This window comes from Drosophila novamexicana, unplaced genomic scaffold, assembly GCF_003285875.2.
Source record: "Drosophila novamexicana strain 15010-1031.04,08,12 unplaced genomic scaffold, DnovRS2.1 tig00000485-arrow-pilon, whole genome shotgun sequence".
Classification (NCBI taxonomy): domain Eukaryota; kingdom Metazoa; phylum Arthropoda; class Insecta; order Diptera; family Drosophilidae; genus Drosophila; species Drosophila novamexicana.
In genome coordinates, this window is record NW_020824808.1 from 5011796 (window position 1) to 5069693 (window position 57898).

General features: G+C 38.4%; 10 protein-coding genes across 14 annotated transcripts; 4 read left to right on the forward strand and 6 right to left on the reverse strand.

Annotated features, from left to right (window-relative positions):
• Positions 1 to 294: 294 nt before the first annotated feature.
• On the reverse strand, positions 295 to 3642 carry LOC115761427 (arrestin domain-containing protein 2-like). Of its 2 annotated transcripts, none has more exons than XM_030703187.1 (5): positions 3346 to 3642; positions 1605 to 1748; positions 1333 to 1538; positions 690 to 1272; positions 295 to 631 (listed from the first exon to the last, which is right to left on the reverse strand). In XM_030703187.1, the coding sequence occupies exons 1-5, from the start codon at positions 3458 to 3460 to the stop codon at positions 405 to 407; spliced, it is 1275 nt and encodes a 424-aa protein (XP_030559047.1). In that variant the 5' UTR covers positions 3461 to 3642; the 3' UTR covers positions 295 to 404. The 2 variants fall into 2 exon arrangements, with proteins under 2 accessions (XP_030559047.1, XP_030559046.1); XM_030703186.1 differs by having other exon boundaries at positions 1333 to 1544; positions 3346 to 3640.
• A 960-nt stretch (positions 3643 to 4602) lies between these two features.
• On the reverse strand, positions 4603 to 6571 carry LOC115761512 (arrestin domain-containing protein 3-like). Its single transcript, XM_030703281.1, has 5 exons — positions 6457 to 6571; positions 5841 to 5987; positions 5574 to 5782; positions 4920 to 5517; positions 4603 to 4856 (listed from the first exon to the last, which is right to left on the reverse strand). The coding sequence occupies exons 1-5, from the start codon at positions 6569 to 6571 to the stop codon at positions 4630 to 4632; spliced, it is 1296 nt and encodes a 431-aa protein (XP_030559141.1). The 3' UTR covers positions 4603 to 4629.
• A 568-nt stretch (positions 6572 to 7139) lies between these two features.
• LOC115761415 (arrestin domain-containing protein 17) lies at positions 7140 to 9565 on the forward strand. The gene is made up of 3 exons (XM_030703172.1): positions 7140 to 7326; positions 7952 to 8965; positions 9035 to 9565. Exons 1-3 carry the CDS (start codon positions 7212 to 7214, stop codon positions 9298 to 9300), a joined length of 1395 nt encoding a protein of 464 aa, XP_030559032.1. The 5' UTR covers positions 7140 to 7211; the 3' UTR covers positions 9301 to 9565.
• A 505-nt stretch (positions 9566 to 10070) lies between these two features.
• Positions 10071 to 12723, forward strand: LOC115761325 (arrestin domain-containing protein 3). Its single transcript, XM_030703058.1, has 4 exons — positions 10071 to 10337; positions 11239 to 11588; positions 11649 to 12204; positions 12275 to 12723. Exons 1-4 carry the CDS (start codon positions 10226 to 10228, stop codon positions 12475 to 12477), a joined length of 1221 nt encoding a protein of 406 aa, XP_030558918.1. The 5' UTR covers positions 10071 to 10225; the 3' UTR covers positions 12478 to 12723.
• An 898-nt stretch (positions 12724 to 13621) lies between these two features.
• On the reverse strand, positions 13622 to 15168 carry LOC115761447 (arrestin domain-containing protein 17). The gene is made up of 3 exons (XM_030703214.1): positions 14992 to 15168; positions 13858 to 14871; positions 13622 to 13799 (listed from the first exon to the last, which is right to left on the reverse strand). Exons 1-3 carry the CDS (start codon positions 15101 to 15103, stop codon positions 13657 to 13659), a joined length of 1269 nt encoding a protein of 422 aa, XP_030559074.1. The 5' UTR covers positions 15104 to 15168; the 3' UTR covers positions 13622 to 13656.
• Positions 15169 to 17117: 1949 nt separating this feature from the next.
• Positions 17118 to 19426, reverse strand: LOC115761513 (arrestin domain-containing protein 3). The gene is made up of 4 exons (XM_030703282.1): positions 19315 to 19426; positions 18919 to 19244; positions 17526 to 18174; positions 17118 to 17464 (listed from the first exon to the last, which is right to left on the reverse strand). Exons 1-4 carry the CDS (start codon positions 19424 to 19426, stop codon positions 17118 to 17120), a joined length of 1434 nt encoding a protein of 477 aa, XP_030559142.1.
• A 2253-nt stretch (positions 19427 to 21679) lies between these two features.
• On the reverse strand, positions 21680 to 23468 carry LOC115761475. The gene is made up of 3 exons (XM_030703242.1): positions 23285 to 23468; positions 22413 to 23180; positions 21680 to 22090 (listed from the first exon to the last, which is right to left on the reverse strand). Exons 1-3 carry the CDS (start codon positions 23397 to 23399, stop codon positions 21870 to 21872), a joined length of 1104 nt encoding a protein of 367 aa, XP_030559102.1. The 5' UTR covers positions 23400 to 23468; the 3' UTR covers positions 21680 to 21869.
• Positions 23469 to 26308: 2840 nt separating this feature from the next.
• On the reverse strand, positions 26309 to 31568 carry LOC115761377 (arrestin domain-containing protein 17). Of its 4 annotated transcripts, XR_004017736.1 has the most exons (6): positions 30684 to 31568; positions 29167 to 29519; positions 28325 to 29111; positions 27508 to 27923; positions 27002 to 27137; positions 26600 to 26657 (listed from the first exon to the last, which is right to left on the reverse strand). XR_004017736.1 is itself a non-coding variant. In XM_030703129.1 (5 exons), the coding sequence occupies exons 1-5, from the start codon at positions 30796 to 30798 to the stop codon at positions 26527 to 26529; spliced, it is 1500 nt and encodes a 499-aa protein (XP_030558989.1). In that variant the 5' UTR covers positions 30799 to 31568; the 3' UTR covers positions 26309 to 26526. The 4 variants fall into 4 exon arrangements, 2 of the variants coding, with proteins under 2 accessions (XP_030558989.1, XP_030558988.1); XM_030703129.1 differs by lacking the exon at positions 27002 to 27137 and having other exon boundaries at positions 26309 to 26657; positions 27810 to 27923; XM_030703128.1 differs by lacking the exon at positions 27002 to 27137 and having other exon boundaries at positions 26309 to 26657; positions 27741 to 27923.
• Positions 31569 to 31655: 87 nt separating this feature from the next.
• LOC115761379 (pyridoxine/pyridoxamine 5'-phosphate oxidase) lies at positions 31656 to 33020 on the forward strand. The gene is made up of 3 exons (XM_030703130.1): positions 31656 to 31906; positions 31969 to 32028; positions 32088 to 33020. Coding segments are annotated over exons 1-3 (741 nt in total). The 5' UTR covers positions 31656 to 31905; the 3' UTR covers positions 32768 to 33020.
• A 171-nt stretch (positions 33021 to 33191) lies between these two features.
• LOC115761735 (pyridoxine/pyridoxamine 5'-phosphate oxidase) lies at positions 33192 to 34556 on the forward strand. The gene is made up of 2 exons (XM_030703620.1): positions 33192 to 33963; positions 34022 to 34556. Exons 1-2 carry the CDS (start codon positions 33244 to 33246, stop codon positions 34103 to 34105), a joined length of 804 nt encoding a protein of 267 aa, XP_030559480.1. The 5' UTR covers positions 33192 to 33243; the 3' UTR covers positions 34106 to 34556.
• The last annotated feature ends 23342 nt before the right edge of the window (positions 34557 to 57898 follow it).

Genomic DNA, 57898 nt, shown 5'->3' on the forward strand with positions numbered 1-57898 from the left:
AGTATCATATTTACTATTGTGAAATGCTTTAAACAACAATAACTTTTCTTTAGCTATATAAAACTTATTCGCTTTGGATTCTTTTTAAACTTCAAATATATTTTTCTCTTTGCTTTCCCTTTTCCATACCAAATATTAATTTTCCATCCTTTCCGAATTATATTTCAGATGCTCTCATATGTGCATTCCTTTTAAAGTTCATTTTTTTCTCTTCCGAAACAATTGAGAGATTTTCCAGTTTTAATTTACTTGAACTTTCAGTAAACAAATTATGTTTCTTGCAAATGTCAATTTCTGTATATTTTCTTTTTATTTTATGCACATTTTATTCCTGACTAAAGACTAGATTGTGCTTAGATTATAGATAATAGCCTGTATATGGTGTATATCCTTTGTGTATCTATTCACAGCCATGTGCCGCCCTTGTTAGCGTTCATATCAGCATTGGGAAATCCATTTTGATCCGTACTAGCCATGGGCGCTGTGGGACTTGGTATATTAAATATGGGGTAAAGTGGTGCGAAGCCATGCTCATCCAGACTTAATGTATTCGGTGGTGCAGTGGGCTCCATATTATTAATTTTGTCGAACTCTGCGCGCATATGAAGAGCCTCCTCGTAATTGGGCGGTGCTAAAGATTGGCAAATGATCATATCAGAGAATATGGTTAAAATCAATCAAAGACTTACGAATGCTGCCATCCACGGACCAAGGCGCAATGGCATCAGCAGGTGGTGCACTGGCTGGCGCCAAAGCCTTAGCATCCAGGGCTTGTGGTGGTTGGCTCTCAAGGCCACGTGGTTGCATGTGGGCGTGCTCCGAGAGGGGCACGCTGCCTAGGGTGATGGGTATAGTGATTACCTCGTTGCGATGGCAGCCCTTGAACCTGGCCTCCACCTCCACCTGGTAGGCAATCTGTATGATCTTGCACAGATTGAAGCAGGTGGGCGCCGTGGCTGGCACACGCAGCCAGTAGGTGAACTGTTTCTTGCAGTGATGCGGCACGGGATCACCCATCATCTTGGTCACGAGTATACGCTCGTTTCGCGAATGCGTGGTGCTCAATTGCTGGGCGTAGTAGGTAACCATCATGGCCAGGTTCACCTGCAGCAGCTCCACGGGTATATGGCTCTCGTTGGTGACCAGCATGCCCACCTGTATGGTCTGGCCGCACACGAAACCCGTTTGCAGCAGCGACAGTTGCAGCTGCAGGGGCGCCGATTTGCACGGCCAGCAGCAATAGGTCTTCTGGGTTTCCACTTGTGCGGGCATCTATAATATAAAATTTAAATTATATAGACCCTGTTGCGACACCTGTAACTCCACACTCACCCTTAGGAGCGGACTGTCATAGTTCAGGTCCATAATTTTGAGCACCGTAAAGCAGCGCGTGTAGAAATTATCAAATTTCCAGGGTCTGACCAGTGCCACCTTCGTCATATAGCGCACTCGGCCGTAGTGGCCCTCGATGGAGGAGGGGCAGGTCGCGGGTATTTGACAGGCAAAGTTATAGGTATGTACGCCAGGCTCAAGAGAAACTTGTGCTGCAAGAGTTATTTTTCATATTGGAATGAATAATTTTGGGCATAATCTAAATTACTTACTGCTTTGGCTCGAGCCTGCCAGATAGGTTTGGGAGGCTATATAGTCTTCGCGGGCGCTATATGTATCCGAGGACTTATTCTTGCCAGTGCCACGCGATTCCGTCCAATGGGTTTCGGCAAATCCACTTATGTTAAATGTTACAGCTATATTGGAACAGTATAAAAATGAATTTAGTGTATAGATAAAAAATATACATGCATAAGTCGATGTACAAAAAATTAATATAAAATATATAAAATGTATAAAAATAACATGATAGATGCTTGTTAAATTTACGTTTAAGGAATCAAACTCTATTATTTTTACATTTTTCAACACTTCCTCCTTTTACAATACAGTTTCTAATAAAATGCACAAAACTATGCAACACACTGTGCAAAAGGAATGTGTGAGAAGGAAGTAGTTCTTAATGCAAGCTTTCGCCTAGGCGAATACATAATATAGCACAACTTTCATTTTATATGAACTGCCTTAATTAATGCACGATAAATAAGAGTAAAAGACACAGAAGATATACACAACACGACAGCTAATAATGCTGCGGGAAAGAGAAGCCGCATTTGAAGAAGAAATTAGCGAAAAACTTCCTGTTGATCGCATAAACAAAGCTTTTTAGCTAAATGTAAACGCTGCAAAGCGCAAACGAGACAAAACGTCGCCCTCTCCTTTTCACCGCAGCAGCCCGGCAAACATGATGAATCTGCGCGTGCTGAAATTCGTCTGGCACCTTTCTGTGGCCAGTTCAGTTAATTGCACCTGCGCTACATGGATACAAATATTATAAACTCAGAAGCAACCGAATTCTGTTCAAAAAAAAGCTGTCCATATTGTTCTTCCTTTGTGTTTTCGCAAAATCTTATATGTTTTACTTGCAATCTGTTGGTTGTGACGTCAGAGCGCCACACACATGAAATTGTGGGCATCACCTAGTTGAATATAAACACGCTGAACAATAAGTTCAGTATATGAATTCTGTAGGTACATATTGAATATAATAAACATCAACAAAATACATACATTTTTAAAGATAAACAAATCATGCAAAATATTCAGTTTACAAAAGTTCTTCTCTTACTCAGCTGTAAAGCTTTAATAGTTTTTTCTATGTTTTTCAATAAATTTTAATGAGCTGTCAGCAAAATTTAGACGGAACGTCCATTAAATCATCTCATATTTGGACTGCAAGCTTGTAAAAATTTATAATACAAATAGCAACAGCAACTATACCATTTTGTATATAAATATAGTTCTTTAAATTAAATTTAAATTGAAGAAAATATAATATAGGAACTGCATCTAAAGCGGAATAAAAATATATTTTTAAATTATTTAAATGACCTGAAAATGTGCTTTACAAAACGAAAGACTCGATTCCAGAATTCACATATTTAAAAAGCTTAAAATCTTAAGAACTATTTATGATTATACTGATAAGAATGATAATTTGTAAGCTCCCTATAATGAAAATGATAATAAATGGCTTGTCAACAAACTGTTTAATATCATCAGCTACCAAATTTAGCGCGTGCCTTGGAGAAAAAAGCGAATGAATCATTTTCTATTGCCTCAGGTCTATCCTACACATTTTACAATTCGCACATTAACTTTGCACAACTCTTCACCTGGCTGCCGATAAGATAAGAATGAGTCATGGGGAAGAACATTTGATGTTTAAAGAGTTTTATTTTAATTTTTAAATATTGCTCTAAACACTTAGTATATTTAACGCCGGGCTCTTACCTTTGACCAGTTTTGGCTTATCCAATTTTAAAGTCACTTTTCCCGTGACCACTTGACCCGCAAAGAAGGTGCCATGGGGATTGTTATCAAAATCAATTATGCAGGTAACACCCATTATATGTTATTACAGCACGCCAATATATATGCGTATATATGCACTTATCTGGCCAATAATTATTGGTGTAAGTATTTATTGTTGCGCGCAGCCGATTCGCCGCGATTCGCACTTGTCGCTATCGGAATCCAAAACACGACTGATTTGATTGTAATTAAAAACCAAGCGGTTCGCTATTTACTTCTCACATAACGACAACAAGTTTGGCTAGTACTGCGACAGTCCAAACATTCCCATTCGGTCGTTTGAAACGAACTGAGAGTGAAACAAACTTTTCTGTTTCCTTTCTGTTTTTTTTTGCTTTGGCTGTTTAGCGGGGCCAATGGGCCATTTTTATCTTATCGCCGTGTCAATTATGTCCAAGTGCAATGCACACATCACTAAATGGAGGGGGGGTTCATAATAAATTCGGGGTCTATGTAGATGCTTTGGCATTATGTTTGGGAATGCAAATATATACTTTCCGCTACAGGGGAATACCGGTTAATTTCAATTATATTTTTTATTTTAAAATTAAATTAATATTTTTTATATATTTACGTTTAAGATTTGTCTGAAGTGTTAAATTTGCGATTTTTCTGTTTGACCTACACTGAGTAAAAATGAAAGCAAATTAAAAAGATGAAAAAAAAAACTAATAAAAAAAGTATTTCAATCTTATTTTCAGATTCTATATGCATTTATTCAATTGTTCCGAAGGTAGGAATAAATGTAGAAAAATGTAGAAAATGTATATTTTGAAGATATGCTCATGTCTTTTTGATTGTTTCGATCGACTGATTGATTGATTTGAGTTTTGACATTTCTGCATTATTTTATCGAATTAAACTTAATACAAAAATTATTTGACCAAACTTTTGTTTTGTTTTCTAAGCCTGCTGCTGATATGCAGAAAATTTAAATCAATAAACATTGAAACTGGAAACTTGGAACTCGGCTAGAACATTTTTCGAGGTCATGCTTTTAGAAAGAATAAGCGATAAATAAATATAAATGACGTTTACTTAAAACTTATATAAAGAATAAGCCCAAACAAAATCATAAATATATAAAAATGACATTTTCTTAAAACTTAAATCTAAAACCGAGCTCACATTTTTGCCAAACATTTCGCTTAAGCAATTTTATTTACCATTCAGTAAGATTTCTTAAACAATTCTTTCGCATTCTCAGAACCAAGTGCTACGATCAATATCTTCGGCTCTATCGCCCTGCTTAGTCTCCGCCAGGTTGTTTATATGAAATACAGCATAGAGCGGGGTAAAGGCGCAATTTTCCTTGGTATGCGTGGTGGACGGGCTAAACTCTGTGTGCTTGGACTTTCGAGATGTGGCTGGCTTGGAGGATTTTATTGGACCCTCGCGTATGTGCAGGGCCTCTGCATAGCTGGGTGGAGCTGGTAAAAGAAAACAAGGGATTCAGAAAACTTTTAAGTATATCTACGATATGCCAGACTCACCTATCGTAGCGTCTGCAGCCCAAGGATTGACGGCAGCTGCAGGCGCCGCAGCTGACACATCATCCACCAGCACCAAAGCCTTCTCGTCCAGCTGCTGTGCCACAACCTCGACTTCAACAGGAATGGGGCGTGGCTGTTGTGTCAGCTGCCTAGTCAAGGGCACATTGCCTATCGTGACGGGCATGTGGACACGCTCGTTGATGTGCCAGCTCTTGACTTTGGTCTCCACCGCCACCTGGTAAGCGATCTGTATGATGCGGCATAAATCAAAGCAGGTGGGGGGCGTTGCCGGCACCAGCAGGTCAAAGGTGAACTGCTTCTTGCAATTTCTCGTGACGCCCTCGCCTTGCTGTTTGCTGACCACAAATCTCTCGCTGATCGTCTTTACACTGTGCTGACTGTAGTAAAGCACCATCATCACCAGGCTGGCCTCGATCTCCTCCACGCGTATGTGACTGTCATTGGTAACCAGCACGCCCACCGGTATCTTCTGGCCGGGCACGAATCCTCGCTGGGGCAGCGATAATTGCAGCCGAATCGGTTCGGAGCGGCAGGGCCAGCAGTTATAGGTCTTCTGATCCTCCGAAAGAGCGGGTGTCTAATAAAAAATATATTTGAATAAATTGTGTATAAAATAGACACTTTTCAACTCACGCTTAAGAAAAGGCCTTCCCTATTGAGATCCATTACTTTGAGCACGGTAAAGGATCGTGAGAAGGTCTGATCAAATTTCCAGGGTCTGATCAGTTTGACATTTACCATATAGCGCACACGTCCATGGGTGCCTTCAAAGGAGGAGGGGCACACAGTGGGTATTTGACAGGCAAATTTATAAACACGGCTGCCAGGTTCAAGAGCGACGTCTACGATACATAGAAAGTGAAGAGGAAATAGTAGAGATCTAGATATTTGAGCTCTTACTCTTTCCTTCAGCAGCTAGTAGTTCCACCTTGGATCGAATATAGTCCTCGTGTCCACTGTAAATCTCTTCTGTGGTCTTGTTATCCAAATCGGATTCATCTTCTGACCAACATGTGCTAGCAAAGCCTTTTATCTTTAATATTATAGCTGGCATGAACAGTAAATATTTTGTATAGATTATTATTATAATATATTATATATTTGCTGAAAGATTAAAGAACATAGGCACATGATTATGTTTGAAGAATATATATTGCTGGTTATCATAAGGAAGTAAAATTTCTTTTAAGTTATCATCATTATTTTTCAGGAACATGTGTCATCTTTACAATAAGAAAAGTCTTAAGATAATATATTATTGATCATCTATTGAGAAATATTCTCTGGCAGTTTTTTGTCTATCATTCTTGATGTAACAAAAAGCCTATGTATCTAAAATTTGAGTATTAAAATAGATAGGAAAACTATTAATAGATAAACAAAAATAAATATGAATCATATATAAGCTTACAAGTCCACTAAAAGCTGCTTAGAATATATTAAAAAATGTATATTAAAAATGAAATTTATAACAACATCAGCTCATGCAATAACTTATTAACATATTATGCCTTACCTTTAACTAGCTTTTCTTTGTCCGCATTTAGGACTACACTTCCAAAAATGACTTGACCCGCATAGAAAACGCCAAATGGATTATCCTTAAAGTCAATTTCGCAGCTTACCACCATTTTTTTATTTTTTAATATTTTAATAAACAGTATTATACGTGTTTCGTAGATTGGCCGCGTTTCACTTAGCTGGCAAAAATCATACTGAATTTAAAAGAAAATAATTTTTTTTCTGTCGCCCAACCGGAATTGACAAGTTTTATCTTATCAATACAAAAATATTCGAATTATCTATTTATTTATAAAAACATAATGCAACATTTTATGTTACATGTGACAGCTGTAAAAGAAGTTCAAGAATAAATGTAGTTATCATAACGAAATGATAAATAAATATTATTATGTAAGAGTATTTTATTTGAGAAAACTTCGGTATAAAAGAAGCACATCACTTTACACATTATCTTCAATAATATATAAATTTTCTGTTTTATACAAATCGGTAAAAAGCTTCAGAATTTTGAGTCATGCATAAACTCTTGCTGACTTTAACGCACCCACGTCTGGGATTACAGAGAGTTTGTTATATACTCCAGATAAGATATCGCAGGGCACTTGTTACGTGCTCCAAATATCATGTTAGTAGCCAAAAACTAGATCAGTTACCGTTTAGCAGCGAGCGGGTTCGGAGCGCTCCAGTAGTTGGTCGCGATAGAAAAGCACAAATCGGAAATTTTGGCCCCGGGTGGACGCCACAAGAATGTCTAATAACTGCCTGATAACATTCGATCAAAACGAGCATGGCACATATTTTACGGGCCAGGTCGTGACCGGCAAGGTGATAGTTAATTTCAATAAGACCAAAAAACTACGAGGTATGTCAACTATGTTGGGCTCGCCAATAAGTAGCTGGCTTTACATTTATTTTGATTTTGCCTGATATACTAACTATTTTATGCTAGTTATAGTTAGTGTGCGGTTATCTGGCTATTATCTTATCTGTGTTTTTTATTTACTTCCCTTTGCTGTGTTCTCTGCTATTCCCTTTGTCAAGCCCATTATATTCGTAATTTAGTGATAAACCGAAATTGCCGGAGACACACGCAAAATTCACGATAATTAATGCACAACAAAACGCACAAAAATTGTTGTATTATTAAACAACAGACTCGGGGGGATCTACCTGGTGATAAGTAGTCAATAGCTGAGGAAATGCCAACATTTATTAGTCATTTTTACAGGTGCTTAAGATTCTTTTGAGAAATATAGAATATAAAAAAAAAATAATATAATAAAATTTTTAAAAACTCATTAATTTGTAGCTTAAAATATATAGTTTTGTTTTATATCAACTGGTAATTTGATAGAAAATGGTTTTTTTTTATGGATTAATAATTAATAAAAAATACATTTTTTAAAATTTTGTAAAATTAAAATTTAGCCACCCTTTAACTTTATGTATGTTATATATACTAACAATATATTTTTAACTCCTGTCAGGTATAAAACTACAAATCAGCGGCTATGCCTGTGCTCAATGGCGTCGAAAACATGGCCGAGCTTTGCCCACAAATCAATTCCGTCCCGGCCGCAAGCGGTTCTTTATGGGCCGGGAGGATTACATAGCCTCGACGACATATCTGATGGGCTCGGAGCAGGGTCAGACGTTCAATATTGATGCGGGCAGCTATACATACACTTTCGCCTGTCCCATACCAAGTCATTGTCCATCCTCCTTTGAGGGCATCTATGGGCATATACGCTACCTGGCCAAGGTGACGTTCATTCGACCGGGTGCCTCGAATCGCACTACCAATGTGGGTTTCACAGTGCTTAAGCTGCTCGATCTGAATCAGGAGAACAAATTGTTACGTGAACCGGCCAGCAGCGAGGGCATGGAATACTTTTGCTTCATGCACACCAAACCGGTCCATATGAAGGTGACGCTGCAGCAGCAGGGCTATGTGCCCGGCCAGTTTATGCTGATCCATGCCGATGTGCGTAACAATTCCAGCAGCGATTGCAAGAAGCTGATGATTATGATATATCTGCGCGCCACCTACACAGCCGACACGCCTGCCCTGCGCACCGTCTCCGAGAAGATCCTGCTGGCCAAGCGCGAGGGCGGACCAGTGCTCCACAATTGCCAGAAATCCTACACGGAATCGCTGCGCATACCGGCCACGGCGCCGACATGCGAGCACCTCAGCAAGGTAGTGCGTGTGTCGTACGAGGTGCGCATTGTGGCTGTGATGAACTGGCTTATGGCCAATCCCAAAGTCGTCATACCCATTACCATTGGCAATGTGCCTCTGGCTACCGTTGGGCCAGCCGCACCGTTTGGTATCGCGGCCGTGCCCCGGGATTTGCCGTGTACCTCGGCTAGGGCCATGGAATTGGCCTCGGGCATAAACAATCCCAGTTACGAACTAACCGAAGAGCTGGAGGATTACGAGCTTCCCGAGGATGGTGACGACGAGTTCGAGGTCGAGGAGGACCTGGTCCCTGAGCTGCGTAAGTCACCTAAAAGCGTGCCTAACCACACTTTTTTTAATCGCCATCCTTCCTCCGAACTTTTCTCAGCTCCGCCCACCTATGAACAGGCGATGTTTATGACCGCCGACATTGCGGATACGGATGCCAACACGGTCAGTGAGGCGTCTCGCTTTACGCCACGCTATCCCGTCTTCGATGTGGACACATTCCAGAGTCCGCCGCCTAATCCGCCACAGAAGAAGCGTCGTCGTCGCCGTCGCCGGGACGAACAACGTCCAGAGAAGAAGCAGTCGGCGGAGGCGCGGAACACAGAAATGGAACGAGAACCCGTAGAGTCGCCAATCCAGATTTGATTGCATATCAAATGCAATATCTTATCTTAACAGTATTTATATTAATCAACGCAAAATTGTGTTATACCCAAGCGAGATTGTTTGCAAAGTGTCTTAGGCAAGATATTTCGTAGATAAACAAACAATATAAAACCGTCTTCCGGCAAAAGTTCAAGTCATGCAAAAAAATACCTGTTTACTCTAATAAAAAAAATACAGATTACAAGAGCTCTTAATTATATACATAGAGTTCATAAGGTTAACTGCTTAAATATTCTATTGTTAATATTTATTTGTTATAATATATAACAGCTGTGAGCCTTATAATATGTGAACATTTTTAAATTAATCTGATTTTCTTATACCCAGCAAATTATACCCAGTATAAAATTGGTGTTTGGACTTTTGTAGCACAATATTTATATATGAGAATCTTTTAGTTTGCCAAACAGCTGTTTCCCAAATATTACATCATCTGTTTTTGTTTACATCAGAGTGTTCTTGAAAGCTACGCATATAACAACAAAATGTATAAAAAGTTCTTCTAATAACACAAGCAGCACCAAAGCTTTAAAGTGCTTACTCAGCAGCTCTCGTGTTCTCTCTGTTACTCTCATGCTTGTATACTCTTTCGAGTGTATATTAATGAGCTTTCGGTTCCGTTTTTGTTTTGACTCTCTCAACTGATGATGTCACATTTTGGCTCTCTCGCGCTCTCAAACATTTTATTTTCAGCGCAATAGAAATCTTCGACTTTTCATTTGTGTTTGGATTGTTCGGCGTGGCGGGTTTAACGCGGGCTAAACTTGCGTGCTTTGTTCGATTAGTAGTTGAAATTTCAGTGAAACATGTTTAATATAATATAATATTAGCTTTAAGATTCGTGGTATTTTTGCGTTAGGGTGTGTTTGTGCTGTGCCATAAAATTAATATTCGTATCTTAACCATGCCATCGAGTTGTGTTTTCGAATTCGATCGGCCCTGTCCGGTTTACTACAGCGGCGAAACAATTAATGGCCGCATTGTTTTAAAAACAACAAGCAACAAGTCCGTCAATGGTAAATCACTGTTCTTTCAACCTATTACGCGATACAGGCATTTGAACTATTAAATATGAATTAAATTTTACTGCATTAAATATAATATTAATTTTATATATAAATGTATGTGTGCATACTTCTGTTATTATTATAAGAAGGTAATTTGTATAAACATTCATTTAAATTGTTGATAAAAACGCACACCCCCCCAAAAAAAAAAACAAAAAACAAGAGCAATAAAAAGGTTATTTGAGAATCGAATTTCAAATTGTGATATTTTAAACCGGCTTTCAACTACAGTGATTCTATTTAAATAGGAAACAAAATGAGTTCTAATAGCTGGAATGTAAAGCTCTGCCCGGCTATAATATCAAACCAAAGTAACTGTTATTTTAGGGGAAGTGCAGCTTCTATGGGGATTTCAAGATCTCCTGGACACTAATCTACAAAAGCGCCGTCCTATCAAAGCGCTTACAAGAAGAACATTTGTGCGAATGCTCTAAAAAAGCAAAAACCAACCAAGTCCCACCCCTCCCAGGTTCACCACCTGACAGAACTACACGTGTTAATAATATACGCAACAAAAAGAAAACTAAAACATTCAATACTAATTTACACAAATTCTTCGAAACCTAGCTCTAAAAAGCCTTTGCGAGCTGTTTGATAAATTAATATAATTAAAAAAAAGTAATTAATAAAAGCAATTTTTTTCTCATTAGCTGCAACGTTATCAAAGTTTTAAACAGCTCGTCACCACTGTGCGTCACGTATTTAATACAAAAAAAAAAAAAAAACAGTGCAGCCGGCAAAACGGCGACACAAAGCGCAACTGGCAAAAAAGCAAAGCTCAACAGTTTTACACGGAAAGCTCTCCCATGTTTTACGTTTGGCATTTGTTTTGTTTTCTTATCTCCAACAGCCGTCTTCATCTTGTTCGCGGGTGAGGCGAAGGTGCGTTGGGAGGAGCGGCGCACGCGCACCGTTAACGGTAAAACTGAAACGTATACGGAATATTATCGTGGCTCGGAAAAGTATTTGAATACACGCACAAATGTCTTTGGGGAGGGCGATTTGCCTGCAGGCACCCACACCTACACATTCTGCATACCCCTGCCGCTGGAATGCCCGACGTCATGTGTGGAGAAGTACGGCAAGATCGCGTATGAAGTGTCACTCGTATTGGATCGTTCCTGGCGCTTCAACAACGAGTTCAAACAGCCGCTGACCGTGCTGCAGACCTACAATCTGAACATGTATCCGGAGATGCTGGTGAGTGTCTTGGCTAATCCATACGAAATGCCTTTAACCTGGCCGTGCGATAATTCACAGATCCCCATTAAGAGCGAAGACATCAAGTACTTTTGCTGCTGGCCCTGTTCCTCGGGTCCCGTTATCTCGACTCTGACGATACCCTTTGGCGGCTATGCGCCGGGCCAGAGAATTAACTATACCCTGCAGATAGATAACCAGTCGCATGGCTACGATCTGCACGGCATTGAAATCTCCTTAATACAGATATACGAGTTCCGAGCTAGTGTACCCATGCATAAATCACGTACACACAAGAATACTCTCTGCCAGGAGTACCAGCCGGAGCATGTGCGGCGCTTATCCAAGCGCTTGATCAATGCCAGCCTGGTTATACCACCCGTGGCGCCCTCATCACGGATCAATCACATCATAAACGTATCCTACCAAATCAAGATGGCCATCAGGACTGGAGATTGCCATTCGAACTCGGAAATCGATACGCCCATCATAGTTGGCACCATACCACTGGCACAAAGTGCCCAGGATCCCAGCCACGTGGCCGAGTGGATACCCGAAACGCCGGATACGCCAGCGGGTGCATCAGCCGACATGCCACCGAGCTATGACACGTGCAGTGAGTGCCTCGATTATAATTCATCAAAGTCTTGGAACCTCAAAAAAACTGCTTCTCATCTCATTCGCAGAGCCGCCTTCGTTCGAGGAAGCTACGCATATTGGTGAAAGATTCGTGGATACGGACGTGAATGAGCACAATCGCACCGACGATTTCGTACCACGCTATCCCATGTACACAAACTTTGCCACGCCTACGGCGCCGCCTGTGGAAACCGCAAGTGTGCCGCTGATGTCACTGCCACATGATCCCAGTGCACCACCTCGAGATTAGACAACCTCAAAGATTATAATATTATGTTTCAATACCTTATAAGCCTTGTATCAAGTTTATACTTTTTTAAGAACAGCATTATTTTATACGTTCTTTAATTAAAAGTAAATGAATATGCTTATTGTAAATTCTTTTGAATATATACTGTATATATAGCTATTCATTTGGCCAAAAGCCTCACAATAAAGCCTACAAATCTGGCTAATCTAGCTGTCTTCCTAACATATACCACATTATGATATACCCTAGCATGGGCTTTGAACATGTATAGTTTTCATACATATATAGTTCCGTGATATACAAAGTTTAATCAAAATGTTTTGGTTCAAAGTATAAGAGATTTGAAGTAGACACAGCCCCACAATATAACAAGATTTGGCGCAGATCAAATTTATAAATTTATATTTTTGTATTTATATTAATTTATTTATATTTTTGTTATTTATATTCTTCAATAAATTAAAATAGGTAAGTTGCAATATTTTTAGTAGAACGAAAGATTGTTAATGTAAAATAGGTTTGTAGCATTTTAAATGTAGAAATTATGTGGCACAACAAAGATGTGAAGGATTTACAAAGGAGAATTCTCTAACTGAATCAAAGGACTGAAAGCTGGTGGACGAACTATCGAACTATTTTGATTTTGCCAAATAAATCTCGGGTTTTACTTAGAAGAAAGCAAGAATATAACATTATTTAAAATATTCAGTTTGCTGATTCGAGATCAAAGCTCTAATTTACTGAAATCTGAAACTAAGCAATCTTGTTTTAATATATTTAACGAACTATAGAACTCTTTTCCCAAATATATTTCGAGCTCTACTTAGAAGAAATAAGTTATTATTTAAATATATATAGCTTATACACAAAATATTTAGTGCGCTGACTCGAGGTGCGATCTTTAACTTATTAAAATAAAAAGTTAAACAATTTCGTTTTTATATGATTTCTGTACGATATATAATATATAATTTTATTGTGTTCTTTTAATATTTCTAATTTTATATTAAGAAACATTTCGAGAATCAAATCAGACGCACGGCGCCAAGCTACCCTCCAAAAGGCAAGAACTCTATTAAATTGAATAAAGTAAAATTACATGTATTGACAAAAAAAAAAAACAAAATACAGGTACGTTTATAAATAGAATAATATTACATAAATATATTTGCATGCTCTTTAGAGCACTTTTTCGGTTTCAGCATGATCCATTTCGTAGTACAGATACCGTGGTCTGAAATCAATCTGTTCCCCGGACATGGCGTGTTTATCCCTGTTCAGATTGGTGGCCACCATGAATTCGGCTTCACGGAACTTGGAAGCTACAAAAAAAATACAAATTAATACATTTTATTTAAGAACAACTGCTGCTCAGCTCACCCAGAGAGCTCATGGAGGCGCTTAAATTGGGCGCAGCTGTGGCAAAGTTGCCAGCTTCGGGCGTTCGAGTGGATGCGCCGGCTACGCCCACTGCCTGTAGCTCGCCCAGAGAACGAGACGTGCCCGGATCCTGCTTAAGGCCCGCCTGCATGGTCGGCGTCTGGTAAATAATAATCGGCAGTTGGGCCGCAATAAAACGATCTGGAAGATTGGTCTGCACGAGGACTTCCACCTCGTAGCTGAGCTGTAGGCAGGCGCAGGCGGCGGCGCTCAGTGAGGGCGGGGTCTGTGGCACTTGCAACGTGTGCAAATGCTGAAAATTGAGCAGCTCGTTGCGTGGACAAGTGTTCAGCTGATGGCTGCTGCTGACTAGATAGCGACGTTCCACCTGGCTGGCCACATGCTTCGGCTTGTCCTGCTGCCAGCCGACATGCGTACTGACCAGATTCAGCTTGTAGATGATGGCCTTTAGGGGCAGCTGCTGCGCATTGTGCAGCCGCACGTGCACCGAGATGCCCATGCCCGGCTCGTAGCCAGTACGGGGAATGTCCAGCTGCAGTTGCAGCGGTCGCTGCCAGAACTTGAGCGAGGGTGTCTGCTCCAAGGCGGTAACCTCGCAGGGTGTCAGCAGCTGGCCTGGCTGCTGATTCAACTCACAGCGCTGCAGCAGCTGCAATCGGAGTGTCAAAGCCGGCTCCGGTGGCAGCTCCGCACTGCGTTGCAAGCTTAGCTGGAGCGTGTAGCGTATGTGTCCATGTGCGCCTTCATAGCTGCTGGGGCAGCTCTGCGGCAGCTGCACACTGAAATCGTATCTATAGGCGCCCGCTGCCATCAGCTGCGGCAGCGCTGCCTCCGAGCCAACAAAGTAATCCACCTTGGCAAAGTAATCCACACGCTGGCCAAAAGCAATGGGCGGCTTGAGCACCTGTGGCTTGCCCCTGGACTTTTGTTTTTTTTGCTTTTGCGGCTTCAGCCAGGAGCTGCACGCATAGCCATTCGATTCCAGGGCGATAGCTGTAAATTATATATACACATAAAAAATGCATTTGCTTATCTTTCAGATGGCTTTCGTTCAAATTGGTTTGATCAACGCATGATTCATGCCTTATCGCCTGGGCGCACGGCATGACTCACCTTTGATTAGTGCCCGCTCCGGCAGGGTTAAATAGATTTGACCGTTGACCGTCTCGCCGGCATAATAGACCCCACTGGGCCGCTCCAAGTGCAGGTCACAGATTTGGCTCATTGTGAAACAATTCTTTACCGGTTGACTGGCGCGCGCTGTCTGCCAAACTCTGGACAAATGTTTGGCCTATTAAGCGGGCCAGCGTTGCGGATCTTATCGGCATTCAACATGTTGGCCAAGTGTTATTTGTATGTTTATCTAATCGCCCATACGGGGTCTGTGGCCCTGCTGCGATTGCAAACGCAGAGCACTTACTTGTCATAAACAATTAGCAAATTTAATTAAATACGCGACCCGCCTGACGCGCGATAGTTGCCAGGCGTTGCATACATTCAGGCTAAGCTAAACAGACTAATAAATATAAATACATATTCAAACACACTGTACACACTATATATATTTGTAGCTATGGATGAAACAAATATATTTCCAAAAAATTATGTCTAACATTTTTGAAAAAATATTCCTAGAAATAACTGAAAAACTTGTTATTTCAACAGGTGCTTAGCTCGTAGAGTGCAAACCCTAACTTAAATGTGATTCCGTGTGAAATTCGTTTTTATACCCTGAGCCCATTAAAAATGGGTATAAGGGTATATTGTATTTGTGCAAAATCCAAATGTATGTAACAGGCAGAAGGAAGCATTTCCGACCCCATAAAGTATTTATATTCTTGATCAGCACCAATCGCCGAGTCGATCTAGCCATGTCCGTCTGTCTGTCCGTACGTCCGTCCGTTCGTCCGTCCGTCCGTATGTATGAACGCAAGGATCTCAGAACCTATAAGAGCTAGAGACTGTAGATGCTCCTAGTTCCCGCGCTGATCGAGTTTGTTTCCAATAATCGATAACTCACTCCGTTTCCAAGCAATCGATAAATCGATATCGATATCCTGTTTTTTGGGCAATTTTGGTAAATAATGAGAGTCACCAAAACTTTACATATAGCTTCTAAAATGGAATATATATATGCATTTGATGTTGGAAGAAGAGGGTTCAGGGTATCCCCTAGTCGGGAGCTCCCGACTAGAACCTCTTACTTGTTAATATTACATATTTACGGAAAATTAAACTCTTATAGGAAATATGGAAAATAGTTCTTGTAACTGGAAGTTGACGAGCGGAAGTTGCGAAGGAATTAGTTAATTTTCTAATTTTTGACAGTGAGTTTTGAAAGAAATATAGAAATCCTACAAATGTATATAAAAGTAGCATTTCTACTTTTTCGGCACTTATATTTAACAAATAATATTATATATTATAATTTAACAAAAAATTCGAAAAAAAAATTCTCTAAAAATGTACAGCACATATCAGACCTAGGGGACAAAAATTAGAATGTGAATATAATATATAACGTGAATCATGATTGTTTGAATTCTAAGTAAGGCAATCTAAATTTTATTATTTTGACATAATACGTTTTGGCAGAAAATGAAGAGCGCTTGGCATCATTTCTAAAATTGTGTTTTATGCTAACTCCTATATTGTCCAGCAATAATATATTAAGATTAGAGATATATTTAAAAAAATGCATTTTTCTCGAATAAAAATGTTAGAAAATTTTCAATTATATTTACGTTAAGATTAAATGAATAGTAAAATACTTATAAGTAAATATCAAAGATATTGGTCGTCGAAAGTTGCAAATTCGGAAATAAATTTCCTTTGTTTTCCAAATAAAGCACATCATAATAAGCTAATGTTAGATCTTGGCATTTGTGTTTGTATACGAATTTATTTTCCAATTATGAACACGTTAGTCTTAGCTTAAATACATTATGTAAAACTATATAGCCAAGTCATTTTTTTATATTATCGTATAATCGTAAATATGCATGTAAAAAGCCATGGAATAATATGCTAAAAAACTTTGTTGGCACATAATAAGTTCGCTTGGAATAAATTTGAATTTTGGATGGCAGTAAAGTATAGTTATATGAGCTATGAGCGCTTCCAATAAGACGGATAATGATACACTCGAAAAAATATTTCATTTATCTATCTCTGAACACTTAAGTCTAGTACAATCTTACGTAGTATACCACCAGGGTTTCTGCTTAAGACACTTGCATTTAGAATTGATGCTCCGCCTGTGTTTGCAGCGGCGCCGGCTGATGCACCTGGGCCGTGACATCGAGCACGGCCAGTAGCTCCTGCTGCTCCGACTCGCTCGGGTCGGAAATGGGGCCACATAGCGAGCCAAAGGTATCCAGGCTGCGACCCGTGTGATCCGTATCGAGTGAGCCATAGGAACGATAGTAATGCATATCCAGTCCGGAGTCCTCCAAGATCAAGTCATGCGCGGGCGCCGCGCCTATAAATGTGCTAAAGCCCGGAAATTTGGGCAGGTGTACACGCGGCTGACTCTCCAGCGTTGGCTGGCTGCCACCCAAGGTGGCAAAGCTAAAGGAAGGCGGCACTGCGGCAAGAGAAAATAAATGTACTGTGGCATGCAGCATATTCTTCAACTATACACTCACGGCAACTATCATACGAGGGTGGCTCATCATCCTCCACCACCTGATGCGTCTCATCAGCTGCCGCCTCAGTTTCTTGTGGCGTCTCCTCCTCCACCGTTGCGGGTCGCGGCTGCACCCGCTCAATCAGGCGCTGTCGCTCCGGCGTCGTAGTGCGTCGCGCCGGCTGCTGGGTGCGCACAGTGGCACGCAAATGCTGCAATGGCGTGGTGCCCACCACAATGGGAACAGACAAATCCGTATCGTAGTGAAAGTAGCCCGTCTTCAGCTTGACCTGCAGCGTATAGTGCAGGAATACTATGTAGTTGGGATTTAGTGTGGAACGGGCCGTATCCATGGGCACACAGATGCTCGACTCATACACCCTCTTGGACAGCCTCAAGGTGCGATCTGTGATGATATCCTTGCAGAGCGTTTTCGTGTAGAAGTTCCGTTTGACCGGCTTGCGCGAGAGGAACACAAAATGTTGCTTTATGGACACCTCAAGGCCAATAATATCATAGTGCGGCGATTGGTTGTCCACCTCCACGCTGAATGGCACCTCCTGCAGGGGCGTAAATCCAGATGCGGGCAGTGCCAAGCTGGAGCTAATTGGTCCGGAGATGCAGGGCCAGTGGCAGAGGTATTTAATGTTCTCATCCTTGACGGGAAGCTGTGGCAAGGAATCGAAAAATCCTTGTGAACAAAATATTGGATATTTTACAGGGCTTAATGCGCAATCTTTGAAATCATCGAATATGACATATAACATGTTCTGAGCCTCTAGACAAGTACAAATCCATATTACAAATATTTTCTTTGTCAGGTTCTCACGACGCTTTCTCGATTTAATTTTGGGGAAGATCTTTTTTTTAATTGCAGGTAGCTCAAAAGTGGAAAAGGGCTAACTTTGACGACAATGCCGTAAGGCTGGTAGATATCTTAACAATTTTATCAATTAACAATTTCAAACATTTTATGGAAAAAATATCGTTTAAAGGTACTCTTTTGAATTTCACTATATCTTCTCAATAAGTTGCCAAATCTTACTAATAGTCATTATTTCCCTGAGTATGCATCTGACATATAAGCAAAATCTTATCAAAATCGGACCGTATATCCTCTATTGTTCCAATGATTAATCGATAATCGTGCTGCACAAACGCCTTGTTCATATCTATAATAGTATTTAAACTTCGGCAACTATTCCTGTTTTCTTACAAATACTTTGTCATGTAAGCTCCATCGGAGCAATATTTAAATGTTTTGTCAAGCCAAATACAATTCATGTTTCTTGTTCTACTCTTGACTTCCATATTTTATCGCACCACACACACATACATATTGAGCTTTAATGAAAAATTATTTTTTCTTGCCACGTTCCTTTGCACTTAATTGCCACATTCGAAAAACCTACCGCGAACTCCGAGTTATAGTTAAGATCCAATGTCTGAACGACCATAATGGGTTTGCGAAAGATCTCATCGAAGCCCCAGGGCTTGTCAATGGTCAGTGAGATATTGTACGCAATGTAACCATACGGACCCTTACAGGTGCTAGGGCAGTCTGGGGGTATGCGCAGGGTCAACACATAAACATGTACCCCGGCACGGAACAGGGAGTTATCGAAGACATTGGTCCGTGTGTGCAGATACTGCTGATGGCCCGAATAGTTGGATGTCTCAGTTTTGCCACTCATGGACCACTGCACCTTGGCCTCACCCTCCAGGGTTACATAGACAGCTGCAGGGAATAACAACAGGCATCATATTGAGCTGGTCTGGAATGGGTATCCAAATGGGGCAACACCCACCATTCACGCGCTTCACCTTGTCCGTGCGCAGCAGAATGCGTCCGCTGATGTATTCGCCGCTGTTATAGACGGGATTCAGGCGATCCAGCTGAAAAACACAGGTGGTGGGCATGGCTAATACGAGGATGCACTTCACATCACAGCCAACAGACAACAGACAACAAGGAACAGGATATTAAAACTCAACTGAACTTTGGCACAGCCAGACGCGCACTGAGCACCGCCTTTGTGTTGTGCGTCTGTGCGTTTCAGTATATTCTCGGGCCTCTTGTTCTCTCGCTTGCTCGCAGCATCCGGCCGTGCTTTCGCTTTTGCCAAGACAGTACGCCTGCGGGGGTGCAGGGAGAGGGGCGCGAATCAATAAGTTGGCGCCATGCGTCTGTGTAACCGTCTACTGTCTGCTTCTGGTCAAATATTTCAAAGCTAAAACGTTACCAAATGGAGCAATGCTTTGTGGCTTGGGGCCTTTCAGTTTCTTTGTTTGACTGCCACCCTTAAAGGCTGAGCCCCAAACAACAATAACTGCGCCGCCATGTCCTCAATGGCGAGGTCAGCGGCGCTCTGTTTGTTTGTTTTTTTCTTCGATTTTGGCGTACGTTTTTCATATATCGTGGCCAAATCTGTAAATTTGTATATTTTTGGCGGCAATAAGTGCAGCCTAAAGCCTGCACGCATTCGATTTAAATGAGCTGCACACTATTGGTGCCACAAAATGTGGCAACAACAATTAACAGCATTACTCAGCACTTGCGGAGCTCTTCAGATAGCCCACGCACTCGATTGACTCAATTTACTGTAGATAATTGCGGCAACGAGCTCGCCTTGACCCGTTCCCACAATATGGCTTCGCCTATTTGATTAGGGCACAACAACAAGGACCATAAATAGATTTTGGCCTAAGTGGGTTTATGGAAGCATTAAATTCAATGAGAACTCAACTGGTTCTATTTAAAAAAAGCAGCAGGAGTTATTGATGCTTAATGTTATTGTTTTGATTATTAGAAGACATATAATTTTTATACCCTTGCAGAGGGTATTATAATTTTGACGTGAAATGTGTAACGCATAGAAGGAGACATCTCCGACCCCATAAGGTATATATATTCTTGATCAGCAACAACAGCCGAGTCGATAAAGCCATGTCCGTCTGTCTGTTTCTATGCGAACTAATCTCTCAGTTTTAAAGCTATCTTAATGAAATTTTGCAGAAGTCCCTCTTTCTGTTGCACGCAGCACATATGTGAAATCCAGCTGGATCGGACCACTATATCATATAGCTGCCATAGGAGCGATCGGTCGAAAATTAAGTTTTTGTATGAAATAACATTTTGTTTACCAAGATATCTTGACCAAACTTAGCATTTATTAGTTTTACTTTACTCATCATATATATGCAAAATCCTATTAAGATCGGACCACTATATCATATAGCTGCCATAGCAACGATCGGTCGAAAATTAAGTTTTTGTATGAAAAAACATTTTGTTTATTAAGATATCTTGCCCAAACTAGGCATTAACTATTTTCCCTGTGCTACTTAGATACGGGCAAAGCACTATAAGCCGAAGATAGCCTTTTTTTCTCGTTTTATTAGCTTTTATTATTATTATTGGAATTATTCTTAGTATTATTATTATTATTATTATTATTAATGTTTGTATTATTAATATTATTATTATTATTATAATTATATTCATGATTATTATTCTCATTATTATCATGATTATTATAACTATTATTATTATGGTATTATAATCCTTTTTATACCCTGATCTTGATCAGCATCAATAGCCGAGTCGATCTAGCCATGTCCGTCTGTCCGTCCGTCCGTCCGTATGTATGAACGCAAGGATCTCAGATCCTATAAGAGCTAGATACTAGAAATTTTAGATGTAGATGCTCCTAGGGCCTGCGCAGATCAAGTTTGTTTCCGATAATCGATAACTTACTCCGTTTCCAAGCAATCGATAAATCTATATCGATATCCTGTTTTTGGGCAATTTTGGTAAATAATAATAGCTAGAGTCACCAAACTTGACATATAGCTTCTAAAATAGAATGTATATATGCATTTGATGTTGGAAGAAGAGGAACATTATAACAATTTGACTAATATACGCATCTTTAAGTTTATTAGGGTCCATCCGCGAACAAAGAATAATTGAAAGTTCGCAAATGTATTATTTTACTGAAATACTTTAAATTGTAATTAAATGCAATTTTAAAGATACATGATTAAACAAGAAAAACAAATTTAATTAGCCTTTAAAATGTAATGTAAAATATATACCAAATTTTTTCAAAATTTATTCTTATATTTATCAAGACTTAATAGTATATTAAAATATTGTTCAGATATTAACTCGATTGGCTTCTAAAACTTAATATACGATAGATATGAATCAATTTTACTCTAGGCTAGATAGAATTATATCAAAAGAAATGATTCTCAATCAGTTAAAACATATCACATTAAATAAATAAAGAAGCATAACCCTAATGAAAACTGTAAAAACATTCAAAGATATTTAAAGACCTGCACGTACTCATTTATGTTAATTGGATACTTCGAGATCCCAACAATGACGCTTATCTGTGGGCAACATGTTTTTATAGAAAAACCGCAAAGCTAATCGCACGTACGACTGTTTCTTTTGGCGCCGCAGCAATTTCAGGTGTTCCCCGTGCCAGGTAATACTTGGGGCGCTCGATTCTCTGGAACAGCTGTGGGTCAGCTGATTGATGGATGAAAACAGTAAATCATTTTCACACAAAGCTGGAAAATATAATAAACAATAAAGAAAAGTTACAATGTGGCTTGCGAAGATTAAATACCCTTACAAATACACATTTATAGTGAAAACTTTTTTGTTATAATTATAATAATATTAAATTAGGAATAGGCAATTAAATGTTTGCTAAAACCGAATAGTCGATACTCGATTATTTTAACTAGTCGATCCTTACAATTTATTTATAAGTGTTACAATTCTAGATAAATGCACCAAAGTGAGTAATTAAATTGTATGACCCTTTGTAAGAGCATTAATTGTGTGTGCACGATTGCTTAACCATGCGTCAGGCACTCAGACACTTACCCAAATTAACAAAACCAAGCGAAGTACCGACCGTTGGGCTATCTTTGACGTCAACAGGTGGCGCAACAGTGCCCACCAGCAAGGGCAATCTCAGAGTCTCGCTGCAGCTGCTCCATGTCTCCAAATAGTAGGCGATCTCCATGGGTTCGCCAGGCAGACTCATAATGGGCGCCGTCAGTGGCAAATGCAGTTCAGCGGCCAGGGCACAACTCTCGTCCAGCACGCGCTGCACACGCTTTGACTTGGCCACGGGCTGTTGGCTTTGATAGGTAATCGATTGCAAGAGACGGGTTTGGCATGTGGCAGGCACAGTGGCATGCAGCTGATAGGCAACACGTTGACCGGGCGCAAAAACGCTGCGCAGCAAGCTGAGCCTCAGTGTGGCACTTGTGCTGCACGCAGGCCGCAAGTCGACTAGTTCAATGCGCTTTCTAATGCACAATCGCTGCTGAAAATGCTTGTCATGCTTGCCACGACGTTGCAGCGTCACGTGCAGCGTGTAGCCAGTCGCGCCCAGTGGCAGACGGCAGCTGCACGGCAAGTCGTGCGGCAGCTCGAATTGAAAGCTGCAGCGCTGTGTGTCGCCTGGTGGCAGGTTGAGTGTCTGGAGCAGTTGTTGCGTCTGCTGCAAGTGCGTCTTGTTGGCCACATAACAGATGTGGCCGGGCTCAGTGGCCGCTGTGCTATCATTGTGTTCGATGAGTGGCAAGCTGGAGTCTGCCTCCCGCCAGCTAATTTCGCTGCGGCAAATTAAACTGATGCTGACAGCTGGATGTGGGTTGGGGCAAATGTTATCAAATCTAATCAGTTGCCTGTACCAAACGCCGAAAAACACAAAAATGCCATTTGACAATTGACAGAAATCCACTTACCCTCCAGCTGTAGCGGTTTCTTACTGGCGCTCAATGCAATCGAGCCAGAAACTTGTTCGCCAGTGTAATAAACCGCTGAAGCACGCGACAAATTAAATTGACAATCGATGGGCATAATTCTCAAAATTAGAGGGTATTCAAAATAATTGTCTTCAACCTATTTCGCGGCACGCGATCTAATTCAAGTGCGATCTGTTCGACAGACGGCGCGCGAGTGACAGCGACAATGACTCGAACAACAATCACAATAACAACTGTTGCAAACTTTTTGCTTCAATTGTGAACGAAATTTGTTCTTGTCGCGATATAAAGATAATTTCAGTTTACGACAGCGCCTAAGCTCGCTGAGTTTTATTTATAAGTACATATAAGTATACTCTGTTTATTATTATTATTTCACTGGCGATTAGCCCAAGTCTCTGGTTGAAACTCTCTGCTCTTCGCAGCACTTGCACAATAACCAGTTGCGTTGCTAACCTGAATGCGGCTAAACAAACAGGTTCTAATAGTTTTGCGCCTGTTTTTAACGAAAAACAAATAGGAATTTCTTCGACGACCACTTGCTACAAGCTCGGAGTTACATCAAATTGAAGAAAAAAGAAAGTCTGCAAAGTGCTTGAGATTTTTAAAGTTAAAAGTGGTTTTATACGGATAATCGCTCTCAAATGTAAGTGTCCTAGATGAGTTTTACAGCCAAAGCGATACTCTGTACACGCCCTGACATTCAATTTTATTAAACACAAAAATAAAAGTAAATACTATTTAGGACTTTGTTATACTCTGTACGCGCCCTAAAGATTAAAATTAATTAAATGTAATTAATTTGTTTAACAGGTTTCTTATGCGCTTTAAAAGAAAACAAATATTGCCTTAGGCTTATTAATACTTTGTACACGCCATATAAATTATATTTTATTAAAAACAATCTGTTTCTGAAGCCATTTAAAGTGAGCCGAATGTTATTTAAGATCGAGAAATACCTTCTACGTTGTTTTAAAAAGTGAAACAAATATTCTTTAATGACTTAACTATACACTTTATGTGCCCTAAAGATTCAATTTATTTAAATGAAATATATTATTTCAGTGATTTATTAAATGTATAACATATTTTCTTCTTAATACTCTTTTCGCTCGTTGAATATTAAATATTATATTATATTATATTATATTATATTATATTATATTATATTATATTATATTATATTATATTTTCAAATATATTTATTTTAAATCAGTTTCTGGTGCGCTTTAATATAAAAACAAATGCTCTCTTAACACTTAGCAATTCTTTGTACATGCCCTTAAGATAAAAAGTAATTAAATTATATGTATTTTAAATAATATCTGGGTCAAGCCCTAAAGCTTCAATTTTATTGAATACAATATATTTTAAATTAGTTTCTGAAATGTTTTAACAAGTATAATAAATATTCTTTTAAGTAAAAAAAACCAAAAGCCAAGTTTGATTTAAAACTTCTAGAGTTCGGCTAGACCTACATAGGGCTATTTTTATACCCTGAACCCATTAAAAATTTGTATAAGGGTATATTGTATTTGTGCGAAAGCCAAATGTATGTAACAGGCAGAAGGAAGCAACTCCGACCCCATAAAGTATATATATTCTTGATCAGCATCAATAGCCGAGCCGATCTATGAAATTTTAGATGTAGATGCTTCTAGCTCCCGCGCAGATCGAGTTTGTTTCCGATAATCGATAACTTACTCCGTTTCCAAGCAATCGATAAAAATCGATATCGATATCCTGTTTTTTGGGCAATTTTGGTAAATAATAAGAGCTAGAGTCACCAAACTTGACATATAGCTTCTAAAATAGAATATATATATGCATTTGTTGGAAGAAGAGGGTTCAGGGTATCCCCTAGTCGGGAGCTCCCGACTAGAACCTCTTACTTGTTACGGTTAAACAGGTGCTAAAACTAATTAAAAATACACCTTACACCCAAAGTAATAAACTTTTTTTTAAGCCATAGCGCCTATAGATTCTTAGATAATTGAATTAATTTTATAAGAATACATCGTCATTCGTATTGCAGCCTTAAAATATATCTATTTGATATGATCTAAGTTGACTGCTATGTCATACACTTACAACGTATTATAATACCCGATCTACAAATATATTTCAAAGGGTGAACAACATCGCGTGAGTAGTAACGTTTATTGAAGTAAAGCAACGAGCTCGTTATCATACTTATATTGAGCTCCAAAGTATGCAAAAAACGTTAACAATAATTATTTGTTTGTATTTATTTTAAAGCAAATACTTTACCTACCAAACAACCCAAGCAAATCCAGTCTGAAACAGTTCATTGAGCTCCCATAAAATGAGTTTCGTTTTTGTTACCAAATAATCATAAAAAGACGACAAAAATTTAAACACACTTGAATTGGATATACACATAATAATATATATATATATATATTTATATAGTATATTGTTCCATTTTTGGTTTAATTTGAATGAATTGAAGACAGAGTATTTCTTAAGAGTACTACTGGCTAGACTGGTTACAAATTAGAGGAAGTACACAGAGTTCATTAGCATTATAGAAATAGTTGTAAAATTAACTAAATTAAGATATATAAGATAAATTTACGAACAATTTTAGTATTTTTAATTAGTTAGGATTGGACATAAATCAATACAAATTGAAATATAATTTTTTATTCAGTAAATTTGAGTGTTGTGTATAGTTTTTCGTAGTCATTATAAACATTTAAAATTGTGCAAATTGTTATATACTTTGCTTAAGCCTAAAAGTTTGTCTAAGTAGGGTTTAACTACGGTGATTAGTTTATTATCGTATGATGCCATACAATTATTAATAATTTTTCTTTCTTAAAGTTTCAGCCATAATAATAGAAAATCAATTAAAATTAATTTTAAATTTGATTCAAGATGATTCCCTTAAAGTTGAAGTTAGGAAGAAAGTTACTCAAAATAATGAACAAATAATTTTGAAATAAAAATATATTATAATAAAAAACAGTAGTATTAAATAGATTTTACATATGTAAGTTAAATAAATTACAATTAATTTATGCGCGCAACTACATGAATAATTGTTATATTGCAAAAATATCTATTGTATTATGCTGTTAAACGAATTTCATCAGATTAGACTTAAAAACTATATTCGCGCCATGAATTTTAAATGTGTTTCCGAGATTATTTTTGATTTTCGATTAAATATGTAAATTGTTGTTGCTGTTCTTCAATTATTTCTTCTCATAGTTCATAGGCTCATCAGTTCCATGGGTATTCGCACTATTTGCATCCGTTGCCAAGACCCCTTCCTGCTGCACTCCACAGCGAAATTGTGTATTCGAGGTTTCACTGTAGAGTGTCTCTGTTCGTTGTTGAAATCATCAAAATGTTGCATGTATTTTTGGGAATGGGGGAGCGGTAACAAGAGAATAAATGTACAATTTAAGTATATCTGTGAGACCCTTCGGTTTGGCTTACAACTAGAAGTAAGTTGTTTCCAGAAAAATGCAAACTAATTAATTGAAGTGAATAAAGCTATGACAAACTCTTATTGGATACTAAATAATTTTGTAAACTTAATTGCTAAGCACAAATTACATCAATTTGAATATATGATATATAACTTTTTTTTATATATGTATGTATATGCTTAATTTAAATTTCTCGAAAGTTTAATGAATAAAAGAAACAAGGGGGCATACATACTTAGTGTGAATATATGATTTGCTTTTTTCGACGTGCAATTTAAAATTAAATTTTAAGGAATAAAATGTTATTCAATATGCCCTGCAAAGCATTGAGATTTGGCTCATATGAAGATCGGAAAGCACGAAAACCACAACTAGAATTTGGTAAGGATGGAAGCAGATAAAACAGATAAGGAGTTTATATATGATATCTAAGCAGATGTATAAGACTTATATACACAGCAAAGAGTTCAAAACCAGACTTTAAAAATCTGTAAAATTTTAGCCAATTTAAATATTAACTTCTATATTTTTTATACTAAAATTTACTGATTAAAAAGATACTGGCTCTTCAACTACGTATATTGTGTGTATAAAACCTTTATACAATTTTTAAAATTAGTTGTTGTTTTTAAAGCGGACATCTCAAGTTATATTTAGTTTCAGGCACTTGCAGTATAAATTGAATTAAAAAACTTTATAGCAATCGGACAGTGATAAGGCCTCTTTTTTATATAAAGCTACCCAAAATCAAAGCCCAACACTTTGCAGTTCTTAAGCTTATAAAAATATTTGATCTAACTACTTTGAAATAGAAGGGAATAAAAAAATTAATTTGAATAAAATGCCACTCAGCCATTCAATTTGATTAGTTTTGCTTTGCTTTTGAGTTATTATTTTTTGTTTTTTTTCTTTTTTGCAACAGTTCTTTGTAACAATTTGGGTTTATGTGTCGGATTCAGTGGAATCATCACTACCGGGCGGTATGGTCGGTGTCTCATAATCATAATAGACCGGGTAACGCGGTTTAAAGGGCTCACGCTCACTTGTTACATCGCACTGAGCGGACATAATGCTGCTCATGCTAACATTTGTCAGGAATTCAATATCGTCGCTAAATTTTTCGCTTAGCGCCATGGCATCTTCATACGAGGGCGGCACTGCAATTAATGATAAAGATCAATATTAGACAATATTAGAAATATGGAATATAAAATGAATAATAGGAAATATTTCTTAGGTTTAATTTGTGCAAAGGTATTTCTTAAGTTTTGCAACAAAGTTTTTATGAGGATTTTCTACAGTCTTGGGTCTTAGCAATACTTTTCTTGGATAAAAACGTTGGAAACTATATTTTTTTTTATAAAATGTTTATCGATTGCAAATTTATTTATCATAAAGCTTCCGTAGAAACAATCGGATTAAAATGTATGGCTATACATAACACTTTTTTGATTCTCAAAGTAGACTAAAGCTTTCTTTTACTACTATAAAAAGGGGGGTGCATGTTTCCTAAGGATTTATTGGGTCTTATATAGCTATTCCAGTTTGTTTGTCTTACTCATGGGTATATAATCTGGGGGACTATCGCTATCGCTGGTTACTAATATTGCTGGCATGGCGGGCCTTAGGGCGGCAGTCGTTGGCGTTGATGAGGGACTTGTTTGGGCCGGCAGTGTTGCACCCGAGCGTTGCATGGCCTGTGTTGCCTGATTGTTGCTGTTGTTGTTGTTATTGTTGTTGGTGCTGCTGCTGCTGTTGTTGCTGCTGCTGTTTGGTTGGGTTCGCTGCTGTGGCCGTTGCCTTTGGTTCTGCTGCGTTGACATTTGGAAATGTTGGCTAACTACTTGATGCTGCTGCAACCGCCGATTAAATCGCAACAGAGCATCGGGTCCATCCATGATGGGTATGCTTCCGATGGTCAGCGGTATTTTGAGTTTCAGCTTCCAATGGAATTCGGTTGGATTCACAATGATCTTAATCGAATAGTTAACGCTAATGGGGCAGGTCGGCTTCACCGATGTCGGCGGTATCGAGGGTAGATCCAAATAGCCCCTGTAGACTTTTCTCGACCAGCGCAACACGTTGCCGAACTGCTTTAAAGCTATCAGATGCTTATCATAGCGATACTCGTGCTGCGGATCGTGCGATTCATAGCTAACCTCCTGCTTCAGCTTAACTTCGCATTCGGTCATATCGATCGACGACTCGTTGTTGATGTACAGTACAAAATGTATCTTCTGGCCGGGTGCATAGCCGCAATAGGGTGTTGAAAATTTGACCGTCAGTGGCCCGGTTGGGCAGCAAAAGCTCCAGAAGCGCTTGCGATCGAGTATCTCCAGCGGCACCTTTTCAATATTTAATGTTTAAAACTCAGAAACATTTAGCTCGGGAGTGGCTCACCCTGTAAATAGCATCTGCATTCAGATCCAACGGTTGTATCACGGTAAATGGCAGCTTAAACACCTTAGGGTAGCGACCCGATCGTTCGATAGTCGTTATGATCTCATAATGTATCTGGCCATATTTGCCATCAAAGGATGTGGGCAGATTGTCGGGCAGTATGACATGAAACGTGTACGAATATTCGCCGGCTAGCCAATCGATGCACGAGTTGCCCGCACACGAGCCAAGGACATACGATCTCGATGACAGATACGATCGATAGGCACGGCACATGGCGCGTTCGCTGTCCCGCGGATATCCCTTTTTTATCCAGCGTATCTTGGCATAACCGCTGACGGTGACATGAATGCCTGAAAAGAGAAAGAGTTAAGTAGGGAGAGAATTAGATGTAAATTTAATATAACGACTAATTGTATTGAAGATGTTTTAATGTAATGTACAGCAACAAGTTTGGAGAAATAACAAATTGGAAAGAACATTTTAATAATCGAAAAACGTTTATATTAATAAATATATAATATACATATAAAAAGTTGTGTGAGTTACTTTAAAGAGTTCACGTTCATGTAGGCTTTGAATTCGGAGATATGTATGTATTTAATTTTGGGTTATACAAAAATATAGCTTGATTTATTTTATTTTTTTAGCTCTGTAAAAAATTGAGAAAGTAGGATAAGTGTTTGAATTAAATGAATGAAAATTAAAATAAAACCAATTATTCAAATGATAATAAAGTTCGACTTTCTTCATAATACTAGTTTTTATTGCATTAATAATAATAACAATAATATCAGAGTCAAACAAAATATTGGTGTACTCCAATAGCTCTTAGTATTTAATCTAGTTTATTTTGTGGGAAATGAAGTTTTCGTAAATTTCCATTGCTCCTAAGTGGCCCTTTCAGCAAACGAATCAGCTGAAATGTCAGACGACAAAACTTATTACCAACAAATTAAAATGCACACGGACAACTTTATCGTCATCATCTACAACGACAACGACAACGGCAACAACAACAAGAAATGGATTGCACTTGCCACGCCTTTAACGAGTTCATGGATAAATAAAAAATGGCGGCATGCCAAAACAGACGCCACACAAAATGACAACAACAACAACATAAACGAAACTAAAGGGAGAATGGCAAATAACTAACTGTGCAACGGGAAAATAACGGTAACGAGCTCAACGAGTCAACTCAGCAGGGACATGCGACAGCAACAATGGCAACAGCAACAATAACAACAACAATTAATTGCATAGCACATTCAAAATGGTGACAATTATATGTGAGGTTAGGTTTGATATTTGACCGCTGAGAGATACAATTTAATAAGGACATCAGCGCGTGTCCTTCGGCAATTCAAATGGGTTTTCAGTGCAAATTTAAAATGTGAACATGACCCAAGCGGCACGTTACCCAGAAGTCGTGTGAGTCACGTGTGTGTGTGAAGTAAGGAGTGGAGTGGGTTAGGGTAGGCTAGTTTTGGGTAGGTTATTTGGTATCTGCTTACCTTTAATGCGCTTGGTGGCATCGACGCTAAGATCAACAACGCCAGATAACTCCTGTCCGGCATAGTAGACACCTTGTGGATTATTATCAAATGATATAAGGCACTCAATGGGCATATATTGCTATATATTTTGCGTGTGTGTTCGTGTGTGTCGCGTGTGTATGTGTGTTTTAGTGTTTCCGTGTGTGTCCGTGTGAGTGTGTGCTTGGCTTTGATTAAAAACAGGCCACAGGTATAAAATATCACGTTCGCTTTTGGTTATCTTTCAAATTAATTGAAATTTATATATATTTAGTCGCCTATCAAGCCATTTGCTTTGCTTCGTTTTTGTTTTTGCTGCTACACTGCATTTTTTCACTGCTGCCCCGCCGCATACACACATGCAGCCGACCTCCAAAGAATTAATTTTCGAAGAGCTTTCGTATTTAACCTACTTTATTGTTGCACAAAATTGCAAAACGTTTTTACGCACAATCCAAACAACAAGCGTTACTATAAACAACTCTTATTGAGTTAGGCTTTTCAATTTTTAGCGTATTAGAATTCAACTTATTTGTGTATCATTAATTTCTACTTGTCTGTGTGTGTGTGTATGTGTGTGTGTGTGCCTGAGTGTTTGTGTGTATGCCCCGCTTTAGCCTTTTTCTATATTTTCTCGCTTGCGTTTCGCACACTATGCGCTTTACTTTCGCACACGTCCAGCAGCCGCTCGTGTTGAAGTTATTCTGTTCTCTGTTCGTATACGAAAGGCAGATGGGACTTGAGCCAACAGAGGAAGCCACCGCATAGACATGCGCTCTCTCACTCTCTCACACACATGCACACACTCAACAAATATACACGCATGCAAGAACGTAACTGCCTTGTTTTTGTTCACGGCTTGGCGGTTTATTTATCACTCTTTGGCAGAGCTGTCAAATGATGTGAACAAATATATATTAATTATTACTCTATCTAGTAGTTAAAATTAAAAAAAAAATTTAATCAACTTTTTATGGTGTACTTTTAGGCTTAGCGCAGCGCGGCAGTTCCTTTACACAACAGCTGCACAGAAGTTAGTTTTGGTATTTTTTAGCACGTTTCAAGCAACCAAATTCAACAGTGTGGCAGCACTGTCGCTTGCTGTAAACAGCTGTTTTACTCATATCGCATCATATCGCAAGATTGCAGCGAAATAATCATCTAAGTACTTTAGTTTCACAATTTAATTTGACCTTCGAAAAGTACGTTGCTGTTTCTTTAAATAAACCAACGCCTATTAATTATTGCACAACCCAAAACATAGTGAGGCGACTGCTAATTGTGCGCAAGATGAGTCAAGCGGCTTCCATTGATCAACTTTCGGGTGAGAACTCGATTGGCCGCAAACCCTTTGAAATGGATATATAATAATGTACATTTTAGCGCTGCGCATGAAATATAACGAGCGCAAGGATGCTTTTCTGGAGCAGAACATAAAGGTAAAGGATCCGTTTTGCCTATTTCGCGACTGGCTGGATGCCGCCCTAAATACCAAGGAGATCATAGAGCCAAATGCCGCTGCCTTGGCCACGGTGGATGCCTCGGGCAAACCCTCCAATCGTTTTGTGCTCGTCAAGGAGGCCAGCTTCGAGGGCTTCACATTCTTCACCAACTACGGCAGTCGCAAGGCGGAGGATATTGCATGCAATGCAAATGTGGCCATTGCCATCTACTGGATGCCCCTGCGTCGCAGCGTGCGCATTGAGGGCATCGCCGAAAAGATTTCACACGAGGCATCCCTCAAGTACTTCCACGAGCGTCCGCGAGCGAGTCAAATTGGTGCCGCCGCCAGTCCGCAGAGTCAGCGCATACCCTCACGCAGTTACCTGGATGAGGTGGAGGCGGGCATTAAAGCAAAACTGGGAGCCGATGGCGAGGTGCCGCTGCCCAACTGGGGCGGCTACCTGGTGCGACCCAGTATCATAGAGTTCTGGCAGGGACAAACGGATCGCCTACACGATCGCATACGCTTTCGACGTGGCCAAGGAGTAGCCGATGAGATCGATGATCAATTGGTGCACAAGGGAGAGAACGGGTGGGTCTATGAGCGCTTGGCCCCCTAAGGGAAGCAAGACCTAAGAATAGTAGATGATGCGCATTTGTAATGTCTTCCAGAATAATTGGTAATGAGGAATATGCAAAACTTTTTGAAAGTTATTTGAAATATCATAATTATAAAAGATTTAAAAATGTACGGGTAAAAGTTACTAACGAAGGCATAGTTATTACAGAAAGTTGAAGCGTTAAATACAGACGTCTGAAAGCACAATTATATTCTAAACAAATAAAATATATATGAATTAATAATACAAAAAATTTGAATCTATTTAATTAAACATGTTTAGTAACATGTATATTGATCCCACGTAAATATCGTCGCCAAAAGGCGATCTTAAATAAATCTTGTAATTAAAGCAAGGATCCTAAGCGAACTGTTCAATTCATAGGTATTGTCTCTACCTCTTCCTCAGCTTTCATAACTAAATATTTAAAATTCTCTATACATATTCGGCATGTAAGTATCAAAATTTTTGATCAAATGAAGCTGGGCCCAGCTTTAAAACAGAGGCTTCGGGGTGTCGCAGCTGCGATGCATTTGCTGACACCCCGCAGCCGCAAACAATGTCCGATGCGTAAGATGGCCGCCAGAGTTGCATCGGAAACCTGCCCAGAATTGCAGAAGTGTGCCACAAGCATCGCCATCCGGGAGCCGTATGCCATTCTGCAACACTGGCTGACGATGGCTCTGAATGAGGAGCCAAGGTGCGAGCCTCGCATGGCCTGTTTGGCCACCGTGGATATGGCCGGGCAGCCTGTCACGCGAATGACCAACGTCGAGCAGATAAATGCCGCTGGGCTTACATTCTATACGACGCTGGGCAGTCGCCTGACGGGCGAGATCACCAACAATCCTCATGTGTCGCTGCAGTTCTTTTGGCCGCACATGAGACGCAGTGTACACATTGCCGGACATGTCAGTCCCGTGTGCGCTCTGCAGGCACAGTTGCAGTTCGCCCGATATCCGCGTGAAGTGCAGCTAAGCATGCACGGCATACCAAGCAGAAGAAGCGGCATCTACAGCAGGATCAAGGAGCATTTCGCCAATCTCTTCAGAAGTGATCGGGTGCAGGAAGTGCCGGTACCCCGCGATTGGGGCGGTCTTCTATTGTGCCCAACTTTATATGAGTTTTCTCAGGTGGGCTCCGAGGCGCCGGGCAGGCGGTGCATGCGTTTTCGACGCTGCCTCACGCTACCACGGGTAGGTTGAGACCTTGGTACAGTACTCTCCAAAGGCTTATTTACATTAATTGCTTTAGGGTATGAGGAATGAAACATGCAATGCGGATCGCTATGATTGGGTCTTTGACAGCTGCACTGACCATGATAGCTGCATAATTTAAGCCAAGACATAAATGCTGTTGTGTCATAATGAATATTTCTTTTTTTTTCTTTTTGGGTATTTCTGATTTTGACATTCAAGAACAGAGCCGCAAAAAAATTAACAACAAATGTGGTGGCGTTTAAAAATTTAATAAAAATTCTCAAGCAACAGAGCACACACGCATACGCATATAGGGGGCTTTAGCTGCAGAGGCGTTAAGGAACTGCAGCCAAGCGTAAAGAATAATGCCCGACGGAATGTGCAAGTCTCAAAACAACAACAATAATAATGTCAACAAGAAGCATAGGCAACTCCACAGCAAAGTAAATAACGAAAGCCCAGCCAAATCACAACACCGGAAAAGTGAACAATAAAAAGAAGAAACAGTCTGCATAGCGGCTTGTGACTTGTAGTGCACCCGCACCGCCATAGCCCTACTCACTCTCTCTCTCTCTCTCTCTCGCATGTGCGCTTTATTGTTTACTTTGTTGTCATCTATGCTATACATACTATTCCGCTTGCGTGTTTTTGTTTTGCTCGCTTCATTTCCATGAATGTGAGCTTCGCATTTAGCGGCCGCTTTTAAAGCTTCTAGCTGCCGTGTCTGTGTGTGTGTGTGTGTGTGTGTGTGTGTGTGTGTGTGTGTGTGTGTGTGTGTGTGTGTAAGAGAACTGGTGGATAAGGGAGAATTAAACTGCGTCTGGGCCTGTTTTCCTGCGAGAAAATTGCGGCAAAGGCAGAGAGCGAAAAAACTTGTTGGTCGAAGGCTATTGTGCTCTCCGGATACAGAGTTGCCGTATGTTCTAAAAGTGTCGGATATATGTTCTGAAGAAAAATGTGCACGCCATTTTATGTTGCATTTCATGCATTTATAATCTTTATATAAGCTACGAACCTGTATGAACCCAGTTTTAAATCACAATGCAGCTTGCAGTTCATCTAAGATGTAATATTTTTAATTATCATTTTATTATTGCTATATTAAATGCCGCCTGACAACCCTCTCAGGATAACGGCAACGGCTGCCCATGCTAGCAGGCTAAGGTCCATGCCGTGCTCGCTAGGCCGCCAGCAGTGAGGGTTGCCGAGTCGTTCAGTACGCCGCGCGGCTCAAGCTCAGCACGAAACTCGCAGCTCGCAGGCAGGCCACCCAGCGGAATAAAATAGGCTAAAATTCAACAATAATTTCCAGCGGTAGACTTACAACGCATTTTGTATATTTTATTAACAAACAGAAAATCTGAAAACTCATCAAATAAAATCTATGTGTTAACTGTGAACTGTTTTTTGTGTACAAACGATTTTGCTAGTGTTTTTTCTAAGTGTACCTATATGAGTGTGCTTTAGATTAATGGTATTTTTCAATTTAAACAAAAATAGTTAGTGTTGCTTAATTATATATACACAATTCATATATATACCTTAACCAAATATACGTACATATATACAAGTTAGTGTGCCAGTATTTTTGCTAAATGTATTGTTATTGCGATAAGCCTATTTATTTAAGCACACCTTAGACTAATTAATAAAGATTATAATTGAAATTAACGTACTTTTAATGCAGCGCAGCAAGCTGTCAAAAATAACGGAAGGCGTGTCAGTTACTATCAGAAAGTAACTGCTTGTGTCTGTGTGAGAGAGAGTTGCTTTGCAGGACTGTGTACGTGTGTGTGTGTGTGTCTGTGTGTGTGTACGCGTGTTTTAGATTTTTACATAAGCAGCGCTGACAGCGCCAGCTCAAACGGCCACCTGCGGCTACATGTCGGCTACGCAACAAAGGGTTCCTTTATATAACTCTAAAACGCGCAGCTGTTCCTGCAACGTGACAGCTAAAAGCGTATAGCGTAAAACGTGCAACGTGAAACTTGCCTTGCAGCATTCCAAGAGATTTGCAAAAAGCAGCGTCAACAGCAACAACAACAGCTAGTTAAAGTTTAGCGATAAACCAGAACAATGGCTAACTTAAAACCCAATACACTGCACGTAGACAGCCTAAGCCCGCGACAGCGCAGTCTGAGCAGCGGGCTGAGCAGCGCCTGCAGCTCCGGCAGCGTATCCCCAGTGCCCATCATACCGATCATATCGATTAGCCGGGATGGGGATGAGTCCGAGACAGAGTCGGAAATTGATACGGAACCGGCTCGCATTTTTCTTCGACGCATGTCCACCAATATAAAGCGCAACAACAATCTGGTGAGCATCCAATTAAACTGTTCTTCTTGTTGTTTTTGTTTATTATCCTGTGGTCCAGTCGCCTTTTCGTCGCGTTGCAGTCGTGGGGAGCACATCACCAGCCAAGTTTCTGGAGCGGAAGTTACATGCCGCGCCATGCAGACGCACTCCAACGTACATATGTATGTATGCGGGCTAGGATGGCGGGGAGGGACTCTGTTTTAGAGTGTTTCTGTTTATGTTTGTTCCTGTCAAAAGGTCATCTCACAGTTGTTGCGTTCAAGTGGTTAGTAAATATTTTAAATGTTCGCATAAGCAAACGTAACACAACTGTTAGGGGGCAGATAGCAAAGGACTTCTCTACCACTGCATTTCCAGCGTAGGTCAAGGTTCACAAGTTCCACAAATGAAATGACTCTGCCTTGACAGACAGACATCAGCTTTGGTGAAAATTGTGCTTTGACTAACTAATGTAGGATGTAAACATTAATCATATAAGTATTAAAGTTGGATTAACGAAATAAGATAATAAAATATTATTATTAGAGCAGCAAATCATAAATTACTAGTAGTCGCCAAAACGCCAATCAAAAATGCAATTAGGTAGTATGTTAATATTCTTTTGCAAATTAATAAAATTTTTCGTAATCCCATTTTAATTATATTTTGATGTGCGTAAGCATAGAAAAAAAGCAGCACGAAAAACCGGACTTTCAAATCAGTCCTTTATATATTTTAATTAAAAGTTACCATAGTTGCAAAGTCAAAAACCGTAAATAAGAGTCAGAAAAGTCGCGCCAAATGCGAGAGCCTGTAAATGCAACAGGGGCAGCTTTTCAAACCAAATGAGCGCTTTAATTAAGCTCTTCCTGCTACCCACAGCTCTTCATGTATTTGTATAGTATAAATATCATTTTTTTATTCATTGCCCTTCGTTACGGGGTATCAGGTGGACAACGCGTTGTATGAGTAAGATGACCATTTTATGTTAATCATACGCATCGTTGCACATTGCGTTGCGTTTAAGGGTTGGTTTATTTTATTCACCCAGTCAGTACAGAAATATTTATAGCTGCACCTCAACTGAACCGACGGGCATTGTCATAGTTAATATTTGAATTATAATACGGGGATGTGCATGCTAAAAACTTTTACCATAAATTCCCACTGGCAACCCTTTCCAATTACTCATCCGTTTTCTTATTTTCATTTTTTATATAAATTGTTTTCCCGCAATTTGTTTTGAAATTGAGCGCATTTGTCACTTGGTTTCGTTGCCTGGCAGTTTACATTTGTAATATATTTGTTATACCCTGAACCCATTAAAAATGGGTAAAAGGGTATATTGTATTTGTGCAAAATCCAAATGTATGTAACAGCCAGAAGGAAGTATCTCCGACCCCATAAAGTATATATATTCTTGATCAGCACCAATCGCCGAGTCAATCTAGCCATGTCCGTCTGTCTGTCCGTCCGTCCGTCCGTCCGTTCGTCCGTCCGTCCATCCGTCCGTATGTATAAGCGCAAGGATCTCAGAACCTATAAGAGCTAGAGACTTGAAATTTTAGATGTAGATGCTCCTAGTGCCCGCGTAGATCGAGTCTGTTTCCGATAATCGATAACTTACTCCGTTTCCAAGCAATCGATAAAAATCGATATCCTGTTTTTTGGGCAATTTTGGTAAATAATAAGAGCTAGTCACCAAACTTGACATATAGCTTCTAAAATAGAATATATATATGCATTTGATGTTGGAAGAAGAGGGTTAAGGGTATCCCCTAGTCGGGAGCTCCCGACTAGAACCTCTTACTTGTTTTTCAAATAATTTTGAGCTGAGAGGTGTCTAAAATAAGATCATATTAAAGTTAACTGAATATTTGCTTAGACCTAGTTTAAAATCAGCTTTAAAGCAGTTTGAAACCTATTTTAAACCTGATTTAAACATGCTTTTAAATAAAGAAAAATAAAACTTACTTTTAGCCTGCTTTTTAACCTTTTCTAAAGCAGTTGCAACCTACTTTTGGAGCCAACTGCAAGCTGGGATTTTGAAAATATGTCGTCAGCTTCAATTTTAAATTTTAATGCGCTAAACATTTTAAAATTCCTTTTTATTTGAAAATATTTACCTTATATTCATCAGATTCTTTAAAGCCAGCTTTAATAATAGAAAATGTCTACCTAAAAGATGAAACTGATACTAAATAAATTATCCACACAAAAAAACGCAAAAACCTGTGCAGAATTTTAACACAACTTTGGCTGGCTTTATACTTTTGTCTGTGTCTGTTAGCCCTGTCGTAGTCTGTGATTCACGGCCAACCATTTAAAAGACGACAAAAAAAACAGCAGCCCCCTTTAACTTTGCAAAGATTGAAAAGTCTTTGTTTTTGTTGTGGCACAATGTCTGCCACTTGTGGACTTGCCGCAGTATCCATAAGATACACGCAAGCCACACAGATACAGTGCCAGATATGTATCTGTGTGCATAGGACTGTGTGTGTGTGTTCTTGCATTGGAAACTTTGGCGCCGTCTTAAATATTTACGACTATTTACACAGTCAATTGACTGCGCCACAGCACACGTGACTGCAAAAGCCAATTTAATATATAATTTCCAGTCTGATATAATTTAATGTTACGCTTTGTTCTGCCTGTTCGTAAATAAAACAAAAATTGTTAGTGAAAACATGCGATTGCAATAAATAAAGAGGCAAAACGTACATTGAAATAATCAAAGCGAGCCGGAAAATAGAGCCGAAAAGTGTGCGTGGCAAGCGTTTACGTTATGTTTACGTTGTGCGCATTAGTCTGTCTGTGTGCGTGTGTGTGTGTATGTGTGTGTGTGTGTGCGTGCGCGTGTGGGCGTGACGCTGCCCCCAAATGAAGAGAGAGTAGCAAGAAAAACAAACAACAACAGTTAATTGTCTCTGTATATCTGTGTATCTATGGCCTGGACCGGCTTTTATTTAACTTGGCCGCTACCGCATTAACTTACAATCAATAACCGGCTAACGAAATTTTCAAATACGTTTATCATCGTAAGGCTCGTTGCGCCTGAATTTCTTGTTGTTACTTTTATATTATTTTTATTTTTACTTTTTCTGCCAGGCAACTTGACGTATACGTGATATGCTGCCCGATTGTGTGCGTGTGTGGCCAATGAAAATAATGATTGATTGATGTGAGCTGATCTGAAACGGAAGCCGGAAAACTTTGATTTTTAGTTAAACTTGCGAGCAATGGCCAGCAAAGAGCATGAGTGTGGGCCGAGCTCGAGTGGGCGTTGGCTTATATTGATGTCAACTTTTAAATTCTGCTCGCTGAAGGCCGCATAACTTTCGAGTTCGTTAAACCCAGCTATGACTCGAGCAAAAAAATAATTGGAATGCATATGTTTACTATGTGAATCATATCCATATATCAATGAAATAGGAACTGAGCCCTAGAGAAGTAGCAAAAAAAAAAAAAAAGGAAATCGAAGGGCAATAAACTGAAAAGACAGCAAAATATTAGGCAACATTTTTCTAGTAGAAATTCCATATTGATTTATTAAACTTGGTTAAAAGGAAACCATGAAAAGTATCGAGCTGCAATAAAGTGCAGTAAAAGTAAAAGCTAAGCAGCTTACGCACAAAAAACTATGATACAAACATTAAACTTTAGCTTGGCTTGGGTCGCCTGGGTAACTCGACAGCGAAATGTAGATAGAAGTACCAGTAACTTGGCTTGGAACTCCCAGGAAATGGAATTTGCTTTTAGAAAAAGTTAAGCGCTTCAATTGCTTTAAAAAAAACAAATTTGAAGTTCCATGGATAAAAATGGTTCAGGGCTGTGATCCTTGTACATGCAATGTTTGATTTTAAATATGTTAATTATTTATTTAAAGCCGGCTTAATAAAAAAAAATAACATTGAACATATGAACATGATAAATATACATATATGTATAATATTGATTTTGGCGACTCTTGCATTACCTGAACGACTGTACCTCGAGCCGGCTAATCATATAATATACGTAAATATATAACCGATTATTTTTGGCAGTAAATAAACGAATACCCAAAATAAGTTGGCACCAGAAAAATATATCCATTATAACTTAAGACGGTATTTCATAAACTCTTTATAAGCCACAAGATTGCTCATGGTCAAAACACTTGTTAAAACCATAAAGTTAAGCAACTGAACAACTTGAGGTCCAAGGCCACGCATGAAATCAAATGCAGTTAAGCAAACATTTCCGTTTCCGCTTCAAAGTACAAACAAGGAGAGCAACAAAAAAATTAAATAAAATGAAAATAACAGAGAAAAAAATGTGCTTCATTTTCATTTCATTTTGTTAGCCTTGCAATTCCCAGAGTTTCCGCTTAGCCAGGACCAATTGCATTTGACCTTTTGAGCCAGCATCAATTGAAATTTAACTGCATTTTGATTGTGCGTCGTTATTGCGCTTCAAAGTACCCACCAAAATTAAAATCAATTGATTCATTTGTCAATAGGATTGAACGCGTTTATTAACGCTTATTCACACTTTCATATACAGCGAGCAAACACAACTTGCAAGCGCAGCGAAATCAAATAAAAGCCCGGTCGACGAGGTGACTGTGCCCCTGATTGTGTGTCTGTATGGGTGTGTGCCTGTGTGTGTGTGTGTGATTGTCCTTTGTTTGCACAATTGATTGCTGGCCGCATGGACGCCACACCCAGCTGCTTTTGTTATCCTTCAGCCAATTAATGTTGACACTTGGCTGAGAATTGCAAGCGATGTCCTAAGTCCACGTGTCCGCTTGTCCGCGTGTCCGTGTGTCCGCATATCCTGCGACTGGTTACTTGTCACTGCGCTCATTATTCTTGGCCAATGACTTTCAGCTGCATTCTAATTGCTGAGCAAATTTGATTGACTGCTTGTGTGGTCTGCTACACTTCCTTGGCACTTTTATATTCTATGTATTTTTCTCTCTGATTTCTAGGCGGCTATTATTAAGGAGGGATATTTGCTGAAGCATACTTGGTCCTTTCAACGCTGGCGACGTCGCTATTTTCGCTTAAAGCGCAATCATTTATACTATGCCAAGGATTCTAAGGTAAGCAATTCATCTGTTATTTTTATGGATGGGTGGGTTTGAAGCTGAGCAATATATGAAATGAGCTTAAAGACTCGTTTCATAACCGATTTGAGTCCTTAATAAAGACCATCAATTGAACATGTTTTCAGCCATTTTGGTAAATATTTTTCAACTGTTTTTTATTTTTTTTTTATTATTTAACCCGTTTTTTATGTGGGCATTTAAAACAGTTTTACAACAGTCTTAAATATCTTTTTCCTTAATTGTCGGAGAGCTTTTTAATAGAAATATTTGTGCAGAAATATATACATGTAATATAAATATAAATAAAAATATATAAAATGACAGTTTAATTATTGATTACTTTAAAATTATTCATTCAATTCATGTAGCTAAAAAAATAAACAAAAAGGGTCTTAAACGCATCAGACTCTATCAAACTTTCTCATTATATACATATAGGTCTATATTCTTGTTAAGTGACAACGAAATCATTACCCCCGCTTTGAACCTATTAAAAATATGTTTTGCCACAGATGGACAAGTACTTGACATATGTTTTATACATACAGAATTAAAGGAACTTTAAAAACAATTTATTAAATGTTGTCATAATTTGTCAGAGTAAAAGTATTAATTTAACAATTATTATGCACCTTGAGTTATCTTTAATTACGCCCACAACATGTAGTTTTGTGCCTTTTATAATATATTTTTATATGTACTTAATATTTAATATATTAAATAATGTAATATTGTCACATCGAAAGGAATACCTCTTATGCACTTTGAGTAACCTTTAACACGGTCCAGAACATGTTGTGTTGCCTTTTAGTCTGCTAATTCATTTTTATTAGATTCTCGCTAGTTGCTCGCCCTATTTTTTGTTCAATTTAAATTGAAGCTGCACAGCTTGTTGCGTTGGCAACAAAGTAGGTTAAAACACAATTTAGCTCGCTGCGCGTTGCATTCTGCCGCTGAGTCCTTCGAAATGAATTAAAAACAGTGCATACCCTTTGCTAACCATAGAGGAAAATAATCAAATTGGAGCTTTTCACTTGCATTACTGCCGCTTAATTGCCAATCGAACAGTTGTGTTGCCATGCGGCGTATACGTAACGCAGCAGCATCCGGAACAGGATGGGGCGCATTAAATTCGTTATTTGTGGCCCATGCGATTTCCCGGCAATTAGGTTGGCGCTGCTCAAGAAGAAAAGCCGTTAACAAAAGACGCCAAGTGAATAGCTGCCATTGATTGATTCTAGAAACGCTGTCAAAGCTGACCTTTTGGCATTTACCAGCTTTACATTACCTTTAAATTGCCATAGTCTACAATTACAAAATGAAATTACCGCGACTTGAAAGCAAACAATGACAAACGGCAATAACGCTGCAGGGCAGAAAGTCGCGGATCGGTTCAGTCTCAAATTGAAATAGGGTGGTTGGGCGGCGACAGGGTGGGTGACCCTGTCAGGTGAGAGATGTTCTGGCTGACGGCCAAATTGGTTTATGGCGTGCAGCGCAGTGAAACGTGCGCTCTGTGCATCAATAAGAAATGTTTCACAATCCCATTATTTTATCAGCCGGCTTCAAATCGAATTCCGGTAAAATTATGTTAAAAATGTGACAAAGCCAACTAACTATTAACTATTAGTAATATAGTCATAATCTTGGCCCAAACGACAAGATTAGAGGACTCAAGAACTCGAACGCGTCCTTAACTTCAATGTGCCGAATTAACGCCTAATTGTTAATTTGCCTGCCCAGATCATTAATCAACATAACGAAGCTAATTAGCAGACAAATCCACGGTTGTTACTGAAACCCAGTTACCAGATACCAGTTGCCAGTTGCCATTTACCAGTTGAACAAAGTTGATTACATTCAGCCGCTCAAGTGTTTTGACCAAATGGGGTCATCAATGCAATGTTCAAGGACTCTTGTCCTGAACTGGCTGACATCAAGGCAAACTGCCTGTAACTGTTTCAGAGTGAGCCGACGTTATTTCTGCTGACTACAGAACATAATGTTCAAGGACAGCATCAACTGGTCAAAATGAAACATTACAACAAGCAACTTGATTTAACTTCATTTAGGTAGAGTTAAGAATTTCAATCCTTGGCAGTAATATCCAGATATTTGACGGATTTTAATCAAACGCATTTTTGACGTAGCTTTTTGTATTTAAAACATTTTCTCCTATAATATATATGATCCTAGATCGGTATTCAATAATAATCCATATTATTTTATTTATAATAACTAACTAACTAACTAACTAACTAAATAATAATATATACATATATATAACATGTTTTTTTATATTTGCCAACAAGTTTTAACATATGACAGAACATTTTATGAGAGGTTTTTATGTTATCTACCAAAAAATAGATATTAAATTGAGTACTTATAATCAATTTGTATGTAATTTCAAAATACATCTCCCATATTTAGGTTCCTAGGATGCCATAAATAAGAGACCTTAGGCTACTTTCGATCTGCGTGCTCTACTTTTATTAACTATTATTCATATGTATTTATTATCCAATGGAGCTGCTAGCTTCAGCAGTATGCGCACACATATTTCAAACTAAATCAAGCAATAAAATAATGAAAGCAAATTTATCAAAACTTTTACAAAGAATTTTTAAACTGAACAACTACTCAACTCGTCAAATACTACATCAAAGTATTTCAATCAGTCATCATATTGCGCAAAGCTTTTGATTGATATTCGTTTTACCTTTCTATACAAATTACTTGTGCTTTGGAGCATATTTCAGTTTTAATTTGATTGCACTGAGCAACAGCAACAAAACTTTTCATAGGGATTCATTGCGTGAGCTATTCTTCGAAATGCATTGAACCGAAAATAGATATGTTGATATCAAACGGGATTGTGCGTCATGCATTTGCGTATACCGTTAGATTACGTAATGAAAATACAATGTAAAATATGGCATATACATCATCTGAGCTCTGCGGCGCTGACGTTGGCCAGGTCAAATGCGTGTTGACACTCTTGACGCGCATTTGCCAGTTATGTGACTCAAGTATTATGCAGTTCTCTAGCTGTGGACGTTGACTTAAAAGTAAAACCGTTCTGAGTGTAATTGAAAAATGGAAATGAAATCTATTGATGGAAGCCAATTAAGGGGCTTACGATTGACAGCTGAATATGGTTGTTTGCCTAATTAAAGGTTGTGCTCCTTTTTAGCCAGTTTCCGTATAATATAGTGAAGCAGCTTTTAATAGACTAGTCAGAGCTCGTTTCAACTCAGCTTACCCAGAGATAATGTAAGTAAATAAAACCCTTTGAATATAATTAAAAGCGAGGTTCTATTATAGACAGCTTACCACATTGAAATCCGATCAATTTAAATTACATTTCATCCGCAGCATCCTCTTGTTATATGTCAATTAATTTAAGCTATGAAAGCAGCAGGAGTTCATAGCACTTGTCAGTTGATTAACAAGCGGGAGCAATAGCAAATTGCTTTCATGTTCGACAAATAAAAGTGCAGCAAACAATTTACAACATACAGCAACAATTGACGGATTAAACGAAGGCGACTGCTTTAAGACTCATAAAAGGCTTGCACAACATTTTCAATTATAATTACACATACGCTATGTTGTGCCTGACACAGTGCCGTGTGGCTTAAATGCTCGGAAATTTGTTGCTTTGCGCAAAGTGTGGTCAAAAGCGTGGAAAACTACACAAACATGGCCAAAAATTCAAGCACACTTTTCGGTGCTAGCTGAGCCTAAGCCTAAGTAGGACGACCCCAGAACAAAAACAATAACAAAAAAAAAGGATAGAGAGATCTCACAAATGATGACAATGATGAGCAATGTTGTTTGGGTTTGGCCCAAAGCTGCGGCTGCTGCTGCTGATGCCTCTCCCGCTTCTTATTCGCCTTCCTGCTCCTCTTCTTCATAAGCTTCTTCGCACGCGACACGCGGCCGCGGCAAAAACAACATTTCCATATTCACCACAGTTGTAAATTGTAGGGGGACCCACTCAAGCCGCATTGACATGTGCGCGCTTCTGTGTGTATGTGTGCGGTTATGTGTGCGTTTTTGTTTTGCTCGTAAAAGCTCTGCCTTTGCGAGAGCGCCAGGAGTGAGAGCTTTTTCAGCAGAGTTGCCAGACTGTGCAGAGCACGCTGTAAATTAATGAATAATAAGAGAAAGCTTTAAAATAATTTTAAAAATAAATTATTGTCATTAATAAGCAGTAAAATATTTAATTAAGGCGCATAAGAAAATTTAAAATAATAAATACCATGGTATGAATGCCTAGTATTACAATCTATTTTTAGTTAAAAATTCCTTTGGAGTTACCCAAAGTTTTCTGCCGGTGCATGTCGCTTAAACTGAGAAGGCTTTCTGGGGTAGTCACGCACCCTCGACAGCCGCGCACCTGTAAATATTTGTATCCTGCCAAAACTGCGAGCCAACCTTATATGGGGTTGGGCAGCTGCTCAGCCGCTATTCAGTCAGCCTGTCTGTGGTGAGTTTCATTTGGCGGCCAATAAAAGCAACCGCCTCGCCGAAGACAAGCTCAGTGCAAACTCAACTAAGTAACGTGGAACAACACAAATCAACTGGCAGCCAAAGCAGCAGTCAAAAAATCATATATAATTCAAACAAACTATAAACAATTTAAAAAACAATAATAATATTAACAAACATATAGAAACAATATCACAAAAAAAAGCAATAAAATAGCTAGTGAACTTCACAACACTTCAAATCTCACAATCTAACTTATCTAACTTACTAAATTCCTAAGTGTACAAAATAAAACAGTTTTAAGCATTTTGTTTGGCTTTAAGGCTGGCCGCTTAGAAGGCGCAACCTTTTGTGCAAGATGTAAGCTGTAGCCGTCAGAACTACACTAAAAAAAACACTTCTTTGAATTATAAGCTAGAGCTAGAGAAACAAATTGTTGGTTTCAAGTTATACTCGCCGCTAAGCCGATTTCTCCTATTTGTCGGGTAAGTTCTAATGGAGTTTCTATTCATGCCGTTTTAAATAATATGCTTATAACATGTTGTCCAAACTTTTAACTATTTACTGCATATACGGGTCAGGGTCTTTGTGCCTTAAGCGCACTTGAGTTTTGTCTAAAAAATATTTTGTGGCCACCAACATTTTTCGTGCTTTGCCCAAAGATTTAATTCAATTATATATGTTGACTATGTCCAAAATGTTGCGCTTCATTAATGTCTTGTTTATATTTTAACTTACTTCATTGAGCATCATATACTTAAAAAACTCCAAGCTGTGTATAATTTCCAGTTAATATGTGAAAATTCATAATTATTTACATATGGTATTTGTTTTCACTTTCTCTCCAAATTATATGCGAAAAAACCATACGTATTTACAAATGGCTAAATTTTCACTGTTTTTACAATTCGCACAGAATTGCATTAACATTGTATTTATTCCTGTTTCCTGGTTATATATTTTTCTGAGAGAATATAAATAAAATAATATTTACAATATAGATACAGATCAATTACACAATTTAATAACTATAATAAATAGTCGTTAATGCAAATGAAATTAAAAACAGCTAAGGCAAGCACTCAAGGATCAATTCGAGCAGATACGTTTAAATGAATTTTACTAGGTGTGAAAATCTCCACACATTTGCAAACAGCAAAAAGGGAAGGAAGGAAATAACTAAATAGACAGCTATACCGCATATACTTAAGTATTGTTAGAACGAAATTTTTTGTGTCTGGGCTGTCAGTAGTCGTTGCTAGTGGCAACAGCAGTACTTTGTGGCTAATTACAACAGCTTAAAGAGAAATCGACTGAGGAGGGAGGAGAGAGAGAGAGCTTGCGACAGTCTAGTCAAGATGCTAAGGATACGTTTGCATGGCAGGCAAAGTGAAGAGCGGCGTTTTCGGGAGCTGGCAAACAATCAGCTAAAGTGACATTTATACCGAGATAATTACCCGAAATTGTATGCACCTACACACACACGCACACACAAAGCAGAAGGGAAAGAACAGAAAGAGCAAATACAATATGGGCACAAAATGGCAGCAGGCGTAAATTGCCAAGATGAGAAAGTGTTGGTTGAATGATGAAAAAACAACCCCAGCGAAACATGTGTTTGAGATACAGGTGTGACAGGCAGACGGGTGACACAATAAGGTCTGCATTTGCAGCGGGTCCTATGTGTCCGGATAATACACCACAGCACCAACAACCAATGTTCTTAATATATGTACATACTATGTCGGTGTGTGCAATTGTTGCGTGCTTTGAATGGGAACAGCCAGACTTGTTGTCCTATTGTCCACATTCTGTTATATTGCACATGTATATTGTATATACACTGCATGCAGAAATTTAAATGATACAGAGGCCCACACAGACCCATACACAATAACCGCTAAGCACAGTGCCCCGTGTCTATTAACATACCCGTGTTTAAGTTCTGCTTAGGTATTTTGTTTTTCCTTTGTTCTCATTTTGAAAAAGCGTTTAGGCGCTCATTTTATGGTCGCTCCGCTTGTTGTGCGCACAGACTGTTACCATGTTAGCTAATTTGGCTCGTAGCTGAATAATGTTCAATAAAATTACCAGCGCATATATATCGTTCTGCTGCTTCCTTCTTTTATGGCTATGCCACACGCAGCGTGTTGCGTTGTCAAAGTCCGAAGGCAAAAGGCAAGTTCAAAGTCATGGACCAGGACACACATAACGCGTCGGCAAGGGAAACATACAATTGCAGATTTGGGATAAATAATAAAGTACCTAAAGTCAGATAGCACAATATAAAATACACAGCCTCATATTATAAATAAATATATTCTACTCAAAATTATTTTATATTTTCTTTGTTTAAACTAACCACAATTTGCGCAGCTAATAACATATGAGCAATTATTTTTATTGTGTTAACGTCCGCCTTTGGCCTTCACAATAAATCCAAACTTTCTGTATTATATTTAAACAATAATTACCAGTGTAATTGCTTTCGCAATGGGTTTCCAATTACCTGCGTAATGCAACTGTTTTAATAATTTATACACATTTCGATTGCGCTTTATTAACATATTCAATTTGTGGTAAATGCCACACATTATCATCAATTATGCTACAAATTAAAAATTCTATTAACATGAACCTGAAATGTAAGGTTAATACACAACGCAAGTGATTGGCATTTTAAATGCAAACGCATTTGATCAGGCCAGCGTCTGATGTCAATTGCAATAACGTACTTTACAATATGATCATCTGCATTACAATTTTAATGGTATGCCAAGGATTAAATACCCTTGAATACATGCAAGCGAATCTATTTTCTGATATACATATACATATTTGATATTATTCTTACCAAATTTTATGTTGCGGCATGGAGCTCAGAAATCTTTTTATATACATTCTGGCTAAAAGAATAGTTTTGATCTACATATAATATCATATATGCGAGTTATACAACAATTCTCAGTAAGGTTAACAACAATATTTATATGAACTCTAGTTTCTATATCATATTTGATATAATTTCATAACTCTTGACTTATACTATGCTATCCAAAGTTCAGTAATTCTGTGAATACAAATTTTCTTCAATCAACACTTTTCATTCTACAATAAATGTCTCTAGATACTTAATCCAGATATAGGATATTTGAATATATCGATATTTTATCGGAAATAAGGTTATTTAAAAACCTATTTTTATTTATACACTTCAACAACTCTTTTAATTTCACATGCCACAAATAGACTTACATATTACTTTTTAAAATAGTTTAACAGCTTGACATATTTGTTTGGCTTCTCATGGCATTAAAATGTCATAAGCGCAACCAAAAACTGACTTGACTTGTATTGATTTAAATAAGATACAAAGGTCAAATTAGAGTATATATTGGCATGAAAGGAAGGCCAACGTTTAAAACTAACAGAAGCCACAAAACAAAAACAACTTGATGCAAGAAACTGAGAAAAAATACAAGGTCTCTAAATAACTAACAGAGTGGATATAATAGAGAGATAAATATAGTACAGCTCTGTGAGATGAGTGCATAATAAATATTTATGAATGTCTTAATGTATAACTACATAGCTGTAGCAAGATGGTTAGATAGATGGAAAAGATAACTCAATTTAGAAACATATAATAATAATAACACTGTAAAAATACTAAAATAAACTATTTTTTTTAATATTTTAAAAGATATATATATTTTCGGTCAAAGCGTAAGTAAGAGTATATATATAAATAAAATAAATATTTTTTTTGTCAAATTTAATTTATTCATCTTTTGTTGTTGTTTAATTCATTGAATAAAAGACAGGCTCAGCTCCAGTCCAATATTATTAAAATATATTCTACGAAATAAAGCAACAGGGAATATTATAGTCAAATGCATTTATTGCATCAACCTAAGCGTTCTAATGCCGAGGCTGTTTTTATTGCATAAGCGCAAGCGTAATTGCGTTACATCAGCACCAGACCACAGACACACACGCACACACACACACACACACACACTAGCAGGCTGTCTTACAGTACGTATGAGCAATGTGCCTAAACGACAGGCACTCAACTGTAAGCTCTGTGGGTTGTTAGAGGGGCAATGTATTCAAAACTTAGTCAAGCAGTTGACTTGCTGACATTGCATTTTGCAAGTGTGTGCGATAATATTTACAAGAGAATTTAAATAAATGAAAAGCTTACAAATATTTTGCCAAGCAAATTGAAAATTTGCAAATTGCTTAGTTGCCTAATTTATAAGCACAGCTCTAAATATAAATACACACACTTATGTATACACATATATCTGCATTTCATTCTGTGTCCACGTTTTTTGTTTTTTTTTTTTTGTGGCAAGCTTTACCTTTGTATTTGGTCTCTTCGTCCTTAATTTATGGGCCACAATGCCATATGAGGTCGCTGGCACGAAAGTCACGTGCCACAATAAGGGCTCAGCATTTTGTTGTTTTTTGTTTTTTTTTTTTTCTTTTTTTTTGGGTCTGGGTAAAATCGATGACATAGCCTTGATGTGGGTGCCAGGTCAGTAGGCAGCAGACGCATTGATTTAAAGTAAAGAGCACAGCCACGTATATGATACACACATACTCACACAAGCACACACATGGTTCATGTTCATAAATTTCGTATTTTCAGCCCAATCTGTGTAAAAATTACGAAATTGGAAATTGTTACAATTAAAAAAACATGTGCGGCTAAATTGTTTAAATTCTCTTGAACGAAATATGTTTTATATTTCATTAAAATAATTTCCATAGCTTATTAAAAGAATGCCAAGCTTTGATCAAGTTTCAATTTGAGTTCATACATTTTTATTTACTATTAGCAATTTGTTTGATAAAAAAAGGGTTGTGCAAATTGCAAAAAAATTACCTGAAATTTTAGATGTAGGTCCTCATAGTGCCCGCGCAGATCGACTTTGTTTCCGATAATCGATAACTTACTCCGTTTCCAAGCAATCGATAAAAATCGACATCCTGCCTTTTCAGCAATTTTGGTAAATATTAAGAGCTAGAGTTACCAAACTTGATATGTTCCTTCTAGAATATTTTATATCAAGTATCATACATTTTATACCTATCGCCACCTCCCCGCTAACACCACAGAGCTATAAATCAAGTTAATAACCCAACTTATATTGCCAACCAATCTAAGCCACAATTTTAATTCAATTGACTTTTTGAGAATACACAAATATTCTATGGTACAATAAGATATACTGTAGAACATTTCATTAAGATCGGTTAAGAGAAAACCAAAGTTATATGTAACTGCGCAATTGGATGGCACAGCTAACGAAAACATCAAAATTTTGTGTATACATGTACACACACACATTCATGCGCGTCTGCTTCGGTTTTTGGTTTTTTTTTCTCGATAATACTTAATTATTGGTGTGGCTGTTAATAAGAGGCGTAGCAGGTGTTGCGGTCTGCTTTTTTGGCTGGTTTGTCTGTTGAGTAGAGTCGTCAGCAAGTAATACGGTTAGTTGCGAGATCGAACCATGCCAAGGGAACTTCTTTTTTTTATACCCTGAACCCATTAAAAATGGGTATAAGGGTATATTGTATTTGTGCAAAATCCAAATGTATGTAACAGGCAGAAGGAAGCATCTCCGACCCCGTAAAGTATATATATTCTTGATCAGCATCAATAGCCGGGTCGATCTAGCCAAGTCCGTCTGTCTGTCCGTCCGTCCGTCCGTCCGTCCGTCCGTATGTATGAACGCAAGGATCTCAGAACCTATAAGAGCTAGAGACCTGAAATTTTAGATGTAGATGCTCCTAGTTCCCGCGCAGATCAAGTTGTTTCCGATAATCGATAACTTACTCCGTTTCCAAGCAATCGATAACAATATATATCGATATCCTGTTTTTTTGGGAAATTTTGGTAAATAATAAGAGCTAGAGTCACCAAACTTGACATATAGCTATATGTTCAGGGTATTCCCTAGTCGGGAGCTCCCGACTAGAACCTCTTACTTGTTAAATATTATAAGATTAAAGCAGATGTACGCATTGCATACTCCTCGGAAAGCTCATAAGGACTGTCATATTGTCTATGCTGCCAACCAACAGATGGCGCTAATTTAATCAGCATAAACAACACATGTTGTTGGTGGCTTGTTTTGCATAAGGCTTGTTGTCTCTGTATTAACTTTTACTGCCAAACAAGGGCATAATTTGGGCCTAAGCTGTGCGCCCCTTGACTCGCCTAATGAACTTGTTTATTTGCAGCACGTGTATTGCATGAAAAGCCTTGAGACTTGTGTTTCACACTACATGTATCTTCACAAAGACATACATGTGCATACCTCGCTATAGCTGGCTATGCCTGAATGGGTAACAGTTTCAACTTATTTTTCCATATATATGCAGCTATTGAAAGCGACGTGACAGGGCTGAAACATACTATAAAACATACAAATATGTTCCTTGATGATGTTGCAGTGAGGCGCAAAAAATGTTCTCTCTTTTCCATTTGCCTGCGTGCGTTGGTTTTTATGGTAAATATTTATATTTGTTTTATGTTTTATTTTCTATTGAATACAAAGAAACAATTGTTATGCGTGAAAGAGTCGAAAGAATGCCCTAATAGACCAGAGAACATATCAAATTGATCGTCAAAAACTGCCGCAGTGCCTTTGTTCTCTTCATATCTGAAATATACTTCGAAAAGGTGAAGACGGTGTGCAAGTGCCAGCTCGTATTGTTCAAAGTATTCTAAGAGAAAAAAGCCAACAATTTTTCATTAATATATTGTATGTATATTTATATAATGCTTCTCTATTATTATTTTAAACACCGAATAATTGCTGCTTTAATGAAATATTCAGTTTCATTTAGTGATGTGGCAAAGCAGAAAAGAAAAAATATATATATATACTCAATTTAGTTAGGTTGCAGGCATGCTGACAGCAAACCATATCCACGTGTCCTCGTCATTGTCACACCCACAAACAAACACAAACAATCACACACACACGCTAACAAACATGCTTAGCTAGCGCGGCCCGCTTTATGCTTTCGACTGCCTGTCTAGGCGAAAAGAAGGAACCTTGTTTTTTTCTCCTTGCATCGAACTGTGTTGCGTACTGCATACAAACGACGGATTAGTTGGGGCCTGAGCGTTAACAGGACAACGATGTGGTCGAGAATGTGGCTTGTGCGTTGGGTAAGCCCACATAGATATAGATAATCATGAACGTAGGTTAAACGGGGAGAGTGACCAGGGCAATTGACCGTTCGCCATTATACACCAGCTGTGTACGATGCCCTCTTCTCTGATATATATCTATAAGTATACTTATTCGGTTATTGACAGTTGACAACGCGTGGTATGCGTAATATTCCGTTTTGGGCTATTGAATTGCTGTTCAGCAGACGTTGCCAGAGAGCTTTGCATTGTTTGCATGTTTTCACATCGGTTTGTTACGTTTGTTGAGCGCAATTATTTATTTTATGCCAATCACATTTAAGCCTGCCATTAGTCAGAGCCATGTCTTTGGTTTTAATAACAAGGCATTTCATTTCTGTCATTTAAGCCGTGGCAACAGCATGTCTAAACCTCGTGCTGTGCTCAAGCAGGTGTAAGGTCCTTGGCAACAGGACAGAGTTTTTGGAAATAATAAGGGATTCTAATTAACTTAATTATATATATTTTGCTTTGCCATATCCTATGGCACATGCTTACAAACGAAATGTAGTTCTATATTTGGGAAATATGTGAAGGAATAACAATTGAATACAAAATTCGTAGCTTACAAGGCATGTGTATTTTAATTTTGTCACAAAGTGAGTCACAGGAAACAGGAGTCATCTCTAACCTTTTAAAGTACACTATTTAACATTCTACTAATTCAAGGTATCTCAACAAAAGCCAGCGATTATAAGCTTCATTAAGATTTGCCTATGTTTAGTTCTCATGGAACTTACATAAACTTAAGCTCACGATTTAAAATATAATGTTTGTAGCTGTGTGGGCAAGTTTACAAGCTATATCGTACATCTGTCAAATGTCTGCAAAGTAAATATATTTGCAAATACAAAGCTGGCCATCTAGTTAGTGAGCAACCGCACAGAGCAGGTCTAGAATAATTATATTAATTAAATATGCGACATGAACTGCAGAGCTTGTTGCCAGCCTCACTCAAATTTATAGGAACATTCATGCATATGATTGCATAAGTATTTGCCTAAATAAGTGCTAAAGGCGTGTTCATATGCTTGTGGCACATAGAATGGGAACGCGAAAAGCCATTTTGCATGCATGCATTGCCTCAAGGGTGCATTTGGCTAACAAGCGAACTAAATGCGTACTACAAAAGCGTTGACGGTTGACGGTTGACGTTGACAGTTGAAGTGTTGCCGACAACACATGAGAATGGGGCGTATGCGTGGGCCAACTTGCGAGACATCTAACTGGTAGAGAAAAAGAAATGTCAACATTTGGCATTCCAAAAAACTTTTCCACCTGACTCTGAACACAAAGTAATTGACATAACAGAATGTCTTTAATATGCCTGTAAATTTAAAAGCCAAACTTAAAGGCAACGAAGCGCATTGCTACAGTTTCGAACTTGCAGACAGCATATTCAAGTTTAGCAGAAACTCATTAGAGAGCTCAGCCACATGGAAATTCGTTAGCCAAGAAGCTGGCGCTATTTTTTGCGTAATTGCGAAACCTTGCTTGCCCGCCGCCACCGATCATAGCAGCTGGCCTGATGGGCTACCGACTTTCAATGGAAATGCAGTGTGCCATGAGGGCCCGCATACAGGAAATGAAAATGCGCCGCAGCAATTGTGGCATTTGGCAACATCCGACGGCAATCTTAACGCATTCAAGGCCATTGCACCATACACCGTTTCAGTAGCATACTTTTCTGCGCCAATGGTAGATAAATACTATAACTCAACACCACGCGGACACACACACACAATCAACTTGAGCAGAGCAATCTAAATGTGAGTTATGTTCGACCAAATTGACATATCACCTTGATTAATGGACGACAGGAGCAAGAGCTGGCCGCAACTAAAACAAATACACACACAAGCACACAACTCAATCATCCAATCTGACAAAGAGCACAAGGCCATTGCCTTACATTTATTGCGCCTTATTCACAGTCACAATAAAACGACATTTTAAAGACGACTGTCATAAAAATGTTTATAATTTTATTTCCCGAACATTCTTTGTATTTCCAATCAATTTGTATATCCAATCGCTGAGCTATTTCTTCGAAAATAAAGGAACAAAAGCTCTAACACTCCAGTAAGTGTACAGAAACGAACACATCGGCGATACCTGGGCCTAGACAAAAGCTATGTGGTATTATTAACATTTGGCCTGGGTATGCGGGCTGCAAAGTTCTATCAGGCTTGAAGCTAAGAGATTGTGTTTGGTCAAATTATTTTTGCAGCGATTCTGGCTAAAGCTTTTGTTGGCAGACATCCAACATTCCACTTTATAAACTTATTCGTGGCCCGCATCAAAGCGTTTTATTCTAGCCAGGATACTAATTGAATTTCGGAATCTTTACTTATTACTTAATTAATTTTGATTTTCAATTTATTCTTTCTCTTCAACACCTTTCCATTTTGTCTCTTATTTATTTAAACACCTTTCAAGTCCATTCAATCCCAAAAAAAAAAATACCAAAATATACGCTACAAATGCAAAGGAGCATAACTTTCATTTATCGTTTTAGAAAGAAAAGGTTGAAATAACTTTGTAGCCTTAATTTGTTTTATCTGAGCCAAATGAGGCGCTCGTGCGACAAGAGAATGTTTAACTGAATGCTTTGAATGAAAGGCAAATTCATGGGGTATAGAATATATCCAAAGGAACAAGTTCCTTTATTCTTGCTTTATTACATTCGATAGGTAACGAAGCAATGGGAAATGACAAAAACGATTTTAAGAGCCGATGGAAACCTTTTCGGTGCCTATTTCTGACAGGCGAGCATTCCATCTAGCAACAGAGAGAAACTTGAATCATTGACAGCCCAAATGGGTGTTGAGTGACGTATTTTGAGAGTGCTGGACGGTCAGCTTTCAATTATAAGGCCATTTAGTGAAAGTCTTTGCCCTGAAAAGCTCGTTGACATGGCAAACATCTTTTCAAGGAGGACCACGGGGCAGGTGCGGAGACAGGCACCATAATTGATTTATTTATTAAAGTAAATTTTCCTTTTCGCCTCAAGCGTTAGCCGGCGACTACAGTTTTTTATGAAGCTGCCTAAATCAATCAAAAGTATTAGGCGGAATTTGATCAGTATTTCTCGTTGAACTTTATATGTGTTTAATCATATTTCAAGTGCCACATCAATTTCTGTCAACAGCATTTACTTGTGAAATCAAATTTACTTAAGTTCTTCAGAGTTCCATTATGCCACCAGTCTATTAGAAATTAAATTTTATAAGAGTCATTAAGTGCTTGGCCAAAAAATATATAAAAAGCTCGCCCAAACACAAGGTGAAACCATAATAGAAGCAACTATGAACTGAACCTTGTAAACTTTTTCATTTGCATGCCAAACTAAAAGTGAACAACATTTGTTAATAAAACTTGCAAAAGAGAGGAGTCCAGCTGAACATAAAACCAAAATAACATTTTACCAACAACTTAATTAAATACTTTTCATACCCTGTTGTCAGGGGTCCAATAAATCTTATAGTTTGTACTTCACCGGCGGGTGTGCCTTTCCCGTATATATATAGTCAACAATGTTTTGATTAAAATGGGTATAATTTGAACCAAAAAAAAAAAGCCAGAAAATGTCGACGATCTCGAGAGTTAGCAATGCAATTTTGTAGATTATCGTAGTGGTTTTTTTTAAAAGAAGTATCGATGAAAATCAATATCTCCAAGCCCACCTTTTTAGGCTTAGTATATAGAACTCGAGTATCAGGTCTAGTCGCAGAAATTTTATTCTCGCTTCTTTTTAAACACATTTCTTGATATTGATTTTTTTATTGATGACTTCCAGGGAGTATCCTATATCTAAATTAAATATTATTTAATATCCATACTGAATAATAAATATTGTCGAGCTGGTTAGCTAAGGTTCGCACAGAAGCCACAAAGAAAATTAGAAAAGGGATTTTGGGAAGCAACGCAAAGTTTGCCACATGCCCAGCTGAAAAGGACGCGTAGTCATTAACACCTCGCTGATCCAGCTTAGGACCCAACAAAATCAAATGGTTTCGAAATTGCTGGCACAGCATGAACTCTACCGCAGCATGAACTCCAACCCAGGCCCAAATAAACTGCATGCCCCTCAACACGCCCCCATGCGACTAAAAGGTGTTGGCAGGTAATGGCGAATGATGCTCGAATTGACGTGTTACGTAAAGGTTTATGTAACGTCACTTACGTTGTGGCCTATTGGCCTTAAAATTTATGCACGGCTTTATGTTAAATAAAAATCTTTCCCGCGCATTAAGAGGATGCGTGTTGCCATTAGTTGAAGGCTTTAAGGGAATTGTATTTGATTTAGTTTACCCTCACAGTTTATGTAGTTTTGATGACCCACATTTCATGAATATTAATTTTGTAGTCCATGTTAGCAAAAAAAAATAGAATAAAATAACCAGTTAAGCGATTTACGACCAGGGAAAGGTTTTTATTTTTAATGTTAGAAATAGATTACAGCTTAGCCAGCTAAGCTATTGGGAAAATAGAGGAAATAGCTTCTTTTCAAGATTAGAATCAATTCTATATTTAATTTGCTTTTAACGACTTGCGCTTGGGCGGGGCAATTTATCCAAAGGCGGGAACTACAATATTTCAGGCTTGGCTATAAATAAAACTTTTTTTATGGCTCACGCTGTTGTAGATTAGTGAAGATGTATAGACATAGATAGATAACTTATGAAATATGTTTACTTTTGTATCAAATTTTACCTATATTTTATTAATGTGAATATGAAGGAAGGAAAAATATATTACAGATATATATTGAAGAAAATCGTTTATTTAAAATAATTTATTATTATTTTATATAATTTTCCAATGTGATT

What these genes read in the sequence shown, in the direction of transcription:
- LOC115761415 (XM_030703172.1), top strand. Translation starts at nt 7,212, where the DNA reads ATGTCTAATAACTGCCTGATAACATTCGATCAAAACGAGCATGGCACA. An exon ending in TAAGACCAAAAAACTACGAG is followed by an intron (nt 7,327 to 7,951) that starts GTATGTCAACTA and finishes AACTCCTGTCAG; the next exon opens with GTATAAAACTACAAATCAGC. An exon ending in GGACCTGGTCCCTGAGCTGC is followed by an intron (nt 8,966 to 9,034) that starts GTAAGTCACCTA and finishes AACTTTTCTCAG; the next exon opens with CTCCGCCCACCTATGAACAG.
- LOC115761447 (XM_030703214.1), bottom strand. Translation starts at nt 15,103, where the DNA reads ATGAGCCAAATCTGTGACCTGCACTTGGAGCGGCCCAGTGGGGTCTAT. An exon ending in GGAGCGGGCACTAATCAAAG is followed by an intron (nt 14,872 to 14,991) that starts GTGAGTCATGCC and finishes TATAATTTACAG; the next exon opens with CTATCGCCCTGGAATCGAAT. An exon ending in CGCCTCCATGAGCTCTCTGG is followed by an intron (nt 13,800 to 13,857) that starts GTGAGCTGAGCA and finishes TTTTTTTTGTAG; the next exon opens with CTTCCAAGTTCCGTGAAGCC.
- LOC115761325 (XM_030703058.1), top strand. Translation starts at nt 10,226, where the DNA reads ATGCCATCGAGTTGTGTTTTCGAATTCGATCGGCCCTGTCCGGTTTAC. An exon ending in AAGCAACAAGTCCGTCAATG is followed by an intron (nt 10,338 to 11,238) that starts GTAAATCACTGT and finishes TATCTCCAACAG; the next exon opens with CCGTCTTCATCTTGTTCGCG. An exon ending in ACCGAGCTATGACACGTGCA is followed by an intron (nt 12,205 to 12,274) that starts GTGAGTGCCTCG and finishes TCTCATTCGCAG; the next exon opens with AGCCGCCTTCGTTCGAGGAA.
- LOC115761513 (XM_030703282.1), bottom strand. Translation starts at nt 19,426, where the DNA reads ATGCCCACCACCTGTGTTTTTCAGCTGGATCGCCTGAATCCCGTCTAT. An exon ending in CAAGGTGAAGCGCGTGAATG is followed by an intron (nt 19,245 to 19,314) that starts GTGGGTGTTGCC and finishes TATTCCCTGCAG; the next exon opens with CTGTCTATGTAACCCTGGAG. An exon ending in ACTATAACTCGGAGTTCGCG is followed by an intron (nt 18,175 to 18,918) that starts GTAGGTTTTTCG and finishes TCCTTGCCACAG; the next exon opens with CTTCCCGTCAAGGATGAGAA.
- LOC115761379 (XM_030703130.1), top strand. An exon ending in TTCCATTGATCAACTTTCGG is followed by an intron (nt 32,029 to 32,087) that starts GTGAGAACTCGA and finishes TGTACATTTTAG; the next exon opens with CGCTGCGCATGAAATATAAC.
- LOC115761475 (XM_030703242.1), bottom strand. Translation starts at nt 23,399, where the DNA reads ATGCCCATCGATTGTCAATTTAATTTGTCGCGTGCTTCAGCGGTTTAT. An exon ending in GAAACCGCTACAGCTGGAGG is followed by an intron (nt 23,181 to 23,284) that starts GTAAGTGGATTT and finishes ACCCACATCCAG; the next exon opens with CTGTCAGCATCAGTTTAATT. An exon ending in GCTTGGTTTTGTTAATTTGG is followed by an intron (nt 22,091 to 22,412) that starts GTAAGTGTCTGA and finishes TATATTTTCCAG; the next exon opens with CTTTGTGTGAAAATGATTTA.
- LOC115761735 (XM_030703620.1), top strand. Translation starts at nt 33,244, where the DNA reads ATGAAGCTGGGCCCAGCTTTAAAACAGAGGCTTCGGGGTGTCGCAGCT. An exon ending in GCTGCCTCACGCTACCACGG is followed by an intron (nt 33,964 to 34,021) that starts GTAGGTTGAGAC and finishes TAATTGCTTTAG; the next exon opens with GGTATGAGGAATGAAACATG.
- LOC115761512 (XM_030703281.1), bottom strand. Translation starts at nt 6,571, where the DNA reads ATGGTGGTAAGCTGCGAAATTGACTTTAAGGATAATCCATTTGGCGTT. An exon ending in ACTAGCTGCTGAAGGAAAGA is followed by an intron (nt 5,783 to 5,840) that starts GTAAGAGCTCAA and finishes TATGTATCGTAG; the next exon opens with ACGTCGCTCTTGAACCTGGC. An exon ending in GGGAAGGCCTTTTCTTAAGC is followed by an intron (nt 5,518 to 5,573) that starts GTGAGTTGAAAA and finishes ATTTTTTATTAG; the next exon opens with ACACCCGCTCTTTCGGAGGA.
- LOC115761427 (XM_030703186.1), bottom strand. Translation starts at nt 3,460, where the DNA reads ATGGGTGTTACCTGCATAATTGATTTTGATAACAATCCCCATGGCACC. An exon ending in TAAGCCAAAACTGGTCAAAG is followed by an intron (nt 1,749 to 3,345) that starts GTAAGAGCCCGG and finishes GTTCCAATATAG; the next exon opens with CTGTAACATTTAACATAAGT. An exon ending in GGCAGGCTCGAGCCAAAGCA is followed by an intron (nt 1,545 to 1,604) that starts GTAAGTAATTTA and finishes TAACTCTTGCAG; the next exon opens with CACAAGTTTCTCTTGAGCCT.
- LOC115761377 (XM_030703128.1), bottom strand. Translation starts at nt 30,798, where the DNA reads ATGCCCATTGAGTGCCTTATATCATTTGATAATAATCCACAAGGTGTC. An exon ending in TGCCACCAAGCGCATTAAAG is followed by an intron (nt 29,520 to 30,683) that starts GTAAGCAGATAC and finishes TTCTCTTTTCAG; the next exon opens with GCATTCATGTCACCGTCAGC. An exon ending in GACACCGACCATACCGCCCG is followed by an intron (nt 26,658 to 27,740) that starts GTAGTGATGATT and finishes AACAACGAACAG; the next exon opens with AGACACTCTACAGTGAAACC.